This window comes from Salmo salar, chromosome 20, assembly GCF_965601325.2.
Source record: "Salmo salar chromosome 20, fSalSal1, whole genome shotgun sequence".
NCBI classification, from domain to species: Eukaryota; Metazoa; Chordata; class Actinopteri; order Salmoniformes; family Salmonidae; genus Salmo; species Salmo salar.
Window position 1 is genome coordinate 48019363 of NC_138310.1, and position 72089 is coordinate 48091451.

The following is a 72089-nucleotide window of genomic DNA, read 5'->3' on the forward strand; positions in this document are numbered from 1 at the left end:
TACTTAGGTAAATTTTCAATGGTCTCAGATTTGTAATAGATTTACACACTGACGCCACAAAGCCACAAACAGACAAGAAAACCGGACATTAAGGCGACCACAAATCTCTGTTGAGGAAGAGCCCAGACTCTCAGAGGTGGTCCAGAACAGATGATGGGCAGACGAAGGGAGAGAGGAGGGAAATGGGCGACATGGACGTCTGTGGAACTGATTTGGTTCTGTGGTCGATTGTTTTCACTCAACCTCCCTGTCTGCCGTCACATCGAGAAAAGAGAGGTACCGGTACTTTCACATCGCCAATCATTTACTTGTACGCTTCCTCCTCTTCCCTTCTCCCTTTACCTCCTCTCCTCTCATCTCCCCTCCCATAACCTCCTCTCCTCTGCCTTCCTGCCCTCCCTCACCGGGGCTCAGGTTGGTCACTCCCTGCCTGTCAATGATGATAAAAACGTCCCTCTGTCATGCCAGTGCACCTGTCGTGCGTGCGCGTGTGTGTGTGTGTGTGTGTGTGTGTGTGTGTGTGTGTGTGTGTGTGTGTGTGTGTGTGTGTGTGTGTGTGTGTGTGTGTGTGTGTGTGTGTGTGTGTGTGTGTGTGTGTGTGAGTGTGGAGAGAGCTTGGAGGTCTGGGAAGGCAGATGCACAGTCTAGAACAGAGGTTCCCAAACTTTTTATAGTCCCGTACCCCTTCAAACATTCAACCTCCAGCTGCGTACCCCCTCTAGCACCAGGGCCAGCGCAATCTCAAATGTTGTTTTTTGCCATCATAGTAAGCCTGCCACACACATACTATACAATACATGTATTAAACATATGAGTGTGAGTTTTTATCACAACCCAGCTCGTGGGAAGTGATAAAGAGCTCTTATAGGACCAGGGCACAAATAATAATATAATAATAATCAATAATGTTTCTCTTTATTTAACCATCTTACATATAAAACCTTAGTTGTTCATTGAAAATTGTGAATAACTCACCACAGGTTAATGAGAAGGGTGTGCTTGAAGGATGCACATACAGTTGAAGTTGGAAGTTTACATACACCTTAGCCAAATACATTTAAACTCAGTTTTTCACAATTCCTGACATTAAATCCTAGTAAAAATTCCCTGTCTTAGGTCAGTTAGGATCACCACTTTATTTTAAGAATGTGAAATGTCAGAATAATATTAGAGAGAATTATTTATTTCAGCTTTTATTTCTGTCATCACATTCCCAGTGGGTTAGACGTTTACATACACTCAATTAGTATTTTGTAGCATTGCCTTTAAATTGTTTAATTTGGATCAAACGTTTCAGGTAGCCTTCCACAAGCTTCCCACAATAAGTTGGGTGAATTTTGGCCCATTCCTCCTGACAGAGCTGGTGTAACAGTCAGGTTTGCAGGCCTCCTTGCTCACACACGCTTTTTCAGTTCTGCCCACAGATTTTCTATAGGATTGAGGTCAGGGCTTTGTGATGGCCACTTCAATACCTTGACTTTGTTGTCCTTAAGCCATTTTGCCACAATTTTGGAAGTATGCTTGGGGTCATTGTCCATTTGTAAGACCCATTTGCGACCAAGCTTTAACTTCCTGACTGATGTCTTGAGATGTTGCTTCAATATATCAACATAATTTTCCTCCCTCATGATGCCATCTATTTTGTAAAGTGCACCAGTCCCTCCTGCAGCAAAGCACCCCCACAACATGATGCTGCCACCCCCGTGCTTCACGGTTGGGATGGTGTTCTGCGGCTTGCAAGCCTCTCCCTTTATCCTCCACACATAACAATAGTCATTATGGCCAAACAGTTCTATTTTTGTTTCATCAGACCAGAGGACATTTCTTTCTTTGTCCCCATGTGCAGTTGCAAACCGTATTCTGGCTTTTTTATGGAGGTTTTGGAGCAGTGGCTTCTTCCTTGCTGAGCGGCCTTTCAGGTTATGTCGATATAGGGCTCGTTTTACTGTGGATATAGATACTTTGTACCTGTTTCCGACAGCATCTTCACAAGGTCCTTTGCTGTTGTTCTGGGATTGATTTACACTTTTCGCACCAAAGTACGTTCATCTCTAGAAGACAGAATGCGTCTCCTTCCTGAGTGGTATGACGGCTGGGTGGTCCCATGGGGTTTATACTTGTGTATCATTGTTTGTACAGATGAACGTGGTACCTTCAGGCGTTTAGAAATTGCTCCCAAGGATGAACCAGACTTGTGGAGGTCATCAATGTTTTTTCTGAGGTCTTGGCTGATTTCTTTTGATTTTCCCATGATGTCAAGCAAAGAGGCACTGAGTTTGAAGGTAGGCCTTGAAATACATCCACAGGTACACCTCCAATTGACTCAAATTATGTCAATTAGCCTATCAGAAGCTTCTAAAGCCATGACATAATTTTCTGGAATTTTCCAAGCTGTTTAAAGGCACAGTCAACTTAGTGTATGTCAACCTCTGACCCACTGGAATTGTGATACAGTGAATTATAAGTGAAATAATCTGTCTGTAAACAAATGTTGGAAAAATTACTTGTGTTATGCACAAAGTAGATGTCCTAACCAACTTGCCAAAACTATAGTTTGTTAACAAGAAATTTGTGGGGTGGTTGAAAAAGTAGTTTTAATGACTCCAACCGAAGTGTATGTAAACTTCCGACTTCAACTGTAACTCTGCAATGTTGGCTTGTATTGGAGAGATTCTCAGTCTTAAATCATTTTCCACACACAGTCTGTGCCTGTATTTAATTTTCATGCTAATGAGTGCCGAGAATCCACTCTCACATACTGTAGGTATGTGCTTGCAAAGGGCATCAGTGTCTTAACAATGCGATTTGTCAAGGCAGGATACTCTGAGCGCAGCCCAATCCAGAAATCTGGCAGTGGCTTCTGATTAAATTAAATTTTCACAGAACCGCTTGTTGCAATTTTGATGAGGCTCTCTTGTTCAGATATCGGTAAGTGGACTGGAAGCAGGGCATGAAAGCGCTAACGAATCCAGTTGTTTGTGGCATCCGTTTCGGGAAAGTACCTGTGTAATTGTGCACCCAACTCACTCAGTTGCTTTGCTATATCACATTTGACATTGTCCATGAGCTTGAGTTCATTTGCACACAAAAAAATCATACAATGATGCATCAGATTCACAACTGTCAGTGTCCATGCTAGCTGATCTAACAACAAATGTAGAATTACTGATGCTAGCATTGGATGTGCTTGTGGAAGCAGAAGAACTTGTCGTTGACAGGTGCAGGTGTAGTACTGCTGGTAGTAGCAGGTGTAATACTGCTGGTAGTAGCAGGTGTAGTACTGCTGGTAGTAGCAGGTGTAGTACTGCTGGTAGTAGCAGTACTACCAGTAGAGCTGGTTTGTGTCTCTATGGATGCTGGCCTTGTTTTTTTTACCATTTATCAATTTTCTAGCAAATGGCTACGTTTGGCTACATACGGACTGTTAGTGGAATTCCCGCTAGAGAGTAATGGTTAATGTGATTGGATGTTAATTATTTGACTGGGCTACCTGTATTTGACATTGTGTTGTTATTTCGCTGAACACTAGATGGGTTTAATTTAGGCAAGAAAAAAACCTCACCCAAATGTATAGCCCCTTTGGAAAATCTAAATGGACTGTTTGAAAATGAAAAGAAACACAATTTGTCACGTCCTGACCAGTAAGGGGTTATTTTTTCTTATAGTTTGGTCTGGGCGTGGCAGGGGGTATTTGTTTTATGTGGTTCAGGGTGTTCAGTTGGAGGCAGCTGTCTATCGTTGCCTCTGATTGAAGGTCCTATAAATAGGAATGTGTTTGTCATGAGATTTTGTGGGAGATTGTTTCTTGTTTTGCTGTGTGCCTGACGAGACTGTCTAGTTCGTTTGTTTTTGTATACGTTGCTTGTGTTTTTCCTTCTTCACTAATAAAAAGAAGATGAGTATACATTTTCCCGCTGCGTTTTGGTCTACACCCTACGACACCCGTGACACAAATTTTTATATATTTAAAAAAAAGTGAATCACATTTTTTGGGGGGCGTACCCCCGACAGCGTTGCGTGTGCCCCATTTTGGGAATACCTGGTCTAGGCTTGTTTTTCTCATTCTGGTGACCAACAGAATTGTGATTTATCTGACTGTGCTGTTGCTCAGGCCAAAACAGGAAGGAGGGAGGGATGGATGGATGGATGGATGAAAACGGGGGTTGATTGCTCAATCGCAGTTTTGCAGGACCTGTAACGGCTGTCGTAGAGAGTGGACCAAAGCGCAGCGTGTTGAGTGCTCATGATTAATATTTATTTTAACTCAGAACACTAAAGAAAAATAACAAAGAGAAAACGAAAGCGCACAGTTCTGTCAGGTACATAAACTAAACAGAAGACAACTTCCCACAAACACAGGATGAAAAACAAAACCTACTTAAGTATGATCTCCAATTAGAGACAACGAGGACCAGCTGCCTCGAATTAGAGATCATTCCAAAAAACAACAACATAGAAATAGAAAACTAGAACCTAAACATAGAAATACAAAACATAGAAAAACGGACCTACTCTACCATAGAAAATAACATCTTACTATGGTCAGGACGTGACAGGACCTTACATTTTTGAGTGCTGGTCTGGTGTTGGTCCAGAGTCAGGCTGACATTTTGGATTGTGTCTGGCCCTAGTAGCAGCCAGGAAATGTGTAGTATATGAACCAGTCATCGCCATGTTGACAATGTCACTTCCTCCTAGGTATGGAGAGCGGAGGGAAAAAGTTATTGAGGGTGGATGTTTTGGTGTTCTCTTGCCATAATCAACCACAATCTGGCCCGTTTTCCCTATGCAACGAAACACAATACAGTCACATATTAAACGGAAACCGTGTAGTAATGTTTTCATCGAGCTCTGTGCCGGGTGACTGTGAAATAAGGACAATCTGGTCACGGAGCGCTGTTATAGCTCTCATTGTTAATGGAGGCTTTGTCCATAGCCAATGAGCGTTTTGGATGAAGCGCAAGCTGAAGTAATGGGGCTTCCTCTCTTTCTTTTCCTTCCCAGTTGAGCTCTAAATCTGAATCACCCACGTGAGAACATGGGGGCTAGTCAGCTATACACCTGAACGTGGTTCACGCTAAGTTCCGGAAAGCAGAGACCATGTGACTGATGTATTGACAGAGGATCCTTCCCATACATGTCTCTGATAGTAAAATGTGGTTGGAAAGAGATTTGTATTTGACACATGGCGGTACCATATGACGTTTGAATTTTCTGTCACCACATTTACATTTTAGTCATTTAGCAGACAATCTTATCCAGAGCAACTTACAGTGGTGAGTGCATACATTTTCATTTGTACTGGTCCCCTGTGGGAATCAAACCCACAACCTTGGCTTTGCAAGTGCCATGCTCTACCAACTGCCCCACGGGACCATCAGATCAGTCGATCTGCATCCACAGGCATCACCAGATCTTGGGGTGAAACAATGCTTGACATGTCAGTCATCCATCTCCTTGTTGTTGAGTCTTCAGTCCGTGGAGGAAGGAGAGAGGAAGAGAGAGAGTGCTGCATTTCCAAGTACAGCAGTAGCTAGCAGACTGAGTCTACTGGCCAGCGAGGATACGGTACGCTGTATTTACAATAACTAGTTTGGCATGGAGATCGGGTCTGTGTATTGCTAGCATGCGTCAGTTAGCTCACGGCTCCATTAACAGTGTATTACATTAGCGTTAGCTGTTAGCGCCTGTTAGCTACTCTTCTCCCAGCAGTGTCTCAGCTCAGTAATTAAGCCCTGGTCAGCCCACCACCGGAGATGAGAGGGTATACATCAACCTCCCCATCGCTTTGTCTTCATGCCGTACCAACCCTTCCTACCTTTGGAGTTGCAGCTCAGTGGTGCTGGAAGCGAGGTCGTAATTAAAGGGAAGGGAATGGCGTAGGTCACTCCAAACCAGGCCCATGCCTTCCCTGGGTTGGGGGGGAATGTTATCCTTCACACCCTCTCTCACCAGGATAGATGGTGCGGGCGAGGGTGTTTAGCATAACAAACATTATCATGCCTTAGGTCTCTGGACTTTCATCACTGCCCCGGAGGCAACTGTATGATATAATGAGACACTCAACAAGTCCGGTCCCCTTCATGGGGTGGTGGTTAGTGATGGGCTTGGTATTGTGTAAAAATAAAAAATGTAACTGATTATTAGGACTACGCTTGAAGTAGTTAATTGTACATTATTGGGCTATGCCATGAGTATAGCCTGTGTAGTGTCACACAAAGTCTTATATCAGGGGTTCCCAAACTTTTCTGTCCCGTGACCTATTTATGATATTAAAAAACAATCTCGACCCCATCATATAAAAAAAAAGTTATGTAAACAATGACCGATACTAACTTTTTTAACAATATTTGTAATAACATTTCAATCTGAGGAAGTATGGTTTGAAATGCATCAGAAAGGTATTGGGAAATTCAGGAAAACTTCATGGAAGATCATCAGGCAATAATTGTGTATGATCTTCTGTGTAGAAAAGAACATCACGTTCTTCTTTCACACTTGGAGGGGCTGGTGGTGTAGTGGTTAACGGCACTGTAGTGGTTAATAGCTGGTTCTTTACACTCTGTTCTAGGGTTTCTATGGGAAACAGACGACACAATTGTGTTCCTGGGAGTCTTATTTTTCAGGAATGCGGCCATAATATTTTGTAGCATAACCCATTCAAAAGCGAGAGCCATATTCCGAGGAAAAAAACACTCTCATTACAACCCCATTTAGAGGCTCACGTAACCCTGGTTCTATGAACCAAGCACCCATTTTTTCCCCCAGTTTTTCCCGCGACCCCTAGGTTGGGAAACACTGGCTTATATGGTGACAAGAGGCACTAAAAGCATCCAACCATTGGGTTGTGTGCTCTATGCTCTGTACACATTTGTTTGATATAAGCTGTACCAATTGAACATTTGCTGCTTTGAGATGAATGAGCAAAGGAGGGCGAGAGTCGTAAAAAGAAACAAACACACTCACACTGAGAAAAACAGAACAGACAAACCACAACAGAGGGGGATGAGGGCGGTGGAGGGGGGAGGATGGAGGGAGGGTGGGCGGAGGAAGAGAATGCACGATCAGGCCCAGATCTGTCGGGAAGCGGTAGCTTGGGCCGGACGAATTCACAGATGTTTTTAAAGTACTAATCTAATCTCTATGCCAGGCCTTTTCCCCCTCCCCGCTCCCTTCCCTCCTTTTTTCTTCCTTCTCTTCCTTTTTAACTCTGGATAGGCTGAAGCCCATGTTAATGTTCCTCAAGAGCACCATGTACTGCTCAGAGATCGCCTGCAGTTATTCATGCGCCTGTTATCGGCCCTGTTCTCAGGCTTAGGCACATGTGTTAATGCAATGCAAAACACAAAGCCACCTTAAAAAAGGGAAGAAGTGTTTCTTGTTTGGTTATGTCACCCCTGGTGACCATTCATCACATTCGATGAACTCACATTTTTTACTCAAGCAGTCGTTTTATTCAGCTTATCCTTGTCTCGTTTACCTATATTCTGACTATCAAAATGTTACAATTTTGCTCCCAGTAAAGAACCAAGGGGATCGTATTGCCATCGCATAGTAAAATATTGGATATGTTTAAGGGCATACTTTGAATTTTGACTACCGACTCCCTCTCTCCCCCCGTCTTTCCCTTCCTCCCCCTTTTCTCCTTTCCTCGCCACAATTCTCCCTTTCATCCTTCCTTCAATCACTTGCCAGGGAGGAAGAGTATTCTGTGTAATACAGTAGCCACATTGAAATACAGTCACAGCTCCCCACGACTCAACGGATGTACATGTTCAAGAAATGTACTCTCCTAATGTGACTGCAAACCTCAACCCTGTGGTTTAACCTGTATCACCCCAGACATGCAAGACGAGAAACAAAGAAGTACTATCAGAAACGTCCACAAATAATATCAAGTAAGAGGCCAATGAAGTGTATAAACGTAAGTGGGAGTGGAGTCTGCTCTGACGCATTCATTGTACAGTACTGCAGACAGATTCGATATACAACACAATGACATCTATCATATGTAGGCATATAAAAACAAACACATCAGTGAATGAATCAAGAGGAGCAGCTGGACAGAGAAGCTTTGTTTGGTTGTTGTGTTGCTGGGCTCTGACTATTTGGAATATGTTTGCCACAGACCGGGGCACCGGGGCTGGGCACTCCTACTGTTGACCCTCAGTACCTGGCCACGTAGTGCATTGAATGTGAAAGTCATAAAATACATTCTATGATGATTCTATCCTGGCAACGACACACAAACCCCCCCCACCCCCCCCACCCCCCACACTCCCTTTCCTCTCTGGGCTTCAGAACATCTGGAGAAGAGTGACATCCTGCAAGTAAACAGACCAACAGCTGTCCTCCACCGGCTCCTCTCTCTCTCTCTCTCTCACTCCCTCTTTCCCTTTCCCTGCCTCGCTATTTCTATCTATCTCTGTCTGTCCGTCTCCTTTCCCTCCCTCTCCATAGCACCCTCTCTCCTTGGATATGGTCCCATTAGGCAGTTCTTGATGGATATTGTTATGCCATTGTTTGGTTGGTTTGTGGGCCAGATCAAGTTGAAAGCTGAATATGGCAGATAGTTGAATCAGTCAGTTAGAAGAGATGAGGAGGGTGTCAATGTGGCTCGTCTGAAGCCCCTCTTTCTGGGAGCTAGGGTTAGAAGAGGATCAGGTCATTATTAAGGGGGCTGTCCCATAGAGAGACGATAGTCTGGTCTAGATGGGTGGGGGGGTTGAAGGGATGAGGGGGTGAGGAGTTTAGGTGACGACAGGATTCAAAACACTGCCTTTATTGTCAACAAGTTGCTCATTAAAGCAACACTTAGGGAAGATCACCTCCCTCCTCTCATCTCCAGTGTTGACAGCAAAGCAGAAGTCGGCAGAGGGGAGAATATGGAGGGGAGAGACGGAGGGGAGGGACGAATGCGATTTCCAGTTGAGCAGGGACAGCATCTACATCGTGAGACACCTGTAAAAACATCATTTTTTAATCCGGGACTGTGGGGGACTGAGGGAAGGAGGGAAGGGGCAAAACGGAGGTGGAACGGGAGCATGGCGGGCCGGAGGGTGGGGATTGGGGGGGGGGGGGTTCATGCTTTTCTCTCACCCCTAAGTCGTTATCCAGCCTTGAATTTCCATGGCGAGGACTCTGATTTAAGACTGCGATAGGGATTCCAGGAATAAACGGGATACAGAGATGCAAGCACCAACCAAAACCACAAGCTGGTCCTAACTCGCCCCCTAAGCAAACCGCCATAATCCCCATTTACACACACCATCATCCCCCCAATTCCACAAAACAACCCCAGCCCCCCCATACCAATCACAGAACCTGTGACTCCCACCCCAGCACTCCCGGTGCGCCGGTCTGCTTCAGGATGGGGATTGGGGTCAGCCTTAACAGCTTTATTACAGGCTGGCTTCCGGTCGGCCTGAAGGTTTGACGTGCCGCAGCACCTGCCTCGTTCTGCGACCCTCTCACTCATCCAGGTTTGGTCATTCCTTCCAGAATGGGTCCATCTTCGAAACCCAAAACCCTGGCTATCTGTTTTATGTGTTCCAGACCAACCATCAACTCAGCAAACTGTATTCAGCTAGCACATGACGTTCTGAGAACCATATGTTTCTAAGAGCTTGGTGAGAGCGTGGTTATCGTATGGTTATTTTGCATACAATCTTTCCACAATTTTCTGGGAATGGTGAAGGATAGTTACTTGGCTTTGGAACCAACTCAGCACATTGAAGGAACTTGACAAAATAATGTTATTTTCTTGGTATTTCATTACTTTAACAGAACGTTTCAGGAAGTTCAAACATGGTTACATTTAATTTCAATTTTGGTAATGTTTTAGGAACATTCCACAGCTGGTTTGACCTTGGGAATGTTCTCAAATAGTTCTGAGAACGTTAGGAAACAACGTTCTTCTGTGGGAATTTCAATAATTCAGCATAACGTTTTCTACAGGTTCCCTCATGGTTCTATTTAAAGTCATGTTCTCAAAACGCTCAGAGAACATTAAGAAACAACATTCTTCTGTGAGAATTTCAGGACTTCAGCATAATGTTTTCTACAGGTTTCCTCATGATTCTATTTAAAGTCATGTTCTCAGAACATTAAGAAAACTTTCAATAATCAACACAGGAAAACAGTAACGTTCAAAGAACGTTCTAAACTTTTTATTTAAAACGGAGTGGCTACGGATACGGAGTTTCAATTTGCCCAGGCAAAAAAATATGGATATTTCTGCAAAATAATATTTTTACTGTCAGGTCAACTCTCACTCCTCCCCTCCAGCATTGGACATCGCTGGTTTACTAACCACCAATCCGGGCAACCATCATTATGCGCACCTGCACCTCATGATTAGGCTCACCTGGACTCCATTTTCTCTCTCATTACCTCCCTTATATCTGGCCCTCTCTTAGGTCTATTCCCCAGGCAGTGTTAATGTTGTTCCATGTCTGTTCGCTACACTTGTGTCTTGTATTGTTCTCTGTTACGTTTATTATTAAACTCACTACTTGCACTTGCTTCCCGTCTCCCAGCTTCGTTGTTACATTTACGTAGCTGAGTGCCCATGTCTCTGCCTACATAGCTACTGTGCTTAGTGCTCTACTGTTGCTCCTCCCCCCATTGACTTTGTCTGGTCACTAGTGTAGCCTACAAACTTCATGTTGTACACAAAACTGTTCAAACTATTGCATTACATAACTCAGTAAGCATAAGACCGATTTCATTTTCTTTTTTTCGGGAGGGATGTAGGCTACATGCAACTATTGACATGTTTTACACAAAATACATTATCGGCATGTCCGTACAAACTTTGTTGTCAGTATTGCAAACATTAGCGCGACACAAACAGGCAGTCTAGCAATTTCATGTCCTTCTTAGCTATTGAGTTACACGCTATTATATCAGTGTATATGGCATAACTATGGCACCGGATGATGCAAAACGAACCCATTATCAGACTCTTTCTTCCGGATACAGGCTCGGCTGTCACACCCTGATCTGTTTCACCTGTCTTGTGCTTGTCTTCAACCCCCACCTGGTGTCTCCTATTTTTCCACATTATCCCCTGTGTATTTATACTTGCGTGTTCTGTTTGTCTGTTGCCAGTTCGTCTTGTTTTGTTAGGTCTTAACAGCGTGTTTCTCATTTCTAAAGTTCTTGTTTGCTAGTGTTCCCGGATCCGACCTTTCTGCCTGCCCTGACCCTGAGCCTGCCTGCCGTTCTGTACCTTTTTGACTCTTGGATCACAAACCTCTGCCTGCCCCCGCCCGACCTTCCCTTTTGCCTGCCCCATTGTTATTATAAATATTCTGAGAACCGAACCATCCGCCTCCTGTGTCTGCATATGGGTCATATCCTGAGTCGTGGTATCGGCTGCCTAGAATGTTCGGCTGCCCAGAGGTGGAACGCATCAAGATAAAGACACGCGTTCTAATTAGCAATTTCTCAAGGCTGAGAAATGCCTGTTTTTCCAACAGTCCGACTCCTTCCTAGGGTACTGCATTTCCACGTCAGGGTTGGAGATGGAGAGTGACCGCATTACAGTCGTGCATAATTGGCCGACTCCCACCACGGTAAAGGAAGTGCAGCGGTTTCTAGGGTTTGCCAACTACTACCGGAGGTTTATCCGGGGCTTTAGTCGGGTAGCGGCTCCCATTACCTCACTGCTGAAGGTGGGACCGGTGCGTTTGCAGTGGTCAGCTGAGGCGGACAGGGCTTTTGGTCAGCTGAGGGCTCTGTTTACCTCGGCTCCTGTGCTGGCTCATCCGGATCCCTCTTTGGCGTTCATAGTGGAGGTGGATGCGTCCGAGGCTGGGATAGGAGCTGTGCTCTCTCAGCGCTCGGGTACGCCACCAAAGCTCCGCCCCTGTGCCTTCTTTTCGAAGAAGCTCAGCCCGGCGGAGCGAAACTATGACGTGGGGGACCGGGAGTTGTTGGCTGTCATCAATGCTTTGAAGGCGTGGAGACATTGGCTTGAGGGGGCTAAACACCCTTTTCTCATCTGGACTGACCACCGGAATCTGGAGTACATCCGGGCGGCAAGGAGACTGAACCCTCGCCAGGCAAGGTGGGCCATGTTCTTTACCCGTTTTGTTTTCACCCTGTCCTACAGACCAGGTTCCCAGAACGTTAAGGCAGATGCACTGTCCCAGATGTATGACACAGAGGAGCTGTCCATGGATCCCACTCCCATACTCCCGGCCTCTTGCCTGGTGGCACCGGTAGTGTGGGAGCTGGACGCGGACATCGAGCAGGCGTTACGTACAGAGCCCACTCCCCCCCAGTGTCCAGCTGGGCGTCTGTACGTTACGTTTGCTGTCCGCGACAGTTTGATCTATTGGGCCCACATGTCACCCTCCTCTGGTCATCCGGGCATCAGTCGGACAGTGTGCTGTCTTAGTGGGAAGTACTGGTGGTCCACCTTGGCTAAGGACGTGAGAGTTTATGTTTCCTCCTGCTCAGTGTGCGCCCAGTGCAAGGCCCCTAGGCACCTGCCCAGAGGGAAGTTACAACCCTTACCCGTTCCACAACGGCTGTGGTCGCACCTGTCGGTGGACTTCCTGACTGATCTGCCTCCCTCACAGGGTAACACCACGATCCTGGTCGTTGTGGATCAGTTTTCTAAGTCCTGCCTTCTGCTCCCTTTGCCTAGTCTCCCTACGGCCCTACAGACTGCGGAGGCCCTGTTCACACACGTCTTCCGGCACAACGGGGTGCCTGAGGAAATAGTATTTGATCGAGTTCCCCAGTTCACGTCAAGGGTCTGGAGGGCGTTCATGGAACTTCTGGGGATCTCGGTCAGCCTTACCTCAGGTTTTCACCCCGAGAGTAACGGGCAGGTGGAGAGAGTAAACCAGGTTGTGGGTAGGTTTCTGCGGTCTTATTGCCACGACCCGGCCGTGGGAGTGTGCAGCGTTCATACCCTGGGCAGAGATGGCCCAGAACTCGCTCCGCCACTCCTCTTCCAACCTCTCCCCTTTCCAGTGCGTACTGGGGTACCAGCCGGTTCTGGCGCCGTGGCATCAGAGCCAGATCGAGGCTCCTGCGGTGGACGACTGGTTTAGGTGCTCGGAGGAGACATGGGACGCCACTCATGTGCACCTTCAGCGGGCTGTGAGGCATCAGAAAGCCAGCACAGACCGCCACCGTAGTGAGGCCCCGGTGTTTGCACCGGGGGACCAGGTCTGGCTCTCGACCCGAAACCTGCCCCTCCGCCTGCCCTGCCGGAAGCGGGGTCCGTGGTTTGTGGGGCCATTCAAAGTCCTGAGGAGAGTGAACGAGGTTTGTTACAGTTTACAGCTTCCCCCAGATTACCGTATTAACTCCTCGTTCCATGTCCAGGAGTCCAAGGTGTGGGAGGTTCCTCCGCCTCCTCTGGACATCGAGGGGGCCCCGGCATATGCAGTCCGATCCATACTGGACTCGAGGTGTCGGGTGAGGGGCCTTCAGTACCTCGTGGAGTGGGAGGGGTACGGTCCGGAGGAGAGATGCTGGGTGCCGGTGGAGGACGTATTGGACCCTTCGATGCTGCGGGATTTCCACCGTCTCCATCCGGATCGCCCTGCGCCTAGCCCTCCGGGTCGTCCTCGAGCTGGAGGTGCTGCTGGAGCTGCTGGAGCACTGCTGGAGCTGCGCGTCAAGGGGGGGGGGGGGGGGTACTGTCACGACTTCCGCCGGAGTCGGTCCCTCTCCTTGTTCGAGCGGCGGTCGACGTCCGGCCTTCTAGCCATCACCGATCCACTTTTCATTTTCCATTGGTCGTTGTTTTTTTACACACCTGGTTTCAATTCCCCATTACATGTTCATTATTTAACCCTCTGGTTTCCCCCATGTTTGTCTGCGTGTTTGTTTTATTGTAAGGCTCTATCTGACGGCTGGCATATTGTTACCGGGTTTTGTTATTACGCCTGTTTATTTCGTGGTACCGGTATTTTTCCAGCACCATAGTATTGTGTTTATACTGGTGTTTTTTCTTGAATTAAATACCTTGTCCACGCATCTCAGCTCTCCTGCCCCTGACTCCTTTCACCAGTTACCCCCAGCCTTGACACAAAGCCAAGCAATTCCATGGAACAACTAAATTCTCTTGCCACAGACCTCAGGCCTTGTAGGTTTCCACCTTCAGATAACACATATGGTCACTCCCCTCTATGTAGATGATTAACACCCATTGGCCTCTCGCCACCATTGTCTTTCTGTCTCAATTCTTGCTTGTTTACAGATTCTATTGGTGGCGTATCCATAGCAATGATACAAAAAATAAGACACACACATAATGCAGGTGTCTGTCCAATGATACACATAGGACTACACAATAGCTCTCCCCAAGCCTGTAATGGCACAGACATACATATACCATACAACTACATGCCCTAAAGCCAGTCACAGGACCAGGCAATGACTTCCCTCAGGCCTACTACAGCACAGGCATACATACATAATGCAATTGCATGTCTCAGTGCTAGTCACAGGACCAGGTAATGACTTCCCTCAGGCCTATAACAGCACAGGCATACATTTTCTGCTTACGTCTGTTTTTACATGTCTAGTGATTAACTCTATGTTGATCCAGCTCTGTTCATTCACCTGGCCTCAGCCTTTATTCTGCGTACACATGTCTATTAATTAACCCTATGTTGATTCTGCTCACTACTTCTGGGACAACAGTCCAGATACTGGAAAATCACCCATAGTCATGAATTTTCTCCTACAGTGCTTAGGGTTGTTGTCCTGTTGGAAGGTGAACCTTCTCCCCAGTCTGAGGTCCTGAGCGCTCTGGAGCAGGTTTTCATCAAGGATCTCTCTGTACATTGCTCCGTTCATCTTTCCTTCAATCCTGACTAGTCTCCCAGTCCCTGGTGCTGAAAAACATCCCCACAGCATGATGCTGCCACCACCATGCTTCACCATAGGGATGGTGCATGGTTTTCTTCAGACGTGACGCTTGGCATTCAGGCCAAAGAGTTCAATCTTGGTTTCATCAGACCAGAGAATCTTGTTTGTCATGGTCTGAGAGTCCTTTAGTTGCCCTTTGGTCAACTCCAAGCGGGCTGGCATGTGCCATTTACTGAGGAGTGGCTTCCGTCTGGCCACTCCACCATAAAGGCCTGATTGGTGGAATGCTACAGAGTTTGTTGTTGTTCTGGAAGGTTCTCCCATCTCCACAGAGGAACTCAGGAGCTCTGTCAGAGCAACTATCGGGTTCTTGGTCACTTCCTTGACCAAGGCCCTTCTCCACTGATTGCTCAGTTTGGCTGGGCAGCCAGCTCTAGGAAGAGTCTTGGTGGTTCCAAACTTCATCCGTTTAAGAATGATGGAGCCCACTGTGTCCTTGGGGACCTTCAATGCTGCAGAAATGTTTTGGTACCCTTCCTTAGATCTGTGCCTCGACACAATCCTGTCTCGGCGCTTTACGCACAATTCCTTCAACCTCATGGCTTGGTTTTTGTTCTGACATGCACTGTCAAATATAGAGCCTTATATAGACCAGTATGTCCCTTTCCAAATCATGTCCAATCAATTGAATTTACCACAGGTGGACTCCAATCAAGTTGTAGAAACATCTCAAGGATGATCAATGGAAATAGGATGCGCCTGAGCAAAATTTTTCAAAAATGTCTAAAAATCTTTTTTCGCTTTGTCATATTGGGGTATTGTGTTTAGATTGATGAGGACAAACATGTATTTAATGCATTTTATAATAAGGCTGTAACGTAACAAAATGTGGAAAAAGGGAAGGAGTCTGAATACTTTCCGAATGCGCTGTATATACGCCTATGTTTTGGAATGATGTTTGAAATTGCTGCAGGGTTTTTATTTTAGCTGTTCAGAAATATGAGGTAGAGACATAGGCATCATTATCATGGTTCGGAAGAGGGTGAGTAAAGGCTCTGCTACACTTCAGCCATCGGCTTCCGGTGTAGCCATCAGACATCAGCCAATGAGGGAATGCTTTCTTTGAAATCAATGAAAGCTACTATTCTGCCCGTGTTGCAATCGCATTGCGTCACATCCAAAAGCCGCGTCCAAGCTCATAAATAGCCGCGGTTCAAATCTTGATGGATGACGCGCACGTTCATTCTATCTTTTGAATTGAAATCATGAGAAATAAAGTTGATTTTGGTTGCATATGGCCTCGAGTATACACCACTGGTTATTTTACAAAGATTTCTGAAGTCAAGAATCTACTAGCTAGCAGAAACTTTAGCTAGCTAGCTAGATTGACTATGTTCACAATGTAAACAAAAGCAACTTGTGTAATTACAGGATCATTTATTGCAACCACTAGAAAAAATTACAATGAGTACTTGCGAAAAACTGGACCAAAGCTATTGTACTTACACATAATCGAAGAATATTGTACAGAACTGTAGGGGAAAATGAAGATGCTCTTCCCCTCTGCTCTCAAAACAACACTGTATAGCAGGTAGAAGGTGACATTGACACAACGCTAATGACAAAGCATCACCATGCTTATAGTGGAGCTGAAGTGTAAAGAGCGACACCTGAAGGGAGGGGGAGTGTGAGCAGAAGCTACGTTAGAAAAACAAATGTGTACGGAAAATAACACACGCGCAGAAATAGGTTTCCCAAGCAGGCGTGGGCAAAAACTCTGTATCCGTAACCTCGGCCTATTTAAAAACGTATACGTTCTGTTCTCAGCGTGAACAAAACTCTCTCTATCCTCTATCTTGCTAAGTGAGTTCAGGTGTATTGGCCATGCCCACTAATTGGCCAAACCTGATCTTTAAGAGAGCTTGGTTCCTTTGAAATATGGTCTGTTTGAATAGACTAAAATGAACAGCTTCGTATACGTAAAAAAAACAACATGGCATTCTAGCTCCATCCTGGTGGTGCAGTGGACTAATTCCATGGATAGAGAACAGAAGGTTTGAATCTCAATGTCGCTGTGCCACAATAAAAAATAAATGTGTTTGCATGATTATTGCCTAAGCAAATGAATATTTCCATGTGTCCTATCTCTGCTTGGAGTTTAGTTAACCTAACCTAGCAGCGTTATTAAAAGTCTTATTGAAACATGTTCTCAGAACGTTATTTAATTACCTTCAAATCACCTATCATTTCCGTTCTCAGAACGTTAATACAACCTCCCAGGAAAACTTCAAGGAAACAGAGTAAAATGTTCTCAGAACCTCCCAGCAACCTGACATTTTCACGTCCGTTCTCAGAACATTTAAAAAACTTTCAGTTTTACCGGTCAGGAAACTTATGGCTTCGTTCCCTGAACCAATGGGAAACCAAAAACGTACGTTCCCACAACTTCCAAGGAACCACATGTGCTAACTGGGGAGGCGTTGACCACAGCTGCTATGGAGGTTTTATCTTATGACAATATGTATCATATATTGTACACGTGGGGGATCCATGATTGAAAACCGTGTCTGATATAGTACATGGAAACCTTTGAAGCTGAGACATATATTGCACGTTTGTGACCACACTGGAGTGCTGTTGTGAGTTTTATTGAAATCACAATGACCTCAAAGACCTGGAACACATACATCACTTTGGAGCATGTACTGCTCTTACCTACATCACTGATGCTATCCCACTACAGAGTTATAAACTAGTCTGAAGCATATTTTGGGCTATTGGAAATGTAACTCAAGCCTAGAGCTTTTGCTTGATAAGGTCCGCCTATTCTGTAGCCAGACTAGTCAGTCCACTGGTTCTGACGCTGAACCATGCTTTGGGCCTTGTGGTCCTAAATGTGGCAAGTCTAGGGCCGGGATTCAATCCAATCGTGGATTTGGATAATGAGACATTTAAAGGTAACTTCAGATTGAGCCGACATATGCAACGTTTACCGTGCATGTGCTTTCCGAGAACGTGGGAGCATTGCCTTTAAAACGTGCATTGCCGAAAAAATGCGCTCGGATTGAATCCCGGCCTAGGTTGGCACAGAGCAATTTCCAACATGGTAATGTGTATGTGTGTGTGTGTGTGTGTGTGTGTGTGTGTGTGTGTGTGTGTGTGTGTGTGTGTGTGTGTGTGTGTGTGTGTGTGTGTGTGTGTGTGTGTGTGTGTGTGTGTGTGTGTGTGTGTGTGTGTGTGTGTGTGTGCGTGCGTGGGTGGGTGCGTGAGCAAGTGTGTGTGGTGGGGCGAATATGGACAGTGGGTGGGCTGTACAGTTGACACACGGTGAGTTGACAGGCAGGAGTATAGGTGAACCGGCAGTGGTGGAAGTTACTCCCGTATTACAGGATGAATGCGGAGAAGCCTGTCAGTTAGTAGGGTATGCCAGGGATGGGGCCTGCTCTGTTCTGGGCTTACCTTGGCCCTGCCTGTGTGACTGGTTGGATTGGCATGTTGATGGAGAGCATGTCAAACATGAGTTGAACTTCATTTCCATGAACTCCACACTCCAAAATGGAGGCACCTCTGGGCCTGTCCCTAGTCCCTGTTCACATGAACATTCTACTAATGCTCTAGCGCTACTGAATGTTCCAATTAAACTTCCATCTGCAAGTAGCACAGAGTTGAGTTCCATAACTGAGGTTATAATCCCAACCGTACTATTTGAATGTTCCAGGCATTTGTGGCTGGAACTGCACTGGGCCTCTTGAACTCGGCTTGGTTCCTGTAAAGCGGTTCTCACAAACTTTTCACTGAATGCAGCTATCTTCTGTATGTTTGAAAGAGGGCTATGTAATGTGAGAAATGTGTACTCCCCTGCCTATCTGGGGTCCATCACAGATAAATCCAGGCACCTGGCTGGAGGTGCGGCCCCTCGGCCCTGTCTCTGTGGGTCGGGTGGGTTTGGAAGCCCCCAGTAGCGTGTGATTTAGGGCTGAGGGAAGGTGTTCCACGGGGTTGACTGGGTCAAGGCCACTGCTATCCAGGCTCACAGAGCCTACACACCTGACAAGATAAACTGGCCATATCCTGTCTCCACTCCCCAGTCCTGCTCCACCCACCTGATACCCTGAACCACAGTCATAATCCAGCACCTGGGTGAGAGGAGGGTTTGGGGTGAGGGAGGGGTTACGGGGGGTGAGAGAAAATGGAAGGGTTGAGGGATGGGTTAGGGGGGAGGCAGGGGGCAAGGGAGGGGTAAGGGGGTGAGTAGTCTTGGCTAGGGGGGAGGCGGGTGATAAGGGAATGGGCTGAGAGGGGGGAGAGGGGAGGGTGGGATGAGGAATGGGTCAGGGGGTGAGGGATGGGTTGGGTGGTGAGAGAAGATGTGTGAGGGATGGGTTGGGGGGAAGGATGGTTTAGAGGGGGAGTTAGGGTAGTTAGGGCGAAAGGAGGAGTTAGGGAGGATACAGACCCTCTGTGGAGCAAAGGTTATCCTCTTGCCAGTGCATGGCTGACTCATGCTGTGTGTATTTCATGAGATGGTTTTCACTACTTACCTAAACACACAAACACATTAATGCTCTCTCGCACGCATGCAGACAGACAGATGCATGCATACACACACGCACACGCACACACACACACAGGAGCCCCGTTGGCAGTGTGCTGCTGTTGACAGCTGGTGAGAGGCGATATGTAAGAAGAATCTGGACAGCTCCAGCTGTAGCCGGTGAGCTCTGGACCACGTCCAGCCTCTGACAGGAGGGGAGGAGGGTCGCCCCTCCCTAGGATGGAGCAAAGCGGCTGTGGGTTTCACACTGTTCACCTCCCAATACTTCACAAGCAGTGAGCCGATCCATCTGGAGGAGAGGAGGGGGGGGGGGGGGGGTAGTTCCTTTCAACACACAGGAATGCGGGATCAAGAAAGCTGTTGAGTTGGTTTGACCCCCACATTCACGACGTGAGGAATGACCCGTTGCCGAGCACACTGACTGCTGCAAGCTCAGAGGCGCAGTAGCTCTCTGCGTAACATCTGGCGATCAGAAACACATGTGGGCTACATCATAGGCCGGGTGTGAACTGACAAGGTGGTGCAGTGGTTTTGCCAGTAAGGGATGTGGATCTGCCCCATGAATAGCCTTCTCCTCATGCCCTTCTATCACAGGCCTGTGTGTCTCATTGGGACTCTATAGGTACTCTAGGCCTACAGACAAATCTGGTTTGTTCTGGGTTCACCAAGGGACCACTGGCTTCCTTCCTTGGCTCAAATGTCTATCTAGAGGAAATTTGTGATCGAAAGAGATTCTGACCAATGAAAGGATTTCACAGTCCCCCTCTGCTCTGCCCTTGTCTTTGTGCATAGACTCAGAGCAATATGTCCTCAGAACACTAGCAGAGGAGGAACAAGGAAATGTGGTTGATTTTCAAAACCCAATCATGTGACAGAGTTGCTGCTTGGTCTGTTTATTACAGGTATCACCACGTCTTCAGACAATGTCAAACATTTTACAGACTGTTGTTTAAATGCTTCTATTTAAATAGAGGGAAAAGCAAAACGCTGGAAAGATACTCAAAATACTCAACTCATAACAGGAGAACACCTGCAAAGCCCTCGTCCAAAAGGCACTGGAAATCAACTGCTTTAACATTAGCCATTCTTTTTTTATAAAACATGCACACCGCTAGCAAAGACATCTGTGTTCGATGATGACATTGTGTTCTTGTTACACGATTCAGTAGAATACAATACACCGAGCCTTGATATGTGGTATTTCTTGAGCTTATGACTGCGTCATTACAACACTGTGTTTGCATGTGTAGTACACCAAAAGCCACCATAACTTGCTGTACCAAAGCTACTATAAGGACCGCAGGCTCCAGTTTTAGGTGTATTACGGTACTGTACATGTGGCTTTGTAGAGAGCAGATATCTTAAATATTTTCAAGGTTAAATACACAGTATGTGGTTGCCATTTAAATACCTAATGTGACTCTTAAGTTAGATTTACCATTTAATGGAATTACTTTGATGACAACAGTTTTCTGAATTTTCTTCATCTCTGCAAAGGAAATGTTCAAAAAAAGTTATCTTTAAATAATAATGATAGTAGTACATTCAAACAATAGCATAATAATTCCTCTGTATTATTGTTGTGGTTTTAAAAATATCTCATGACGGGAAGATTCGTGTCTGTCTGGCTGTCTGTCTGCGAAAATCCATATCTATTCAGTCTGCGAGGAGTGCCCGTCAAAGTCTCTATTGATGAGAGATCAGTAGCTGTCCGTTGGCCCAGATAAGTTAGCTGAGTTAGCTTGAGGATGGTGTCACTGATGCAAAGGCTATATGTGTCATCCTCCTCATATGGGCCACATGACAGCTTTCTCTGTACTATAAACCACTCTTGATATCCAACCATACAGATAGTATACTCTGGCACTGATATCGTCATCTCTTGCCAGTCCCCTTCCACTCCACCGATTGAGTGCATCTCCTTTACAGATTGATGTTGGAATGAGGTGAGCGACACACTAAGCACGGATAGACACAGACATAGACACGTTACAGACACGTAGAGGGCTGGTGAGGGAGCATTGAACAAGCACAGGGCTGTCAGCGAGTGGAGTGCTATTGAAGGAGAAGAGGTGGGGCTAATGGGAGGATTCTCTTCTCCTCTACTCCTGGCTGTCGTTCCTCTCTTCTTCTGTCAACAGCATCCTCTTCCCCTACCGGGATGTGGAAGACTGCTTCGTGTTTCTCTCCCTCTCCGTCTTTCCCTCTGTCTTCTCTTCATACTCTCACTGTGTGGTACTTCCGAAGCACTGCACTGTGTGTTCTAAGGGGGCTCCTCTGTCTCTGTTTTTCCTCTCTCTCTCTCTCTCTCTCCCGCTCTCTTTCTTCTCCGCTCTTTCTTCTCCTCTCTTTATTTCCACTACTGACAGCTGTGGCCCTCCGACACCATGCACTTCTTAGGAAGCACTTGTTCCTGCTGGATTGGGTTCTACATTCCTGTCTCTTCTCTTCCTGCCTCATCCATCTCTCCGGTCCCCTGCTAGTACTTGTATTTTCATCCCTCCGCCACAAGATCCAGGTACTCTTGTCTCACATGGTCCTGCTGGGCTGGGTTCTGTCCTTGCCCTCTGTCTTTACGCCATCAATCTCTCCTTCCATCTCTTTCCTCCCTCCCTCTCTTTTGTTTCCCGTTACCGGCATCCACAGCCCTCCACCACCATGTCCTGGTAGTTTTTGAGCACCACGCGGTCCTGCGGGTCCAGGTAGAGCATGGCGATTGGGCTGAGGGCGGTGGGCACGCAGCAGGCCCTCGGCACGGCTCCGTTCACCGAGTTCACCAGCGTCTGCACCATGGCGTGGCTGGATGAGTTCATGTGGTCGGCGAGCGGGAAGCGACACTCCCCCAGGCAGAAGAAGGCGTCGTAGCCGCTAGGCGCCACGATCCACTTGTTCCAGCCCACGTCTTTGAAGTCCACGTAGAGCGGGTAGCGGCGGCAGCGGGCGCGGGACAGACGCTTCAGTTTTGCTGCGCGGCCACCATTACGCTTCACTCTTCCACCCTCGTCCCAGCTACCGCCCCAGCCAGGGCTGGCGCTCCGGTCCCTGTCCCTGTCCCTCTCCTTGTCTCTGTCCCTTCCCCGGTTGCTGCTGCTACTCCTGCCCCTTTCTCTGGCCCCCTTCCTCCCCCTCATCCTCTGGGCAGTGCCAGAGGTTCTCCGGCCATGGGCGGCTAGTGCCTCCCCACGCCCGTCATGGCTGTAAGTGACCAGCAGGGGTCTCTCTCGTGCCCAGCTGTGTTCGTCCTGTCCCAGAGATCTGCGCACCCTCAGGTGTCCCTCTCTTCGTCCTTCCTCCCCAGTGGAGAGTGGTAGAGCATCATGGTCAGGGGGGGTGAGGAGGGTGGTGTTACCCAGAGGGGTCACCTCCAGGAGGAAGGCCAGGCTCCCAGTCTGAGCGTGGGCCCCCAGGAAGAGTTCGGTGCTGAGGCTGAATGCCTCCCAGGAGACAGCAGGCTTGGTGTTGGGGGCCCATGTGAGGACCCGTGACTCCAGCAGAGTGGGCTCAGACTCAGAGTCCCCAGGGCTTCCAGAGAGGAACAGGCTGACCCTGTGGGCCCCGGGGCCTGGGCTGGCCCCACCACCCCGGAAGAAACGTAGCTCTGCAGACACCACACGCTCATCCTGGGGGATGGAGGACACGTTGAAGGAGATGGGGACCCTGTTGTTGCTCGCGGTGGTCTGCCTCTTTTCAAGGGGGAGTGAGGGACTGGTAGACTCTGAGAGAGGAAGGAAGGAGAGAGAGAGAGAGAGAGAGAGAGAGAGAGAGAGAGAGAGAGAGAGAGGTTAAGATAGTTCAAAGAAGAAGGTTCAATTTGTAAAACAAAACTGATGTTCTCTGCAGTTCCATGGAGGTCTCTCTTGTAGGATTTCCTATATCAAACATTGTAATCTCACAATGTCAAATACAAGGTAAATTGACCTGTCAATCCTTAACTTTAAATGTCAGACACATTCAGTGCCATAAACAGTTAGATAAGCTTTTCATTGCACACACTACCATCAGAATAGGACCTCCACTCGTTGCTGGTTAGCTTGTGACTGTTATGGAAACATCCATGTTATCAAATGGAAAATAGATGGTCTGACTTTGGAGCCTACTAACTGCCAAGGTGGAGTCATAACAGAAAGAGACTGGGTATCACAGCCCTGTCGTCATCAATGCCATCTAACCCGGACTGAAACTACAAATGGAAAGTGTAGAACAGTGTCCATTAAAAACGTATTGTGGAACTGATACCAAACGGTGGCAGGACAAGGTAGAGCAGCTTTGCAAACTATCCACAAACTGGCTCAGATTAGGAGTGCTGATCCAGGATCTGTCCATATGACCTTATTCATTATGAACTTAAAGGCTAAACTAATCTCAGATGCTTTGGGGATATGGGCCCAGACCACATGTGTAATGTTACCTGTCTGGTGGAAGCTGCGTACGGTGTTGGCCTCCTGGACATGCTGGCTGGGGTAGCTGAAGTCTGGATCCTGGACTAGGTGGTACTGCTGGGAGTGGAAGCGATAGAGGTCCACTATGTACTGTGGGACGGGGGCACCTGGCCGGGGGTTGGGGTGGGACTGCAGGCCCAGGCGGCTCAGCAGCAGGTTCTGGATGGTCTGGGCCAGGCTAGGGTCCAGGGGGGTTGGTGATGACGATAACAACGACGACACACTACCATCGGGCTCGGTGGCTCCGCCCTGGCGACCAGACGAGGCTTGAGGTAGCAGCAGGACTATCAGGACCAAGAGGTTAGCAGGGAACATGGTGGATCTATATGAGAGAGAGGGGGAGGAGTGGGGGAGAAGAGGGTGAGGAGAGGAGTGAAGTTAGGGTTTATTTCAGGGAGAACGCTTAAGTCTTTCACTTTTTGACACTTCCAGTGGTGCTCTTTAAAATCCCACGTGTTCATTGAAATTCATATACCATATGTTTAATATTTTTCAGTAAATTGGAGTGTGGGGGGTTGAAATACCACTAGTCATAGCTTAAATCCTTCGAGAGAAACTTCTACCAATGTATCATTCGTTTGTTTTCTCCTCTCCCAGTCCCCACCATACTAAATCCTCAGTCAGCTGAGCGTGAATTATACCGTGACATTCAGAGGTCTCAATTTTTTTTATTCCTACTTCCTAAAAATGTTCTGGGCCTAATATGTATTTTAACAGTAAACATGTATTAACTTTCAACGTGGCTTGAAAACAACTAGTCATTATGTTTCCATCTGATTGTCAAACAATCATCACTTAGAAAAGTAGGGTACATGTTCGTCCACGCCAAAATAATTCCAGCATCCAGACAGTGCACTGTGCCTCCGCCATTTGATGAATGAAAAGAGACATCTGTTACAAAACATCAAAGCGTTTTATGACATTCGGGAATTGTCATTAGTACCACACTCTTGTGAATGAATTGATGCATCTTGGTGACAAATTGACCTTTTTTTGTCAAAAGAAAAGTCGGGACACCTGAGAAGGGGCTGAAATACGGGACGCAAATACAGCTCTGTCTGTGCCGAGCTCATCAACTGTGAAACTATTATGTAAGATCACTAGTGTGCTGGGACCAAAGTTGATAATGTTGCAGGTTCGCTAGTGGGTTGGACCCAGTCGATACAATGTTGCAAGTTCGCTAGCGAAAGCTCAAGACAGAGCGAGGCAGAGAGACAGGGACAGAGAGAGCGAGAGAGAGAGAGAGAGGCAGACAGGCGGAGGAGAGAGATGAATGCGATTGAAAGAACATTAATCGATTTTCACTGGCCTTAAAACCGTGACAGAGAGGTGGGGGTGTTCATTTCATTTGGCATAAACGTTTATTTTCATATTTACCACTGTAGCAGTACAAACGTGCAGTTTAAACAAATGGGAGAATGGTTAAATTAGACACCCCCCCCCAAAAAAATGCCCCCTCACGTAATTCACACACTGCCTGTCAGGCTATTATGCAGTAAGTCTGGCGTGATATCAAGAAATGTACTGCTGAAGTCCATGTGAAGTTGTTTGCTGCATACACATGGCTGTAAAAACAGCACCACTTTGTTTTCCTTATTGTGAATTTATTGCTATGTGTTGCCAAGGCCCCATCTCCTAGGAAACTCAAGCACAGGGGGATAAGAGTGATTAAGCAGAGAATATATTCAGTGTGTGTGTGTGTGTGTGTGTGTGTGTGTGTGTGTGTGTGTGTGTGTGTGTGTGTGTGTGTGTGTGTGTGTGTGTGTGTGTACATGCATGATTTAGGAGAACCTTAATATAGTCCTGCTCAATTAACTAAAGCTAGTTGACTTTAATTGAGAATAATAACTAGTGTAGCTACTGTACTTTATATCTCTATGGCTCTAATTTACTCTCCACAGCTTACATATACAGTAGCTTCAACCAAATAATGAGACCATAGTTGCTAACTGGCCTGTCTGCTGCGCGGGAAAAGGACCCAGTGCTGGAGGTCATAGCATTAAAGCCCCATCCAGCCGGGTTACCACCCCATGTCTCTGTAGTACAGCTGTTAATGATTGAGTGACTAATTATAAACTACAGGCCTTAATGGCCTTGTGCCCTCTGGAGTCAGGACTTAGAGGTCAGAGTACGGTGTCTGACCTGTCTATTGTTCAAAGTAGGATGAAGTTGGCCCGGGACACTTAACTAGCAAGTCAGTTTGCCGTTAGGATTGGGGGAGGGTAAGCTGACCCTAGATTTGGTTCAAAGCATTCAAAGTTAGAAGGTTGATGTAGAGACTGAGACCTGGGCTGGGCCATGAGGTCTCTTCTCTCAACCGGTCTGCTTTACCATCATCCTACAACTAAAGAAATGAGAGATGTCGTCATTATTCTAAGAAGAAAAGATACATCTCAATAAATGTAAACGAAGTAGAGCTCAACGTCCTATTTTTCCCTGCAGACTAGAGCGAAGCATTTTCTTATTCTGCACTTATCTCTCCCTGCCTATCCCTATCTCATCTCGGTGCTGAGCTGAGGATCGATTAAGTCCGACACAGCTAGATAACTGAGGCGTTTATGGCACAACGAACACATAACGATGCCCTAATGACAGCTAATCATGCTATAGTGTCAGAGTAGGGTTTACAAGAAGTTCACAGGGTGGGTGTGTGTGGGTTGTGTGTGTGTGTGTGTGTGTGTGTGTGTGTGTGAGTGTGTGTGTGTGTGTGTGTGTGTGTGTGTGTGTGTGTGTGTGTGTGTGTGTGTGTGTGTGTGTGTGTGTGTGTGTGTGTGTGTGTGTGTGTGTGTGTGTGTGTGTGTGTGTGTGTGTGTGTGTGTGTGTGTGTGCAAGAACAGACACAGTAATACCCTGGGAAAATAAGCTGTGAGCGTGGGACTCTGCTCACTAGCCATTAACTCAGGCAGCCCCACCCAAAGTAATGTCCTTCCGCCCGATGCCTCTCCACTTGAGGCAACGCTACAGGACAATTAGAGAACGATTGGAGATTAGAGAGCCACAACTGTACAGCCTTTCCCGTGGCGTCCCAAGGCTTGTAAACTAGATTGAGGACCCCCCCCCCCCTCCCCCCCAATGAAAGTTCAAAGGTTACTTGCAGAAGGGGGAGTGGGTGAGGGTGGTGGTTGGGGGGGAGTCAGAGTACACCCTGCCATACATCCATCTAGAGTACGTCCACCCATCTCCCTGTGTTTCTTCAGCTAATCTAAACCGAGAGAAAAGCCACTAAACTCCATTTGGCCTCATTATCTGCCATCCTCTCCGTCAAGCCGGCCCCCTCTCCATTCATCCTGGATGGTGACATCCCTGCGTTAGCTTTCCCTCCAACCCCCCCCTCTCTCCCTCCGCTGAAATAGGACTAATCAAGTGTTCCAGGGGAGGTGAGGGGTGAGGTGGGGAGAGGGGGTGCTCTCAGACATATTAGATGGTGTCTGACCCGGAGCAGACGGTAGAGTGACCCCATGCGCACGAAGATGAGAGATTTGTGTGTGTAATCAGGCAGGGCGGTCTGCTCGCTGGCCCTCTGAACCCACAGATCAGAACAGACCAACATAAGTGTATCTCTTTCCCTCTCTCTACGTCTCTTTACGCTCTCTCTTTTAGTCTCGTTTTCTTTGTCCCTCTTTATCTCCTTCATTTGTCGCTGCATCAATCCCTCCCTTTCTGTTTATCTGTCCCCCTCATTCTCTCTTAGTTCCTCTCCATTTCTTTCCCCTCTATTCTCTGTATATCTCCTCTGGGGGTGAGAGGAAAGACATATGGACAAGGACAAAGGGTGATAGAGAGACAGAGTTAAAGAGAGAGAAGGGAAGATAGACAGAGATATATACTGAGATATACAGATATATACAGAGATATACAGATATATACAGCTATATACAGATATATATATACTCTGTATATACACTCCCCTTCTCTCTCTTTGACTCAGTCTCTCTATCATCACTTGTCCTTTTCCATCTCTTTCCACTGCCGCCGCCCCCCCCTCTGTGTTCCCTGTCTCTCCATTCTTCTTTATCTGCATGTCTCTCTCTTTCCCAACCTCTATTTTTCTTTTTCTCCCTATCTTAATTTCTCTCTCCCCTCTCTCCCTTATGTTGGTCTTTTTCCTAAGCCCTCTAAATGAATGGTGTTTTTGCGGAAGAGTGCTGCCGAGTGTTGCCGGGCGAGAGGGCCCAGTGTCACCGCAGCCGGCTGATTTATCCGCAGCCGCTGTCTTCGTGTTACGCCTGGTCCCTCCACTTTCCTTTCCTGTTGTTCTTCCCGTGTTTCTTTTTCCCAGATTCCTTCTCTCCCTCTCCCTCCCTCCCTCTCTCTTGCTCCCTAACACACACATACACAGATAGACTCTCTGCCCCATGTCATAATTAATGTATGTCGTGGAAATCTTCAACTCACTCACACCCACACCAACTTGTGCAAGCTCACGTAACACACATCCCAAGAACGGCAGGTTTTTTTTCTAACTTGCTCAACCAGCACCTCTGTGGACCATTCTCATAATCACCTGAAACCTACACACCCACACCTAATGCATCTGGAATGTTCCTCACACCTCTCTATACATCGCTAACACACGACAGAGCTCTCTGATGACCACGGCGTTCACTGCTTTATGATTTAGGCTGAAGCTGAAGCTAGGAGGACATTTTTTTCTCTCGAAGCGTGACAGATGAAATCATTAGGATAATATTCCTGGTTGCCTGCTGGGTGGTTTTATTAGAGAGTATTTTAATTTATCCCAGCTGGGGCGATTAAGAGGCTAATGACGCGGGCAGCCCAGACTTTCAGTCCGCCGCTCGCCTTCCTCAACAAACCTTTACGGTATTTACTGCCCACAATGCACGGCTCAACACGTACGCACCACGCAGGCAGAGTGCGAACACATACATGCCAGGAGGAACAGATATGTGTGTTGTGTGTGGACTGTATGTGAATGCGTATGATGGACAAAAGCCAATCGATTTGAATGTTTTTTTAATGCATAGCGCTGCGCTTGCATCATGCACACACACACACACACACACACACACACACACACACACACACACACACACACACACACACACACACACACACACACACACACACACACACACACACACACACACACACACACACACACACACACACACACACACACACACACACACACACACACACACACGGAGGAGGAGAATGCGGTGCCTGTCTCCTGCCAGGGTTAAGATGACAGCAGACGATGAGGCTCCCTAAGGAGAGGTGGAGTAGACCAGACACTTTCCGGCTACTGGGGAATCAACCAAAACTCTCACAACATCGCCTGCAACTGCAAGGCACCCGACCGCAAGGCCCTACAAAGGGTGGTGAGTACGGCCCAGTACATCACTGGGGCTGAGTTCTCTGCCATCTGGCACCTCTTTACCAGGCGGTATCAGAGGAAGGCCCAAAAAAATTGTCAACGACTCCAGCCACCCAAGCCATAGGCTGTTCTCTCTGCTACCACACGGCATGTGGTACCAGTCTGGAACCAACAGGACCCTGAACAACTTCTCCCCCCGAGCCATGAGACTGCTAAACAAGACTGCTAAATAGCTAATCAAATGGCTACCCGGACTACCTGTATTGACCTTTTTTTGCACTAACTCTCATGCACTGACTGTTGACACACTGGACCCACACACTCACACATACTTACACTGACACCCCAACACACACATACACACACATACACACTACATACGCCCACACACACATGAGACGCGCACACATGCATGCTGACACTCTCACGGACACACATTTTCACACTCACCACATACACTGCTGTTACTGTCTATTATCTATCCTGTTGCCTAGTCACTTTACTCCTACTGTACCATACTCTATGTACATATTAACCTCAATTACCTTGTAGCCCTGCACATCGACTCAGTTCTGGTACTACATGTATATAGCGTGTTATTTTGACTCGTTATTGTTCTTCGTTATTCACTGTGTTTTATTCCTCTTGTCACTATTTCTATTAGAATGTTTTTATATAAATGTATCTTTAACTCTGCCTTGTTAGAAAAGGTTCCCGTAAGTAAGCATTTCGCCTTTAGCCTACACCTGTTGTTTGTGAAGCATGTGACAAATAACATTTGATTTGATTTGGGACATTAGCTACCTGGACCTTTGGAGAGACATTAGCCAGACACACAATGTACAGTATAGTAATCACCACTGCCAGGGCTTTCATTCCCAGCTACATTCTCACAAGAGTCTAACTAGGACATACAGTGCAGAGCATCAACAAGTCAACTTTATCTCCATCTATTTCAACCTGAACTGTAAGTCACCGGAAGGCTTTCAGCTCTTGTACACCTTCATCTATTTCAACTAGGACATTCACAACTGTACGCCTCTGTTTTCACGCTTTTTTTTCCTCGCCGGGATCCACACGTTTCATTCAGAGCTACGTTCAGATGATCTGAGAGTCAGGGAGTTAAGTGACCGGCAGCAGGAGGCTATGTTTTGGTGAACAGGGGGCTCGCTGAGGGCAGAACATTGCAGAAGCGTTTGGTGGAAACAGTGACATGTCCGACACGTGACATCAGAGAGTTCAAAGACTTCACACGTCCGGTCGACACAGACCGAGGTGGAAAAGACAGAAACAGCACTGAAAAGCTAGGTTCACCGTTAACACCGAGGAATAATTCATGCCTTTACGCTCCTACAGAGAAGTCACGTTATGTCTTCTGAAAACATAATAGTCACATTGTTCTTGGACCTTCGATTACAGGCGTTTGATTCAGAGCAACACAGTGTGCCAGCCTCTGCGGGCGTGTGAGCATGTGTTTGTTCTCCCTAGAGTGGCTAATGGTTTGAGCAGTGAAGTTCCCGTGGCCAGGCAGAGTTGGCTTGGTGTACATGGACAGTATATGTGTGTGTTTGCGTGTGTCTGAGAGAGTGTGTGTCTATGGGTGTGTGTGTGTGTGTGTGTGTGAGCGTGCAGTACTCACGTCCAGGCGTGGTAGGAGGTGTGCAGAGTCCATGGTTTATCCTTGAGCTCCAGTGTTACGAACCCTCGTCTCTCGCTCCCGCTCGGTTGGACAGAATGGACGAAGTAGACTCTTTACCTCTCTTCCGGTCTCTTTCATTCCCCCTCTTTCTTTCCCTCTATCTCTGCTTCTCTCTCTCAGGTTAGCCTGTGTCTGTGTCTCCTCTGTGAGTGGGCTGTGAATGAGGACGCTGTACTCTCCATGGTTCTCCCCCTGTACTGCTGGGCTCTCCCCCCTCACTCACCCTCTCATCCTGTTGTCAGTTTCAGATAAGCGGCCTCTTAAAACATATCCACCGGCTTTCCCCTGCCTGCCTGACCTCTTCAAACAGGCAACTCCCTCTCTCTGTCGCCTACACTTCCACCTCTGCTCAGACAGAGAGAGACAAATATACACGCAATATATCTACTGTATGGACCTGCACAAGACGAATTAGTCTGGAGAGTTTTCTGTAACCGGCAAAAAATTCCCTCTTGTCCCCAGCTTCCGAAATGTGTCTTTTTCCTTTCCTCTCTTTCTCTGTCTCTCATTCTCTTTTTGTCTCTCCTCCCCTTTTTCCCCTTTCCTCTCTCTCTCCCTCTCTCTCTCTGTCTCTTATGCTATACAGAGAGTCCAGCTGGTAAACTCAGTTTAACTCTAATTGACTTTCCTGGTCATTTGGATCCTCCCTGATCGTGATGTCACTAAGTCAGACCACCCCCACTACCATCAAACACAAACACACACACACACACACACACACACACACACACACACACACACACACACACACACACACACACACACACACACACACACACACACACACACACACACACAGTTAGAGATAAGGTCAGGGTGGACTGGCTAATTATTTTCCATCATTACTTTTACAAACTCACCCACTGATTTTCATTGACACCATTTTCATTATCAGCTAACATGCTGACATGATCACAGACAATACAATCTCCATTATCAATTCATGAGTATGTTACTGAATAAGACCAAACATATTCTCTTACCAGACCATGGCATGAATGGATGACTCATAGGGGAGGATAAAGTCACTACAATTTGGGGGATGTGATTGGATGGATCGAGCCAAAAAAAAGGTACATTGTAATTCTCCACTGCAATGTTCAAGCAAGGTGCAATCGTCCTTCCAGCGTCGGCCACCGAATTGGTATTCATCGGGCAGGGCTATGAGGAAACGTCTCTTTAAGATGCATCGTCTCACATATTAGATTTCATCTGGAGATTCACTTGCCCCCCCCCCCCCCCCAAACACACACTCAACCCAACTCCCATCAATTCACCCAGTCTGATGAATTACCCTGGGCCAGAGGGACAACACACACGCCTTCCCATCTGTGGGCTCAGACAATTTACAGGACAGTTATCTAATGTTATCTGTTTCATCTGAATAATTACACTGTAATTATTTGTACTTCACAGCAGTATTTGCTTTGATCATGACGTACAGTCTGGGACATACAGGTGGATTGGTCTGGACATTATCTGGATTGGTGAGGACATTATTATCCAATAAGAGGCCACTAGGAAGCAACATGTGCTGTGACCATAACATGAACCCGTCCAGTCTCTCAGTGAGTAGCCTACTGCATGTACCTTTCTGTGAGTAGCCTACTGCATGTACGTTTCAGTGAGTAGCCTACTGTATGTACCTTTCAGTGAGTAGCCTTCTGCGACCCGTGGTAGCCCTGCTGTCCTCGTGAGTAGCCTACTGTATGTACCTTTCAGTGGAGCCCTGCAGCCTTCTGCGAGTGCCCTGCAGCGTTTCAGTGAGTAGCCTACTGTATGTACCTTTCAGTGAGTAGCCTTCTGCATGTAGCTTTCAGTGAGTAGCCTACTGTATGTACCTTTCTGTGAGTAGCCTACTGTATGTACCTTTCAGTGAGTAGCCTACTATATGTCCCTTCCAGTGAGTAGCCTACTGTATGTACCGTACCTTTCAGTGAGTAGCCTACTGTATGTACCTTTCAGTGAGTAGCCTACTGTATGTACCTTTCAGTGAGTAGCCTACTGTATGTACCTTTCAGTGAGTAGCCTACTGTATGTGTAAAGCGAGTACGAGTACTGCTCCCTCCTGATTCAGCTCTTATCGAGGCTCGAACCCAGGACCTCCGCCTTGCAAACACACGTGACCACCCTCCTGAAGTGTCTTACCCAATTGCGCCACTGAAAATACTTCAGGCTGAGGAGTGAGTTTTATAGACTCCCATCTGCTACATATGGACTCTTCAGTTAGAGTAGGCTACTGTAAGGACCCTTCATCACAAGAGCAGTGTTAACTCCACTTCTGCCTCCAGGTTTCCCGTCCTCTGGAAAAGACGTCCGCTGTCCCACGTCCCCCTCCACATTCCGACGGGGGTGGAGGAGCTTTTAAAGTAATACCTCACCGCTCTCTTAACAAGCCGACCGGAGTCTTCCCCCACCATCCCTCGATCCTTTTCCTGTCCACTACACTGACTGGAGTCACATTTGGAGAAGAGGGGACAGAGACTAGGGCCCTTGATCCCTATGTACCCTTCACTTCAAATTGTTACCTATATCATCATCATGGCGTACTTTAGCGTTCAGCACACACACTTTATGTACAAATATTGTACGGTATGAACTTGTTGCCCCTTTGTGTGTGTCTGAAATAGGAAAAGTAATCAAAGAAATGGACCTTACACACAAGGGCTTAATTCTGTTGTGGTTTGATGAATTGAACTTCAACATGGCTGACAACCATCCAGAGACATTGCATCCATGTTACTGCTCAATTAATTGCTGAATTAAAGATGTAATGGATTGTAGAGTCAGGTGGGACTGAAAATAGCATAGCCTAGGCATAAAAACAGGAAGTGAGGTGGGGAGAAGAGAAGAGCAGTAAAGCTGTATTGACGATGGCGTATCTTGGGTCTTAAGTGATCCTTGGCCTCAGCAATAACACAAACAGCTGAAGTAAAGCTGTTCAGCTTGAGTATAAATGCTTCTCAGGTGATAATGGGAGAATTTACGAGCCACTTTATATCTGTGACAAAGTTCCAAACTCCTTATCTGTTCCCAACTAAACATCTGTTTGTTCAGGTAACCTCCTCATTAAACTCAGAACTGCACACACATGATGCATGACACGTTCTTTTGACGTCACTCTGTAAGTATATAAGGTGGCTGATGGTGTGCTCTAAAGCCTATGGTGCACTGGTATTTCTGTAGCGATATTGCCTGAAACAATTCCATTGAAAATAGGCAACTTTTATGTACAGGTGTAGGATCTTAATTTGATCACTCTTTTGTTGCTGAGAATTTTCCTGCATGGCAGGAAATGCAAACGTGTAGCGTATTCGAGGTTTAAAAGGCTTCTAAAGTTTGTAATTTTCACTTTAAAATGTCAGACTTGATTTGCCCAAACAAAAAATGTCAACACTCTACATAAAATGTCCATTAATTATAATACACATAATAATTCACATTTCCTGTTGCTGCAAGATCATTTTCCTGCTGTAGCAAACTGTCCCAAATTAAGATGCTACATCTGTATCTGGGGATATTTACCTTAATATGGTATTCAAAAATACATTGAAGATCAAATTAAAGTATTAATTTTTAATCATTTGAAGGAAAGATAATTGGAAGTGCATGCAGTTGCTATTAAAATGTTGAGAACAAATGATACTGGGTTTGGCCTCTAAAGGAATGACACTGCGAAAAAAAAGTGGAGTGGATGATTTGTGAGTGTTGCGTGCTGGGAAGGACAATTTGATCTTGATGTCAGAGAGTGGACTGCAGTGTGAGGGATGAGGAGGAACACAAAGGAAGACTTTGACCAACAGTTCACATGAAAGAATTGGGGTAACTCATGGACCACAAAACACACACCAAGCACAGATTCTCGTGCACACAAACCACATGCACACATTCTCACACGCACATGGTTAGACAAACACATGCTCGCATGGTCAGACAAATGCACTCACACACGCACACAAGGAGCTGATGTTTTGCATTCACTGGTGATGAATTCCAAAGTGCATTTTTTGCAGAGATAAGATTCCATTCTCCTGAGCTCACTGTTTTCAAGACAGAGTAAGGGAGAGGGAGATGGTGGCAGGAGGGGGTCACTCATGGCAACACCCCTCTGGCCTCCCTCCCCCTCGTTCATTCAGACTCCCCCTCCACCACCACCTCATTGGGAGACTATGAGAGCCAACAGGTTTCCTCTCTGTGTCCTATTGACTGAAACCTTCCTGCAAATGCATGACAAAACCTGCTGTACCAACACTTTCCTTTCAGGTTATATGATGAAACTCACTTTTACTTTCTCCCTAACACACACACACACACGCACACGCACACACACACGCACACCAATGCACAGAAACACGTGCACACACACATGCATGCACACACAGTCTCCAACACACACACACACAGTCTCACACACACACACACAGTCTCACACACACACACAGTCTCCCCCCCACACACACCACACACACACACACACACACACACACACACACACACACACACACACACACACACACACACACACACACACACACACACACACACTGACTGTCCGACATCCTGCCCCTCCCTCCCCCAGAAACACATTCCAATTATCATGCAAATGCTGAAGACAAGGTCGTTGAGCAGGCAAACGTGGACCAGGGTGTGTGTTGAAGATTGTGTGGGTGTGTGTGTGTGTGTGTACGCGTGTGTGTACGCGTGTGGGGGAGTGTTCGTCCTTGTTATCAAGACAATGATTTTATAAATGTGTACGGAGGTTAGAGGAGTGGATGTGAGAGATAAACAGGGCACGTATAAAACCCCCTCTCCTCTCTCTCTCTCTCTCTCTCTCCTCTCTCTCTCTCTCTCTCTAGACGTGACAGTTCACACAGCTTTAGTATTCTGATCAAAGAGTTCTGATTACGGAATTCCGAATGCGTCGTACATCTACATTTAAATGTGTCTACCGTGTCCACAGTGTGGCCGGATTCCCCTTTCCCGCGCTATATTCAAATTGCAGTATATATTCTACAAACGGTGGAATAGGCAGAATATGATAACACAACAACAATTGAAGGCAGTAGCTAACTACTGTAGCTAACTAGCCAGTTAACTTCTGTAGCTTGCCAGCTAGCTAGCAAGCAACGCTAAAGATATTGCAAACGGTTTAGCATATCTCTAGCCAAACAAACAAACAAAAAAATTCTTCAAAATATTAGCTAGCTGGCTGGCATTTACGAGGCCAGCAAACACGTCCCTTACACGTATTTCTTCCAACATTATAATGAAAAGGTGCCTCTGTCCCAAAACACACATTTCCTGGAGACTTGTAGGGGAGCGCTGATGTCGTCGCCCACTGTATGTGCTTTCGGTAGCCTGATTACGTCCAGACAGAGGACAAATCCGCATGCAATGCTTCCTTGAATACCTCCAGAAGTGGTAAGCCAGATCTGAACACAATCAGACCACAAAGCGACTTTTGTGCATCTAGACCCGACTTCTCAATGCGATCTTCGTATTCTGATAACAGAAGTCACATGTAAGTGTCAAGTGTAGACACGACCTCTGTGATCCCCATGACCTCTCAGAAGCGTGGCAGAGTCAGACGGCACTAATTCCACCACAGGAGACTTCCCAACTAGCAGCATCCAAGCTGTCTAGAGCAGGCCAAGACTTTTTACCATCCATCTGGTCAAACTGTCTATGCAACACACACACACACAAAATGAGTGTCTGCAAAGGACAGTGATCTGAGAGGAGTAAAGCTTTGGCTTGATCGACTTCTCCAAAACCTGTCCACTCTCATCAACAATCGTCAGCAAAATACCTGTTTTCATTGGCGATCTCACAGAACATTGAAATAACAGATAGCTTCTTCATTCAAGGTTATACACAGTTCTGTGTTGCCTTGACGACGACCCCAAACCATGCCTGTGTCTGGGGTGACAGGGCTGTGGTACTTCCCCTTCCTGTGTCTACTGTAATACATACAGCTCTGAACTAAGGTCAGCTATTTATGTTTGAGGTATTTTCATACTCCAAGATCATCAAACTGCATGTGTGAAGCAGTGCCAGAGGAGAGTGGGTGATGAACCATTAATACATTGGCTGTATACCTTTTAACGCAGGTGCCAATACCACCATTGAGGCCAGACTAAGTCTACCTTCCTTGGCAAGCTGAGCACACAGTGAGTAGCATTATCAGCAGTGGTGTGTCTAAGAGTATTTTCAGAGTCAGTTTGACTCACCTCATCCGTAGACGTTTTTTCCCTCGGTCCTCTGTTCCATTCTCATCTTTAAGGGTAAATGGGATATATTATATATCTATGATAATAATAACGACACAACAATTGTGAGACAAAAAGATAATATACATTTCAATTAAACAAGATTAGATTGTGCTACTTTTACATTTTGTACATTTGGGTGTGCTTTCTTTTATTTTTCTGACGCATCTCCAGATACACAGTGTGGTCTTTGGCAGACCAGGCTCCGTATTCACAAAACGTCTTAGAATAGGAGTGCTGATCTAGGATCTGTCCATAAAATCCTATTAATTATGATCTAAAAGTCAAAACTGATGCTAGATCTGCAATCGTACTCTGAGACGCTTGATGGAGACGGGCTCAGGACTATGTAAGCTTCGTCACCCTCCATTTCCATGGTGCCCATGATGTTTGTTTCCCACAGACAACATTCAGCAGTCAGTCAGTCGGTCCAGCCATCAATGCAATCTCCCTATCTGTTTATCTGTAGTGGGAACGACAAGTACATAAACCGTAAACATAACTATCCTTAACAGACAACCAGGGATGAGAAGAGGGATGTTTGCATCTCTGTATGTTTGTGTTAACTGGTATGTCTATGTCTGTCTGTGTAGCTGTGTGTAACATACTGCATGTTTCTCTCTGTGTGTGTGTGTATGTGTAAGCACCTGTAGAATGCGTGTTTGTGTGTGCGTGTGTCCCAGAGTGCTTGCGTTTGCACAGCCTATGTGTACAATGTGATGCCCATGCCACAATTTATGGAGTTGTGTGTGCATGTCCTTATAGTATATATTTGAGTAGTGTGTGTGTGTGTGTGTGGAGGGGCTTGAGGAAGGGGGGGGGGGGGGTCTGTAATAACAGGAAGCTGGTCCTCTGTGCTGATCTAAACCTGTCTGGGTGACGGGCCATCTGAAATAAATAAATAAGAACCCAGAACCAAAACTAGCGGAATGTTCTTTAAAAAAAGAAACTTGAGGGCTCCCTCAAACCCAAACAGGAACACCTGCAACTCGCCCCGAGCTGGTCCGTTGTCACGACAACCACTCACATTGTGTGTAAACAGTTTACAGTAGAACAGGGTTGGGAGCAGGGAGAAGAATGTAGCACAGAAGTGGGGGGGATTGGGATGAGAGAAAACAGTGTGTGTGTGTGTGTGTGTGTGTGTGTGTGTGTGTGTGTGTGTGAGAGAGAGAGAGAGAGAGAGAGCGAGAGAGAGAAGCACAGGTTGAAGAGTTCTTTGAGTCGGAGTGGTGGTTGGGACTGAATCAGGTGGCCTTGTAGCGGGACAAGGGACACGCTATACAGTACCAGTCAAAAGTTTGGACACACCCACTCATTCAAGGGTTTTTCTTTATTTTTACCACTTTCTACATATTGAAATAATAGTGAAGACATCAAAATTATGAATTAATACATATGGAATCATGTAGTAACCTAAAAAGTGTTCAACAAACTAAAATGTAATTTTAGATTTTAGATTCTTCAAAGTAGCCACCTTTTTCCTTGATGACAGCTTTGCACACTCTTGGCATTCTCTCAATCAGCTTCATGAGGAATGCTTTTCCAACAGTCTTGAAGGAGTTCCCACATATGCTGAGCACTTGTTGGCTGCTTTTCCTTCACTCTGCAGTCCAACTCATCCCAAACATCTCAATTTGGTTGAGGCCGGGTGATTTTGTTTTTTTAAATTGAGATGATGAAGATGGAGATTGAATGTCTCTAGTTGGGTTCGGATGATGGAAAGTCTGGGAGTTGAGGTAGTTTGGATTGGAAATGCAGTGTAGCGTGAGCGGAAGGGGCATCAATGGTACAATCAGGAAGAAACAAAGACAGTCTGACAAACATTCCTGGAGTTCTTCATCAGTGCACCAGACCTGCTTTTCTGACGGTCAGTTCCTCCAAACGTCTCTCCTCCTTAGATACTCTTCCTCCATTGTCGAACTTGTAGTGATGCCTGGGTGATGCCACGGATGCTGAAAAGCGCACAAAAAGCCACCACATCTTGGCAGTGGTTAAGAACAGTCCCTGAGCCTCCTCTGCCATCACTGGACACAGCACGCAGTCCTTGTTGTAGTTCATCCTGACAGATGAAACAAAAAAAGCAACGGGGATGAAAATATACTTTTCACCCCAATTCTGCAAATTTGAGAGTCAAAAATGTCAGGATGTCTCTACTGACAGTGACATGCCTCTGCTGCCTGTAGAGAAGCTGCTGGGTCAGAGAGGACCAGGGGATGTATGCTCCTGCAGTATCAGTGGGGTCCAGTGGGTAGTAAAAGTGCCACTCAGAAAGACAGAGTAGGTGATCGTATTTCTCCCCCAGACTGTGGGATAAAACACAAGCCTCATCTGATCCATAAAATACAACAGCCAAGCTCACAACTCATGAGGCGGAAGGACACACTGGATACAGAGTGTCAGTGTGTGTGAGTATGAGTGTACATGCCTGTCTGTGTGTGTGTGTGTTTCAGAATGTGTGTGTGTATGTGTTATTTCACTCCGTCAGAGCCCTAGCTCCAGATGTGCGGGGGTCACAGGAGGAGTTTAGCTCTCCCAGATGTGGCCAGGTGTTGCCTGTGGCATCACGCCACCAGACCCATGGCTTCCCTCCACATAGGGCTTCATCTAGCGGTCACAGGGTCATATATGTCTGCCTGTCTGTCCAATCAGCACTCCAGAATAGGAGGAGAGGAGGACCAGGGTAGGACAGGGCCAGGCTGAGGTCCGGCTTCACTGTGGCAGGAAAGGGACACTGAAGTTCTACACCCAACACTAGTGCTGAGGAGGGAGGGAGGGAGGGAGAGCTTACGAGGAAGGGGAGTAGTAGTAGAGGTTTGGGACCAGTCAAATCAAATCAAACTTTATTTGTCACATGCGCCGAATACAACAGGGACCTTACCGTAAAATGCTTACTTACAAGCCCTTAACCAACAATGCAGTTCAAGAAAGAGTTAAGAAAATATTTACCAAATAAACTAAAGTAAAAAATTATAAAAAGTAACACAATAAAATAAGGAGGCTATATACAGGGGGTACCGGTACCGAGTCAATGTGCGGGGGTATAGGTTAGTCGAGGTAATTTGTACATGTAGGTAGTGGTAAAGTGACTATGCATAAATAATAAACAATGAGTAGCTGTAGTGTAGAAACAAATTGGGGGGGAGGTGTCAATGTAAATAGTTTGTGTCAACCTCCCGAGCGGTGCAGTGGTCTAAGGCACTGCATCGCAGTGCTAGTTGTGCCACTGGAGATCCTGGTTCGAGTCCAGGCTCTGTCACAGCCGGCCACGACGGGAAGACCCATGGGGCGGCGCACATTTGGCCCAGCGTCGTCCGGGTTAGGGGAGGGTTTGGCCGGCAGGGATGTTCTTGTCCCATCGCGCAATAGCGACTCCTGTGGCGGGCGGGCGCAATGCATGCTAACATGGTCGCCAGGTGTACGGTGTTTCCTCCGACACATTGGTGCGGCTGGTTTCCGGGTTAAGCGGCCATTGTGTCAAGAAGCAGTGCGGCTTGGCGGGGTTGTGTATCGGAGGACGTACAACTCTCAACCTTTGCCTCTCCCGAGTCCGTACGGGAGTTGCAGCGATGGGACAAGACTGTAACTACCAACTGGATACCACAAAATTGGGGAGGAAAGAAGAAAGACTATTTGTCCTAGAATTGGTGCTCCGGTACCGCTTGCCGTGCAGTAGCAGAGAGAACAGTCTATGACTTGGGTGACTGGAGTCTTTGACAATTTTTTGGCCTTTCCTCTGAGACTGCCTAGTATATACAGTAGGTCCTGGAAGCTTGGTCCCAGTGATGTACTGGGCCGTACGCACTACCCTCTGTACCGCCTTACGGTCAGATGCTGAGCAGTTGCCATACCAGGTGGTGATGCAACCAGTCAGGACGCTCTCGATGATGCAGCTGTAGAACTTTTTGAGGATCTGGGGTCCAATGCCAAATCTTTATTAGTCTCCTGAGGGGGAAAAGGTGTTGTCGTGCCCTCTTCACAACTGTTCGGCCCGCCAGTTCGGCCCACCTTTTCCTGTAGTCCACGATCAGCTCCTTTGTCTTGTTCATATTGAGAGAGAGGTTGTTGTCCTGGCACCACACTGCCAGGTCTCTGACCTCCTCCCTATATGCTGTCTCATCGTTGTCGGTAATCAGGCCTACCACTGTTGTGTCATCAGCAAACTTAATGATGGTTTTGGAGTCGTGTTTGAACACACAGTCGTGGGTGAACAGTGAGTATAGGAGGGGACTAAGCACACATCCCTGAGGGGCCACAACATTGAGGATCAGTGTGGCAGACATGTTGTTGCCTACCTTACCACCTGGGGAGGCCTGTCAAGAAGTCCAGGATCCAGTTGTAGAGGGAGGTGTTTAGTCCCAGGGTCCTTAGCTTAGTGATGAGCTTTGTGGGCACTATGGTGTTGAACATGGAGCTGTAGTCAATGAACAGCATTCTCACATAGGTGTTCTTTTTGTCCAGGTGGGAAAGGTCAGTGTGGAGTGTGATTGAGATTGCGTCATCTGTGGATCTGTTGGGGCGGTATGCGAATTGGAGTGGGTCTAGGGTACCCGGGATGATGCTGTTGATGTCAGCCATGACCAGCCTTTCAAAGCACTTAATGGCTACCGTGGTGAGTGCTACGGGGCAGTAATCATTTAGGCAGGTTACCGTCACTTCTTTGGGCACAGGGACTATGGTGGTCTGCTTGAAACATGTAGGTATTACAGACTCGGTCAAGGAGAGGTTGAAAATGTCAGTGGACACACTTGCCAGTTGGTCAGCACATGCTTTGAGTACACGTCCTGGTAATCCGTCTGGCCCCACGGCTTTGTGAATGTTGACCTGTTTAAAGGTCTTGCTCACATCGGCTACAGAGAGCGTTATCACACAGTCGTCCGGAACAGCTGGTGCTCTCATGCATGCTTCAGTGTTGCTTGCCTGGAAGCGAGCATAAAATGCATTTAGCTCATCTGGTAGGCTCGCGTCACTGGGCAGCTTAAGGCTGGGTTTCCCTTTGTAGTCCGTAATAGTTTTCAAGCCCTGCCACATCCGACGAGCGTCAGTGCCAGTGTAGTAGGATTCCATCTTAATCCTGTATTGATGCTTTGCCTGTTTAATTTTTCGTCTGAGAGCGTAGCGGGATTTCTTATAAGCGTCCGGATTAGTGTCCCGTTCCTTGAAAGAGGCAGCTCTAGTCTTTAGCTCGATGCAGATGTTGTCTGTAATCCATGGCTTCTGGTTGGGATATGTACGTACAGTCACTGTGGGGACGTCGTCGTCGATGCACTTAATGATGAAGCCGATGACTGAGGTGGTATACTCCTCAATGCCATTGGATGAATCCCTGAACATATTCCAGTCTGTGCTAGTAAAACAGTCCTGTAGCGTATTATCCGCGTCATCTTACCACTTCCGTATTGAGCAAGTCACTGCTACTTCCTGCTTTAGTTTTTGCTTGAAAGCAGGAATCAGGAGGATAGAATTATGGTCAGATTTGCCAAATGGAGGGCGAGGGAGAGCTTTGTATGTGACTCTGTATGTGGAGTAAAGGTGGTCTAGAGTTTTTTTCCCTCTGGTTGCACATGTGACATGCTGGTAGAAATGAGGTAAAATGGATTTAAGTTTGCCTGCATTAAAGACCCTGGCCATTAAGTGCACCACTTCTGGATGAATATTTTCTTGTTTGCTTGTGGCCTCATACAGTTCGTTGAGTGCGGTCTTAATGCCAGCATCGGTTTGTGATGGTAAATAGACGGCTACAAATAATATAGATGAGAACTCTCTTGGTAGGTAGCGTGGTCTACAGCTTATCATAAGGTACTCTACCTCAGGCGAGCAATACCTCGAGACTTCTTTATTAATATTAGACATTGTGCACCAGCTGTTATTGACAAATGGACACACACCCCTGCCCCTCGTCTTACCAGACGTAGCTTCACTGCCCTGATGCATGGAAAATCCTGCCAGCTCTATATTATCCGTGTCGTCGTTCAGCCACGACTCAGTGAAACATAAGATATTACAGTTTTTAATGTCACGTTGGTTGGATAGACTTGATCGTATATCATCCATTTTGTTTTCCAATGATTGCACGTTGGCCAATAGAACGGATGGTAGTGGAGGTTTACTCACTCTCCTACGAATTCTCAGAAGGCAGCTCGACCTCCGCCCCCTTTTTCTCCATCTTTTCTTCACGCAAATGACGAGGATTTGGGCCCGTTCCTGAGAAAGCAGTATATCCTTCGCGTCGGACTCGTTAAAGAAAAATCTTTGTCCAGTTCGAGGTGAGTAATCGCTGTTCTGATGTCCAGAAGTTATTTTCGGTCATAAGAGATGGTAGCAGCAACGTTATGTACAAAATAAGTAAAAAAAGAAGATACAAACAACATGAAAATAACTAACAAAATAGCACAGTTGGTTAGGAGCCCGTAAAACGGCAGCCATCCCCTCTGGCAACATTCTCAGTTAGGAGGGTATGGGGGGGGGGGGGGGGGGGGGGTGATTATGAGGGGGTGTGGAGGTGCAGAGGAGGTTGGGTGGAGGGTAGAAGGCAGTGGGGGCTAGGATGGAGGAAGATGTCATCTCCTTGTTATCTAGGTTCAGTGTTTACCCAGATTCCAGCTCTAAGATACCATCAGTAAATAAGCGGCCAGGGAGACGTGCTCTGGGACCCCGCCAAAAATGACCCGCCCCCCCGCCCTCCCCTGTAAACACACACACACACACACTGACCCCACCCCCACTATCCGATGCCCAACTATGAGCTCTGAGGGACAGGGGTAGAAGACCATGGGGTGGGGGTTATGGGGAGCATTTCTTCTAGCACTAAACAGACCAGGCCAAGCAGTACAGAAAGCCTGGATAGGCCTGGATAGAGAAACAGCTGCTCTGAGTGGGATGAACAGAGTAATAGAATCAGCACTCACTTAGACATATAAAGGCGTACCACATTAAAACAGTATAACAATGATAGATCATGATCATATCAATTATAAAGACTCAATTATAAAGCGTCTTCCTCATTCTCCTTCCCACTCATCCCTCCCTCTTTCTCCATCTAGTGACAGACCACATTATCAACATCATAATGGCTCTTTCAAAATGACAGTGTAACGCGGTTTGATTCACTTCATATTGACCAAGTGGTTTTGCGTCTGCCCTCTCCTCCCCTCTCCCCCCTCTCTCTTCCCATCTCTCCATCTCAGCCTCCCTCTCTTCATCTCCCCCTCTCAGCCTCCCTCTCTCCATCTCCATCTCTCCCTGCGACAGAGTGATGAGACAGTAGAGAGCAGACAAGGTTGGGTTCCCCTGGTAATTTCGGAGGGGACGGAAGTAACCGCGGCGTCCCACCCCGGGCCCAGAATGAGCCCACTGATGATTCACCGGCCTGCGTGACGAAGGTTGGCAACCCCAATTTGAGAGAGGGAGGAGGAGGAGAAGGATGATAAGAAGAGTGGGAAGAGGTGGAGGAGGGGACGGCGATACCTAAATCAGTCACTCGCTAATGGGTAGATGTCCTTGTCTTTGACACAAGTAAGTTAAGCCTCATGAGAAGATGGAAAGAGAAAGAGAGAGAGAGAGAGAGGCCAGAGGAAGTGAACGTGAAAGACACACACTACATGACCAAAAGTTTGAGGACACCGGCTCGTCGAACATCTCATTCCAAAATCATGGGCATTAATATGGAGTTGGTCCCCCCTTTTCTGCTATAGCAGCCTCCACTCTTCTGGGAAGGCTTTCCACCAGATGTTGGAACATTGCTGCGGGGACTTGCCTCCATTCAGCCACAAGAGCATTAGTGAGGTCTGGCACTGATGTTGGGCGATTACACCTGGCTCGCAGTCGGCATTCCAATTCATCCCAAAGGTGTTCAATGGGGTTGAGGTCAAGGCTCTTCCACACTGATCTCAACAAACCATTTATGTTTGGACCTCACTTGTGCACAGGGGCATTGTCATGCTGAAACAGGAAAGGGCCTTCCCCAAATTGTTGCCACAAAGTTGGAAGCACAGAATAGTCTAGAATGTCATTGTATGCTGTAGCGTTAAGATTTTCCTTCACTGGAACTAAGGGGCCTAGCCCTAACCATGAAAAACAACCTCAGACTATTATTCCTCCTCCTCCAAACTTTACAGTTGGCACTGTGCATTAGGGCAGGTAGCATTCTCCTTGCATCCCTCAAACCAAGATTTGTACGTCGGACTGCCAGATGGTGAAGCATGATTCATCACTCCATAGAACGTGTTTCCACTGCTCCAGAGTCCAATGGTGGCGAGCTTTACACCGTTCCAGCCCTTCGCTTGGCGATTTTAGGATTGTACGCGGCTACTCGGCCATGGAAACACATTTCATGAATCTCCCAACGAACAGTTCTTGTGCTGACGTTGCTTCCAGAGGCAGTTTGGAACTCAGTAGTAAGTGGTGCAACCGAGGACAGACAATTTTTACATGCTACGCGCTTCAGTGGTCCCATTCTGTGATCTACCAATTTGCGGTCGAGCCATTGTTGCTCCTAGATGTTTCACCTTCACAATAACAGTGCTTACAGTTGACTGTGGCAGTTCTAGCAGGGCAGAAATTTGATGAACTGACTTGTTGGATAGGTGTCATTCTATGACAATGTCACATTGAAAATCACTGAGCTCTTCAGTAAGGCCATTCTACTACCAGCATTTGCCTATTTTTTATTTATTTAACTAGGCAAGTCAGTTAAGAACAAATTCTTATTTTCAAGGTCAGGCCTAGGAACAGTGGGGCAGAACGACAGAGTTTTACCTTGTCAGCTCAGGGATTCGATCTTGCAACCTTTCGGTTACTAGTCCAACGCTCTAACCACTAGGCTACCTGCCACCCCCATGCTGTCTATGGAGATTGCATGGCTGTGTGCTCGAGTTTATACAGCTGTCAGCAACAGGTGTGGCTGAAATAGCCGAATCCACAAATCTTTAGGGGTGTCCACATACTTTTGTGTGTATATATTGTAGATTGAGATTGCAGTCTGGTCCGGGGAGGGGGCTGGTGGGCGTGAGTATGTGTGTGAGATAAATTATAAGCAATTAGGTCTACCTCCTGAAAATGGGCTTTTGATGATGATGTGTAAAAAAAGATGAGTACAGGAAGGAGAGTAGAATAACTCTCCTGTAGTGTAGCAAGTACAGGAGGATGAGGGGGCATTGGAGGGAGGAGGAGGGACTGAGTGTTGGGAACCGTCCTCCCTTCCGTTCTTGTGGGATCGTCTGAAGATCAGTGCAGCGCTCCAGTCAAAGACACAGCGTTAATGACCACAGGAAGAAAAACCTTTAAATGTATGTGATTCTGCCCCTGATAGCTTTATGAGACTGTCACTTCTCAGTGCCAGGGCGCTTTCGCTTGTAGATCAATTAGCACACATCTCCTTTGCACCTCTGTTAAAATAACCAGATTTAGTCATTTAAGGGAATGCAAGAATGTCTAATGCGTTCTTGCGCATCGAACAGGAATGTTATTCAACATAACAAGATGTTGAAATAAGAGGCCTTGGCATAGCAGGGTCAGGCCTGGGTCCTTGCCCACACCGCGCTCCAACAGGAAACCGCTTCTCAGATATTGCCTGTCTACTTCCTGTTATTGTCTAATTAAAGGATTATTTCAGTGAGATCCTAGCAGCCTGGAATGGTCCGTTAATACTGTTGGACCTGTAGTTCTTTGGCCTGGACGTCTGCAATGAGGTTCAGGAGTGGTTGGGAGACCAAGGAAGGTCCCAACTTGACTGGAAATATGAAACATTTTTACCTTCCCTTGGCCTTTGAACATCCTAAAAGCCTGTGTAGCTGATATAAATATGGATGACTCCATTTAACCTGTTTGGAGGGTTGGATGGACCCATTGACATCATGCTTATCCACAAACATACCAAAATTGCAGCTTTGCTTTCCTGCCCTCCTGTGATTGGCTGAGGAATGAACTTCATAGCTTGAGAAGCAATCCAATCATCAGTTGGGAGCTCTGTTGGTGGGTCATCAGCATCATAGACAGTCATTAGCAGCATCTTCCTGTGTTTAGCCTTCTGGGAATGGGAGTGGGACAGTTAGGGTTGTCTAGGCTTTGATGTAGATAAAGTAAGATAACTTTAATCTCTGACTAATTAGTGAACCCCCTTCTTCATGTTTTTCTGTCTAGACAGAGTACATGCGACCCCCCCCCCCGTCCTTCCCTATTAGGTCACTCAGGAAGCAAAACTATGTTCCCCCACTTTACTATGATGTGTTGGAAAGCAGTCAACCAGCAGCTGATATGCTCAAACCATAGACTGTCTATCAACACGCTCAAACCTAGGGAAGAAAGAAAAGTTGGAATTTTAATTTATGAACATGTTTCATATACATAGCAAACATACTCAGACAACACTAATAGATTAAATATTTCCCGGGAGATGTTCGGTTCAGGAACACATACTTTACACAGATATAGTATTATATAGTATTATATAAATGAGCAGGCTTGAGGCCTCCTGGTATGAGCTAAGTGGGGTTGTTTGGGTTTGGGGCCCAGACGTCTACTTGCCTGGGTCTCTCTGCTGGCATGGTCCCCTGCCTTGGTCTTTATCTCCCTGGCCACTTGAGCCGGGGAAGTGAGCCTGCCACATGGAGCGCCTGGCCCTCACAATCACTGGAGCTCCTCCAACATTCCCTCACAGGCTAGTCAAACAAACCTGGGGCATGCCGCCTGCCTGTGACTCAGTCAGTCCCCCCTCTGTCTGCTCTACTCTGACTGCCGCACAGCGCCACAATGGGCACATTCCAGTCAACATCCACAGCGGCCCAAGGAGCCACCGTCTTAATCTCCTGTATGGAGAAACCAAACAACAACATGTCTGATGGAGGGCGCTGTGACCCAATCACTACTGTGTTGTTCATATTATTCTAATCAAGTGCAGGGCTTTTTCTACGGAGCAACTGCTGTGCTTTCCATCCACATAAAGCACATGCACTCTTCTCCAGTTGTTTGAGCACAAACCGCTTGCCTCTCTAAAGACAAAACAAGAGGCCGGAGACTGGAGAGAGCATGATCCAGGCCCCATAATAGGACAGGCTTTGGTCCTTTCAGAGCCAAGATTAACAGTGCATTCGGAAAGTATTCAGATCCCTTTACTTTTTCAACATTGTATTATGTTACAGCCTTATTCTAAAATGGCCTCTATGATTCTTAAATGGAAGAAGTTTGGAACCACCAAGACTCTTCCTAGAGCTGGCCGCCCAGCCAAATTCAGCATTCGGGGGAGAATGCCCTTGGTCAGGGAGCTGACCAAGAAACCGATGGTCACTCTAACAGAGCTCAAGACTTCCTCTTTGGAGATGGGAGAACCTCCCAGAAGGACAACCATCTCTGCAGCACTCCACCAATCAGGCCTTTATGGTAGAGTGGCCAAACGGAAGCCACTCCTCGGTAAAAGGCACATGACAGCCCGTTTGGAGTTGGCCAAAAAACAAGATTCTCTGGTCTGATAAAACCAAAATTGAAGTCTTTGGCCTGAATGCCAAGCGTTACGTCTGGAGGAAAATTGGCACCATCCCTATGGGGAAGCATGGTGGTGGCAGCATCATGCTATGCAGATGTTTTTCAGCGGCAGGGACTGGGAGACTAGTCAGGATCGAGGGAAAGATGAACAGAGAAAAGTACAGAGAGATCCTTGATGAAAACCTGCTCCAGAGCGTTCAGGACCAGACTGGGGCCGAAGTTTCACCCTCCAACAGGACAATGACCCTAAGCACACAGCCAAAGCAATGCAGGAGTGGCTTCGGGACAAGTCCAGCCAGAGCCTGGACCACAATCAAACATCTCTGGAGAGACCTGAAAATAGCTGTGCAGAGACGTTCTTCATCCAACCTGACAGAGCTTGAGAGGATCTGCAGAGAAGAACGGGAGAAACTCCCCAAAAACAGGTGTGCCAAGCTTGGAGCGTCATACCCAAGAAGACTTGAGGCTGTAATCGCTGCCAAATGTGCTTCAACAAAGTGCTGAGTAAAGGGTCTGAATACTTATGTAAATGTGATATTTCAGGTTTTTTTTTAATACATTTGCAAACATTTCTAAAAACCCTTTTTGCTTTGTTATTATGGGGTATTGTGTGTGTGTAGATTGATGAGGAAAAAATATAATTTAATACATTTTAGAATAAGGCTGTGGATAAAGTCAAGGGGTCTGAATACTTTCCGAATGTACTGTATACCCATGTATCTGCCTCTGTATTTTGAAGTGGGGAAAAAGGAAACTGATCCCTTTTCCCTCTCATGGTTGTATCATGTAGGACTTAGACTGTTATACCAACGTCTTTCTTTCCACTACTACACTGATGTTATGTAGGGGTAGGTGCTCCTTTTTGATGAACTCGTTGACAGCGTGGATGTCCTAAAAGCTTTAAAACAGTTACACAGCCCATTGCCAGTGGTGGCTATAGGAATCCGTGGACAAAGAGCTGTGATGGGATGGTGAGGCTGCGGCACTGATGTGTTCCTGAAGCTGCTGAAAGGGTTTCACAAGAACCCAGCAAGGTGAAACCGATCTGTTTCAGGTTCCATTGACTCTTCAATTAGGTGTGTGAATTCCTCATCTGACTGCTGGCTCATTGGTAAAAGACCAAGTCCATATTATGGCAAGAACAGCTCAAATAAGCAAAGAGAAACAACAGTCCATCATTACAATAAGACATGAAGGTCAGTCAATCTGGAACATTTTAAGAACTTTTAACGTTTCTTCAAGTGCAGTCGCAAAAACCATCAAGCGCTATGACGAAACTGGCTCCCATGAGGACCGCCACGGGAAAGGAAGACCCAGAGATACATCTGCTGCAGAGGATAAGTTCATTACAGTTACCAGCCTCAGAAATTGCAGCCCAAATAAATGCTTCAGAGTTCAAGTAACAGACACATGTCAACATCAACTGTTCAGAGGAGAGTGCGTGAATCAGGCCTTCATGGTCGAATTGTTGCAAACTAAAAGACACTACTAAAAGACACCAATAAGAAGAGACTTGCTTGGGCCAAGAAACACGAGCAATGGACATCTGTCGTTTGGTTTGATGAGTCCAAATTTGAGATTTTTGGTTCCAACTGCAGTGTCTTTGTGAGATGCAGAGTAGATGAACGGATGATCTCCGCATGTGTAGTTCTCACTGTGAAGCATGGAGGAGGAGGTGTGATGGTGCTTTGCTGGTGACACTGTCGATGATTTATTTAGAATTCAAGGCACACTTAACCAGCATTGCTACCACAGCATTCTGCAGCAATACGCCATCCAATCTGATTTGCGCTTAGTGGGACTATCATTTGTTTTTCAACAGGACATTGACCCAACACACCTCCAGGCTGTGTAAGGGCTATTTGACCAAGAAGGAGAGTGATGGATTGCTGCAGAATGCTGTGGTAGCAATGCTGGTTAAGAGTGCCTTAAATTTGAAATAAATCACAGACAGTGTCACCAGCAAAGCACCCCCACACCATAACACCTCCTCCACCATGCTTTACGGTGGGAAATACACATGCAGAGATAATCCGTTCATCCACACCGTGTCTCACAAAGACACGGCGGTTGGAACAAAAATCTCAAATTTTGACCCATCAGACCAAAGGACAGATTTCCATCAGTCTAATGTCCATTGCTCTTGTTTCTTGGCCCAAGCAAGTCTCTTCTTATTAGTGTCCTTTAGTAGTGATTTCTTTGCAGCAATTCGACCATGAAGGCCTGATTCATGCAGTCTCCGATGAACAGTTGATGTTGAGATATGGTCTGTTACTTGAACTCTGTGACGCATTTATTTGGGCTGCAATTTCTGAGGCTGATAACTCTAATGAATTTATCCTCTGCAGCAGAGGAAACTCCATTCCTGTGGCGGTCCTCACGAGAGCCAGTTTTATCATAGCGCTTGATGGTTTTTGCGACTGCACTTCAAGAAACTTTCAAAGTTCTTGAAATGTTCCGTATTAACTGACCTTCATGTCATAAAGTAATGATGGACTGTCATTTCTCTTTGCTTATTTGAGCTGTTCTTGCCATAATATGGACTTGGTCTTTTACCAAATAGGGCTATCTTCTGAATATCACCCTTACCTTGTCACAACACAACTGATTGGCTCAAACTCATTAAGAAGGAAAGAAATTCCACAAATTAACTTTTAAGAAGGCACACCTGTTAATTGAAATGCCTTCCAGGTGACTACCTCACGAAGCTTGTTGAGAGAATGCCAAGCGTGTGCAAAGCTGTCATCAAGGCAAAGGGTGGCTATTTGAAGAATATAAAATATATTTTCATTTCTTGAACACTTTTTTGGTTAATACATGATTCCATATGTGTTATTTCCTAGTTTTGAGGTCTTCAAAATAGTACAAATCAAATCAAATCTTTGAATGAGTAGGTGTGTCCAAACTTTTGACTGGTATTGTATCTCTATACGCTTTGAGTCCTCGACCTCATGCCTTATGTTAACCAGTAATGAGTAATAATTGTAATTTCTCAACCCCAGCTCTCCTAAACCAAAAACTGAATCCGTGAACCCCTTATGAGGCAGTCATAGAAGGAGAACACATACATTCCCTAGAAGTAACTGCCCAACAGTTTTAATGGAGGAATTTATAGGCAGGGGCAGGGTGTGATTAAGTGGATGTGGCCATGTATTTTTGTAAGTTATCACAGACACTTGACAGGAAGTAAGAGAGGGCCACAAACAGGAAGGAGCGGAATGTGCTTCCTGTTGGATGATGGTGGTAGACAGGACAGATTCCTTGCACCATCGTGACAGCCCCTCTCCTCTTGTAACACTGGCGCACAGGGATGTTTTTCCACTGGAATCAAGGAGAAGCAGAATCCAGGAAAGAGAAACTCAAGAGTAGATAACATTGAGAAACAGTGTGCCCACTATGCAACAAATGAGGCAGGCCACCAGACTCAGTCGACAGCACAAAAATAGGATTATCATAAAGTGACCAATCACACTCCTCTCACTCAAAGGAGACAGTAAACGAACTGTACACATAGCAACTGGCTGTAACATCACTTTGTTGCCGATACACTACTGCAACGAGATTAACGTTCAGACCACTTGTGTTTTTCACTGAGCTTGGACGGGACGCACATCAACGAGAGTGCGGGCAGGGAGGGAGTTGAGCACTGCTGCCACTGCCTGGGAATATGAAATTAACATTGGTCGTCCTTGAGGGCTTCCTGATTTAATCACAAGGGGCCTATGACGTGACAGGGTTTTACTCATACTTCCGAGGGGGGCTGGATGGCTATGACTCACCCTCTCATTGATGATTGTCTCCACAAAGCGGTCAGTATCATTCAGGCACAACAGCAGAGGGAGACTGCACTGCACACCGACAGCCTAATGCCATTCCAATAAAAGTATTTATTGGAGACGCACACAAACACACCTTTTAGGAAGATTAAAATAACTGATGCCTCTTCATAAGGGCGATTTGTGAGGATGACGAACTCTACACTGTTGATCACTCATAAGGAGTTTCAACTGACAAATGTGTAAACTAAGATGTTACATTAATCCACACACAACATATGCAAAGACCTTAAACACACAGTAATTTATAGTGCGTTTAAAAAGTGTCTTAAAGACTGGGCAGTCGAGATAAATTGGGGTGGCAGGTAGGCAAGTGGTTAGAGCGTTGGGCTAGTAACCGAAAGGTTGCAAGATTGAATCCCTGAGCTGACAAGGTTAAAATCTGTCATTCTGCCCCTGAACAAGGCAGTTAACCCACTGTTCCTAGGCTGTCATTGAAAATAAGAATTTGTTCTTAACTGACTTGCCTAGTTAAATAAAGGTAAAAAAATAAAAATTATTAGGCTAGGTCTACTTTCTCCTCATCCATATTAACTTAGAAAACCAGAGGTTGCAATAGCATCTGGGCTGACAGGCACAATACTGGAACATAGGCCAACGTGTCAGGGTCCTATCAAAATATTAAATTGACCAAAGTGAATATTTCATTCAGTGAAAGGAATACGATAACATCGATATGGCCTACTTAATCAACACATTGTCAAATTCAATGCAAGTGACAAAATGTTTATTCAAAGTAGAACAAAGATTAAGTGCATGCCTGTTGACAATGTAATACGCTTCAGTGGTAAACATATCTCAGCAACAGATCTTATCAAAAGGAACAAGACAAGAACCACATTGTCCTATACGCAAGGAATAATGCCAAGATTTTCAGGTTTCCAGACAAATAAATCCAAATTCCACCTGCAGACATGTTTCCTAGTCTCTTCCTAATGAAATGGACTGGACAGCCAAGAACTGCTGAGTCTCAGATAACCTGGTGGTATAAAAGCCCACTGACATGCCTGTTACAAAGACAGTGCTGACATCTCCCTCCAGTGGAGGTACATTGAATTGGAAACTATGAAACATCAAATCGTAGACTGTATATCAGTGTTCTCAATACCTGGCTGGCCACATAAAAAAATAACATATGACAAGTCTCCCTCATACTCAAAGTAACAGAATAATACATGGAAACAGCTTGCTACATATTCAGCCAGACAGAACACCCTGTGGAGCAATGGAACAGTTATCAGACTCCCCCCCAAACACCCTGTATGTGAAACAAAATCATATTAGAAATAACAGTTCAAATCAAATTTCTTGGACATCTGTTCAAAAACATCACCATTAAGTGAACAGCACTGAACATCACAAATTGGTGAACAGCACTGTTCTGAGATCAAAGGAGTATGAAATTACACCCTGGCACCTGAGCAGAGCTTCCTTCTGCACCCCAATGGGGGTATGTAGTTCCGAAACTTGGAAGTTGAGGACGTCAATGTCCGAAGCTCCAAACTTTGCCTCAACCTTGACTCTCTCGTACACGTGGAATTGCACCCGCTTGTTGGTCATGGCTATGAGCGTTCTCTTTCTCTCAAAGCCGACCGTGCACGCTGCTCTTCTCTAAATTGGACTGAGTCAGTCCCTGTTTCAGTCGAAGCTGAAATAGTAGTTGGACACAGCGCGATGAAACGGGGCGAGTTCGGGTCGAATCCGCGGCCATTCGGATCAGGTCCTCTCGGGAGGCGAAGCACAGACACGTGCGGTCTCATTTCGACTTTTTGTCACTCTCTGCAATCACAAAGTAGGACAGAGATGTTGGCATGATGTGCACAAAAAGTTAGATGAAATTGCAACTAGAATTTGAACGACACAAGTTAGCTGCTGTGGTTGCTCTGCCATAGTTGGCTGTGTTGTCACATTCGCTAACTAGCCAGCATGCTGTCTTATAACAGTATGAGTACAATGCTGTAGAGCAAAACAAGCTAACGTTAGCTAGTTTATGTTCATAGCTAGCAAAGGGAAGTCACTCGTACTTAAATATTTACCGACTCAGAGTAATAAAATTATATTTGAAGTTGGCCAAGGAGTACGTTTTATGAGTGCCGTTTGAGTTGGTACGCGTACATTTTGTTGTCCCTCTGACAAATGTGACCGGAAAATGTAATGTATTTATTTTGGTTCCGCAGGAGGCCACTCGACACAATCTTTGACACTGATGCCGCCTAGCGAATAAATAAGGGGCCACTCAAAGGTTGATTGATGTGTATTGTACACCAAGGTGTTAGGCAGGATGTGACTGTGGTTAGGCTGCTGGGGCAATGTGAAGCGTTTAGCTAACCTGTTTACTGTAGTGTTTGTATAAAACATTTATTCCTCCTCCTACTTGATTGATTGATCAATGAGCTTGCTCCACTGAGAAATCATGAATCAAATTGAATTAATGTGAATTTCAGGTGACAATAAAAATGATGATACATATGAATGTAAAGAATTGCACCTTCAAATACCTTTTTTTGTGTTTTTTTGGCCTCACCCGTCTGAACGGTCGGCTGTGAATTCCCTCACCCATACACTTAAGCTGATTCTTAGGTTCTGACCCTCTACTACAGGATGTCTGGTAAGAAGAGGCGGATGTGCTTACTGTCTCCGTTCACACACACACAGTGCCAAATATTCTTACATTCCTATGTCAAAGCATAGGGTCAGATATACTCTATTGGACTGCTCAATAACTACATTCAAGATTTTTCAATGTGCATGTTGTTTCTTCTTTAACATTGGTTTCCAGTTTTAAAAAAAAAAAAACAGTTTTTTTTTTCTTCATAATTTTTTTCAATACAACCAATTTTGACTTTCAAGCTTGGCCATGTAGTGGGAACCATTTTTCAACACTCAAGAAGTTAGATACATTATTTCAAATATATTCACTTCGTCAGCAATTCACTTACATTGCATTATCCAGTAACCACGTACACATTTAATACACATCTTACTTTTCCACTAGTATTCCACTAAATGAAAGAAGATAAAAATGAACTTTCGACCAATGACAGCTGACAGTATTTGCTCTGACATCTTCTTCAGTTTGATGTCTGGGATGTACGCCATGTGATTTTCTTTGCCATGTGCCTTGTTCAACAGCTTTTCTCTTTCCTTCTCCCTCTGTTTCTTTTCGTTATAGTTCCTTGACACCTCGTCCAGGTGGGCTTTCACCCTCTCCTTATTCTTCCTCACTTCTTCCTTACTCTCTGCTTTTCTAGCTCTGACCAATTCTTTTACTTTGTTCTTCTCCAACTTTTCTCTTTCTTGACTCTCCTTTTTCTCCTTCTTTGGCCTGACTCTCTGGGAACTGTTTGTTTCATATGTTAGACAGTGATCTGAGATATTATTATTAGTCATTCTCCAGCATGCAGTCAACTGAATCTGATGAATCGGCTAGTATAACCCTTAGGTGATTTATCAAATCCCTGAACTGTGACTGGTAAAATGGAGTACTGTACCTGTATGCTTTGTTCATCCTCTCCAACATATCTCTCTTCTCAGTTTCTCTACTCTTTCTCTCCCGCTACTCTTCCATCTCTTCTTCTCTTGTCCATGCAGGCAAAGAATCCTCATCTTTTCTCTTTTCAGAGCCTGTATCACTTTCCATCTCTTTCAGCTCAATCATCCACTCCTCTGCTGCCTGCGGGATCCTTCTATTAATCTCCTCCTTCATCCATCTTTCCCCCAGCCCTGGCCCATCTCCCCCTGTCCTCCTTCCAGGCTACTAAGGTCTGATTCACATCCTGGTGAAATCTGTCTTCAAACCATTTCTTATGAGGTTCCATCCATTCCTCTCTCACCCTCTCCTTACATTTACATTTTAGTCATTTAGCAGATGCTCTTATCCAGAGCGACTTACAGTAGTGAATGCATACATTTCATAAAAAAATTTCCCGTACTGGTCCCCCGTGGGAATCAAACCCACAACCCTGGCGTTGCAAACACCATGCTCTACCAACTGAGCCACACGGGACACCCTTTCATTCCCAGCTAACAATCTATTGTTCTCCACTGTCACCGTTGCTATCTTGTCCACCAAAGTTTGTCTGTCGGTTGCTGTGCTTTCTCTCTGTTTGTCTGACACCTTTCGCTGCCCTTCATTCTCAGCTAACAGCTTAGTACTCTCCACTGTCACCTCTCCTATCTTGGCCAAGTTCAGTATGTTCTGCACCTTCAGCTTTGCCATCTTGAGCTCCATCTTCTTTCTGTCTAACACTACGCTTTCTCTCTGTTTCTTCAACATCTCTCTCTCCCTTTCATTCTCAGCTAACAGCTTAGTACTCTCCACTGTCACCTCTCCTCTCTTGGCCAAGTTCAGTATGTTCTGCACCTTCAGCTTTGCCATCTTGAGCTTCATCTTCTTTCTGTCTAACACTACGCTTTAGCTTTTGTCATTCTTTTGTTCCTCCTTCACCTTGTTGCCTTTCTCAATCTCTTCATATTCAGTAGTCTCTTTCTCCATCTCACTGACTCCTCTCTGCATCGATATATATGGAGAAACATGTATTCCTAATAATATCTCAGCATATGAGGCTGCATGGACGTTTAGACTTTCCTACATGTATCTTATGCCTACAACGTCTTGTAGCATTTTTAGAATCATTATTTAGCCTCCCTTGTCACAGGTGTAACAACATGTAAATTGGTGGCCTGGTTAGGTTCACCAAGTCTCCAGTAGAGGGCACAGCAACTCCAGGAATCCACTGAAGTCTATACAGTAGAAGACACTAAATATGACCTTGCTTTCCTGTCAGTTCTGTAATGCATGCTATTGACTGACTGGCCCAGCCTATATAGACATTAAGATCAACAATTGAGCCATCTTTATTGTCAAGGTGGTGTTATTAGCTGGGCTAGCGTATATCAACACCATTTTTGGACATGCTAGCCGAACATTAGTTTAAATTGCTATTTAAACCAATGTTAGGCTATCATATCCCAAAATGGTGTTGATATAGGCAAGCCTAGCCTACTATAGGTTGAACTGAAAATTGCAGACATTCACATCAGATAGTATACAATGAAAGTTCTTGGTATAACCGATGGGCATAGGCATGGGTGGGTGTGGGTGGACCCAGGCCCACCCACTGGGGAGTCAGGCCCTGCCAGGCCCAGCCTATCAGATTGAGCAAAATCCAAAAAAGTATACATTATTACTCAAAAAACACTCCTCAATTCTTCAGGACAGGTTCTTTGTCACTCAGACCAAAACACAGACTATGGGATAGGCCTAATACAGAAATATTAGTCACTACAATGAATATAGGGGAATTATATAGACATGCAGTGGCGACACGTCATTCAGGGCAGAGCCCTACCTGTTTTGAGCCCCACATGTTTAAGTAGAAATACATTTTTTGCCTGTTCTGCGTGTTATTTTGGCATTAATACGTGTCACATATCAGTTTGTAAACAATGTAAAACCAACATGGTCTCTTTTTTGCTTTCTTGAGTAAGGCAGCTCCAAAATGAAAGTGTTTCAGACTAGATCAGCTCTTTCTGTGGTGGTGGGGCAGCCTGCAGAAAATACAGAGTGTAGGGGTTGGTAATGTTCTTTAGTTGCGCCGTGACTGACTCAGTGTTCTGTCACTCAATCGGGCCAATACGTCACCGCAACATCTACGCGCAGAGCTGGAAAGTTCAAGCCCCTTGGGTGCTGCCATAGAGTTACATTGAAGTGCTCATCCAAGAAGGCTCAAGGTCATTGGCCACAGATAAAACAACGTCAAATCACATATCTACTGCAGCTTTGATTGGACTGATCATGTCAACATCATCCTTTCAAAATCATAGCTAGTAAGCTAGACAAGCTGTCATCATCCTGCATCAAGTTGGCAATCTAATGGAAAATCCTTTTCAATAATTATCGTTACTAAATAAAATGTATCAGTGCTCATCAGCCATTGGACATAAACATTAAACAACAACATAGCTGTACAAGTTGTAAATCACAAATTGAACAAGCAGCGTGTCAAGAAGCAGTGCGGCTTGGCTCTCGACCTTCGCCGAGTCCGTAGCGGGGTGGCAGTGATGAGACAAGATCGTAACTACTAATTGGATATTACGAAAAAGGGTGTAACACCATGGGTCAGAAAAGTTTGAATACATTGTCCATGCTGTCAATCCAGCATGACTTCTACCGCGTTCAAAACAACTGGAAACTTGGATCTGGAAAATCTCAGACTTCAGTGAGTTCAAGACAACTGGGAACTTTGATAAAACTAGCTCCGACTGGAAAAATAATGAAAATTATTTTGAACAGTCATCCAACTCGGAATTCCAAGTTGGGATTCGGGCCTTGTTCTAGAACCCACAAGAATGACCGCTATGCCACCTTCCTGTTCAAGTGAGCACAGCACAACAAGGTGAGTCCAAAAATGTATTGTATGCTGCTGCATAAATGATGTAATATGCCAGGGAGATATGCATACCGTAGCCTAGAAAGTAATACTAAGTGTACTGTATGTTGTGTAGTAAGCTGTCACCCTAATAATTTGGCCCCTTTCCCTGTTCTGACTTGATGGTGCACATGTAGCTTATAGCCTGTTTTAGAGAAATGTAATCATTGAATATTGTAAGAACTTTCATTGTCTGCTTATGTGCGCCCTTTATTTATCCTACAGTTCTGAATTGATGTACACGGAGAATACTGTAAGAACGGCAGATGTTCTGAATTCTGTCGCTGTACATTTCAAAAGTGCTGAACAAATAGATATATTTACTTCGTCCGTGCTAGCTCGCTCATTAATTATGGGCTATATTTTATCCGCTCATCGTTCCTTTATGTCATAGTTTGTACATCTCAATTGTCAGTAGAAACCACATTTGTTTAAGCAAATCAGCCATATCAGCCATATTTTTTTTAAAGTAGTGAATAAGGCTGAATGAACTGATTCGCTGCCAGACAAGGCTTCGCTGATAGCCAGGTGTAGCGGTGGTAAGGATTCACTCCATGGAGCTGAAAAGAAAGCTCTGTGTAATATTCATATGTGAATACATACTGAATTATAATTGGATGCATTTTACCGCCGTATCATACTGTGCGGTGATTGGTTAAGACCACCCAGACGGTTAGGTCATGGGCAGTTGATCGTGGTTGGAGATAGGCTAACATGTAGTTGTAGCTAGTTAATAAAGAGTTATGTTAAGAAACATCCTGTAGTTCTGCGTTTTATTATTTTGTACAAAGTGTACAAAACAAGACACTCTGTTGTTGGGACAGCTTTATGTAGGAGGTAACAGTTTGTGGGCACCGTTTGTCACCGTTATAGTGCAATGAATGTATTGTTTAGTGTTGTGTAGTGGCTTTGCTGGGATGCATCCCCACCACCCAAAATAATAGTTTGCCACACCAAAATGTACATGCTAAAATTGCCACTGCTTATGTCTTATTCAGGGGAGCTGAGCCCACACTGGCTCCCCTGTAATTCACACACGGTGGTGTAATGAGATGAGCTTCAACGTGGTCAATGAAACGTAGATCCTTATAGGCCCAGAGAAACAGTAAGAGAAATACCCGGTTTTGTAATTGGCTGGTTGTAAAACTGATTTGCGCCAAATTGTGTTTATCCATTGCAGAACTAATCGAATATGAATGAGTATATCAAATCAAATCAAATTTATTTTTATATAGCCCTTCGTACATCAGCTGATATTCTCAAAGTGCTGTACAGAAACCCAGCCTAAAACCCCAAACAGCAAGCAAAGCATGTGAAAGAAGCACGGTGGCTAGGAAAAACTCCCTAGGAAAAACTCCCTAGAAAGGCCAAAAACCTAGGAAGAAACCTAGAGAGGAACCAGGCTATGAGGGGTGGCCAGTCCTCTTCTGGCTGTGCAGGGTGGATATTATAACAGAACATGGTCAAAATGTTAAAATGTTAAAATGTTCATAAATGACCAGCATGGTCAAATAATAATAATCATAGTAGTTGTCGAGGGTGCAACAAGCACGTCCGATGAACAGGTCAGGGTTCCATAGCCGCAGGCAGAACAGTTGAAACTGGAGCAGCAGCACGGCCAGGTGGACTGGGGACAGCAAGGAGTCATCATACCAGGTAGTCCTGAGGCATGGTCCTAGGGCTCAGGTCCTCCGAGTGAAAGACAGAAAGAGAGAATTAGAGAGAGCATATTTAAATACACACAGGACACCGGATAAGACAAGAGAAATACTCCAGATGTAACAGACTGACCCTAGCCCCCCGACACATAAACTACTGCAGCATAAATACTGGAGGCTGAGACAGGAGGGATCAGAAGACACTGTGGCCCCATCCGATGATACCCCCGGACAGGGCCAAACAGGCAGGATATAACCCCACCCACTTTGCCAAAGCACAGCCCCCACACCACTAGAGGGATGTCTCCAACCACCAACTTACCGTCCTAAGACAAGGCCGAGTATAGCCCACAACGATCTCCGCCATGGCACAACCCAAGGGGGGGCGCCAACCCAGACAGGAAGACCACGTCAGTGACTCAACCCACTCAAGTGACGCACCTCTCCCATGAACGGCATGGAAGAACACCAGTAGGCCAGAGACTCAGCCCCTGTAAAAGGGTTAGAGGCAGAGAATCCCAGTGGAAAGAGGGGAACCGGCAAGGCAGAGACAGCAAGGGCGGTTCGTTGCTCCAGCCTTTCCGTTCACCTTCACACTCCTGGGCCAGACTATACTTAATCATAGGACCTACTGAAGAGATAAGGCTTCAGTAAAGACTTAAAGGCTGAGACTGAGTCTGCGTCTCTCACATTGGTAGGCAGACCATTCCATAAAAATGGAGCTCTATAGGAGAAAGCCCTACCTCCAGCCGTTTGCTTAGAAATTCTAGGGACAATTAGGAGGCCTGCGTCTTGTGACCATAGCGTACGTGTAGGTATGTACGGCAGGACCAAATCGGAAAGATAGGAAGGAGCAAGCCCATGTAATGCTTTGTAGTTTAGCAGTAAAACCTTGAAATCAGCCCTTGCCTTAACAGGAAGCCAGTGTAGGGAGGCTAGCACTGGAGTAATATGATCAAATTTTTTGGTTCTAATCAGGATTCTAGCAGCCGTATTTAGCACTAACTGAAGTTTATTTAGTGCTTTATCCGGGTAGCCGGAAAGTAGAGCATTGCAGTAGTCCAGCCTAGAAGTAACAAAAGCATGGATTAATTTTTCTGCATCATTTTTGGACAGAACATTTCTGATTTTTGCAATGTTACGTAGATGGAAAAAAGCTGTCCTTGAAACAGTCTTGATATGTTCTTCAAAAGAGAGATCAGGGTCCAGAGTAACGCCGAGGTCCTTCACAGTTTTATTTGAGACGACTGTACAACCATCCAGATTAATTGTCAGATTCAACAGAAGATCTCTTTGTTTCTTGGGACCTAGAACAACCATCTCTGTTTTGTCCGAGTTTAAAAGTAGAAAGTTTGCAGCCATCCACTTCTTTATGTCTGAAACACAGGCTTCTAGCGAGGGCAATTTTGGGGCTTCACCATGTTTCATTGAAATGTACAGCTGTGTGTCGTCCGCATAGCAGTGAAATTTAACATTATGTTTTCGAATGACATCCCCAAGAGGTAAAATATATAGTGAAAACAATAGTGGTCCTAAAACGGAACCTTGAGGGACACCGAAATTTACAATTGATTTGTCAGAGGACACACCATTCACAGAGACAAACTGATATCTTTCCGACAGATAAGATCTAAACCAGGCCAGAACTTGTCCATGTAGACCAATTTGGGTTTCCAATCTCTCCAAAAGAATGTGGTGATCGATGGTATCAAAAGCGGCACTAAGATCTAGGAGCACGAGGACAGATGCAGAGCCTCGGTCTGACGTCATTAAAAGGTCATTTACCACCTTCACAAGTGCAGTCTCAGTGCTATGATGGGGTCTAAAACCAGACTGAAGCGTTTCGTATACATTGTTTGTCTTCAAGAAGGCAGTGAGTTGCTGTGCAACAGCTTTTTCAAAATTTTTTGAGAGGAATGGAAGATTCGATATAGGCCGATATTTTTTTATAATTTCTGGATCAAGATTCGGCTTTTTCAAGACAGGCTTTATTACTGCCACTTTTAGTGAGCTTGGTACACATCCGGTGGATAGAGAGCCGTTTATTATGTTCAACATAGGAGGGCCAAGCACAGGAAGCAGCTCTTTCAGTAGTTTAGTTGGAATAGGGTCCAGTATGCAGCTTGAGGGTTTGGAGGCCATGATTATTTTCATCATTGCGTCAAGAGATATAGTACTAAAACACTTTAGTATCTCCCTTGATCCTAGGTCCTGGCAGAGTTGTGTAGACTCAGGACAATGGAGCTTTTGAGGAATACCCAGATTTAAAGAGGAGTCTGTAATTTGTTTTCTAATGATCATGATCTTTTCCTCAAAGAAGTTCATAAATTTATTACTGCTGAAGTGAAAGCCATCCTCCATTTGCGAAGGCTGCTTTTTAGTTAGCTTTGCGACAGTATCAAAAAGAAATTTCGGATTGTTCTTATTTTCCTCAATTAAGTTGGAAAAATAGGATGATCGAGCAGCAGTGAGGGCTCTTCGATACTGCACGGTACTGTCTTTCCAAGCTAGTCGTAAGACTTCCAGTTTGGTGTGGCGCCATTTCCGTTCCAATTTTCTGGAAGCTTGCTTCAGAGCTCGTGTATTTTCTGTATACCAGGGAGCTAGTTTCTTATGACAGATGTTTTTAGTTTTTAGGGGTGCAACTGCATCTAGGGTATTGCGCAAGGTTAAATTGAGTTCCTCGGTTAGGTGGTTAACTGATTTTTGTCCTCTGACGTCCTTGGGTAGGCAGAGGCAGTCTGGAAGGGCATCAAGGAATCTTTGGGTTGTCTGAGAATTTATAGCACGACTTTTAATGCTCCTTGGTTGGGGTCTGAGCAGATTATTTGTTGCAATTGCAAACATAATAAAATGGTGGTCCGATAGTCCAGGATTATGAGGAAAAACATTTAGATCCACAACATTTATTCCATGGGACAAAACTAGGTCCAGAGTATGACTGTGGCAGTGAGTAGGTCCAGAGACGTGTTGGACAAAACCCACTGAGTCGATGATGGCTCCGAAAGCCTTTTGGAGTGGGTCTGTGGACTTTTCCATGTGAATGTTAAAGTCACCAAAAATTAGAATATTATCTGCTATGACTACAAGATCCGATAGGAATTCAGGGAACTCAGTGAGGAACACTGCATATGGCCCAGGAGGCCTGTAAACAGTAGCTATAAAAAGTGAGTGAGTAGGCTGCATAGATTTCATGACTAGAAGCTCAAAAGACGAAAACGTCATTGTTTTTTTTTTTGTAAATTGAAATTTGCTATCGTAAATGTTAGCAACACCTCCGCCTTTGCCGGATGCACGGGGGGTATGGTCACTAGTGTAACCAGGGGGTGAGGCCTCATTTAACACAGTAAATTCATCAGGCTTAAGCCATGTTTCAGTCAGGCCAATCACATCAAGATTATTATCAGTGATTAGTTCATTGACTATAACTGCCTTGGAAGTGAGGGATCTAACATTAAGTAACCCAATTTTGAGATGTGAGGTATCACAATCTCTTTCAATAATGGCAGGAATGGAGGAGGTCTTTATACTAGTGAGATTGCTAAAGCGAACACCGCCATTTTTTATTTTGCCCAACCTAGATCGAGGCACAGACACGGTCTCAATGGGGAAAGCTGAGCTGACTACGCTGACTGTGCTAGTGGCAGACTCCACTAAGCTGGCAGGCTGGCTAACAGCCTGCTGCCTGGCCTACACCCGATTTCATTGTGGAGCTAGAGGAGTTAGAGCCCTGTCTATGTTCGTAGATAAGATGAGAGCACCCCTCCAGCTAGGATGGAGTCCGTCACTCCTCAACAGGCCAGGCTTGGTCCTGTTTGTGGGTGAGTCCCAGAAAGAGGGCCAGTTATCTACAAATTCTATCTTTTGGGAGGGGCAGAAAACAGTTTTCAACCAGCGATTGAGTTGTGAGACTCTGCTGTAGAGCTCATCACTCCCCCTAACTGGGAGGGGGCCAGAGACAATTAATCGATGCCGACACATCTTTCTAGCTGATTTACACGCTGAAGCTATGTTGCGCTTGGTGACCTCTGACTGTTTCATCCTAACATCGTTGGTGCCGACGTGGATAACAATATCTCTATACTCTCTACACTCGCCAGTTTTAGCTTTAGCCAGCACCGTCTTTAGATTAGCCTTAACGTCGGTAGCCCTGCCCCCTGGTAAACAGTGTATGATCGCTGGATGATTAGTTTTAAGTCTAATACTGCGGGTAATGGAGTCGCCAATGACTAGGGTTTTCAATTTGTCAGAGCTAATGGTGGGAGCCGTCGGCGTCTCAGACCCCACAACGGGAGGAGTAGAGACCAGAGAAGTCTCGGCCTCCGACTCGCTTAATGGGGAGAACCGGTTGAAAGTTTCTGTCGGCTGAATAAGCGACACCGGTTGAGCATTCCTACAGCATTTCCCTCCAGAAGCCATGAGAAAGATGTCCGGCTGCGGGGACCGTGCGAGGGGGTTTATACTAACGTTACTATCTGTACTTACTGGTGGCACAGACGCTGTTTCATCCTTTCCTACACTGAAATTACCCTTGCCTAACGATCGCGTCTGAAGCTGGGCTTGCAGCACAGCTATCCTTGCCGTAAGTCGATCGTTCTCCTGTATATTATAAGTACAACGACCGCAATTAGAAGGCATCATGTTAATGTTACTTAGCTTCGGCGGTTTGAAGTCCTGACGAACCATGTCCAGATAAAACCTCCGGGGTGAAAAAGTTGAATGAAAAAAGTTGAGTGAGGGAAAAAGTAAAAATATACGGTAATGAAAAAGTAAAAAACCGTCAGGTAGCAAAGTAAGATCGGCAACAAAACGCACAGCAGCGTAAACAAGTCTGCAAGTTGTGACCGGAAACATAACTTTCCTTTGTATAAATGGTTTGCTATATGCTATTATTGGTCTTCCCTGGGGCCTCCTCGGTAGGATTCTTCCTGGCTGCTCACCAGGTCCCTGAAGGCCACGAAGCAGAAGTACAGGGACTCGATGTAGCTCCAGCTCTCCATGGCTGAGTAGGGAGTGGAAGCACCACACGCCAACACCAGGGTAGCAGCAAAAAGTATGAGAGTGGCGGAATACACAGAGGGCCTCCACCCCTCTTTCCCACCATCCATGTCTCTTTCCTCTCCTCCACCCTCGTGTTGGTTGCTGTTGCCCCTTACCCTGATGTTGTGTGTTCTACTCCGGTGGCACCATGGCATGAGGAAGCCTGAGGCTTACTTTGAGACACTTTCGGTCAGAGCTTCGTACGTCATACAGGAAGAGGCTGTGTGGTCCACTTTAGAACGGTGTGATTAACTGGGAATGTGTCCAAGGACTTGGACCGTCTCCCACGACAAGAGCCTGGAAGGAAGCATATGAAAGATGTAATTTCTCGCTCACTTTCCTCTCATTTCTTGCCAAGTTCTCCTCTAAATTGTCTCTGCCACAAGTTGTTTTCATTCCCATTCTATTTCTTTAATAGTTATAGTAACACTCATGTACTATTTTTGGACCACTTCAGAATTCGGACAGTTTCCTGTGTCAACCCATTATTTTGATATACAGTAATTTCATTGTGGTTTCTGAGGCTCCACTAAAATATCCTATCGCTTTCTTCAATCACCCACAGATAAGTAACTACCTTATGGAAGAGAAGAGACACAATCACATCAGTTCCTTCCATTATTTTCAGCACATTTTCAGGAACACTATAATGTGTTTGTAGTGTATACAATTGTTTGCCCCGTAACTGGACAGCTTTGTTTGATGGGTGTTTATGTAGCATGGAACTGAACCAAATCTTCTTTGTCTTTCATACAGTAGTTCTGTTAACTTACAGGTGCCAACAAAGCTGTGGCCTCCCACCCAGCCTTGTACAATAGTCACAACTAAGAGAGGATAAGCAAGGATCTTATTTGTCCATGGCGGTACAATGTTTTATGTGCTATATGTCAGTCAATATCTGAGTTTGGAGTATCTTCATTTAGTGTCTAACTGTTGCATTTATTAGAATAGTCCTTTATTAAACTTTTGAACAATTCTTATGACGGTTGCTATGTTGACAGATGCTCCTCTGTCTTCTCTGACAAGTGTGCCTTGTAAAAAGCATACCGATTTCAGATAAAAAGCGAATGAATGTTGACTGATAATAGCTGTCCATCCAACCTGACAGAGCTTGAGAGGATCTGCAGAGAAGAATGGGAGAAACTCCCCAAATACAAGTGTTCCAAGCTTGTAGCGTCATACCCAACAAGTCTCGAGGCTGTAATCTCTGCCAAAGGTGCTTCAACAAAGTACTGAGTAAAGGGTCTGAGTACTTATGTAAATGTCATATTTAAAAAAATATATATATATATATATGTTTTTGCTTTCTTATTATGGAGTATTGTGTGTAGATTGATTAGGGGGGAAAAAACTATTTCATGCATTTTAGAGTAAGGCTGTAACGTAACACAATGTGGAAAAAGTCACGAGGTCATGGTGAAGTCACACACCTACACACAATTGCTTGGTTAGAAAATAGGCTTTATTTCCTGCCGTTTTACAATGTGGTACAATCACTAAACAGAGAGATTCATGCCAATGATGTTAGTGTCACATTGAACAAAGAGTTTCAGTGAGTAAATAGCTTCAGTATGGAATAGCCATTATTAAGACAATATAATTGCATTAACGCTAAAGGAACATTTGCGATAATATAACAGAAAACCACTACCCAGACAAACATAATAAAATATGACTCATGAGAGATCATAAACATGCTAGTTTTTCTTGTTAGCAAATAAAAATTGCTAACGATATACTGATATCTTAAAATGTGTCATCTGTGATAGCCACATACATTTTTTTGAGTTTTAAATGAATGATATACAAATTGACACTTGAAGAATATAATGTATGCCTCATGAGCTTAGTTAAACTGTCCTACCCCATCAGAACCCAAAATAGACGTTTTCTTTTTAAAGCCATTGTAAGCAATGTAATTGTGAACAAACACTCTATTGCCTCAAAACATGGTTAAAAGTATCATTTTGAGCACCTGGAGAGGATGGAATGGAGAGGGTAGGAATGATCAGAGATGAATCTTATGGTGTCTGAGAAAAGGTATTTTCATCCAGATGTAAGTGTTGCCCGGCACCAGTTCAGGGGAGCTGCAGTGGTCGGGTAATGTGATGTAGTGAGGGGAAGGCAGGGGGTTGACATGGCCACGTGAGGCCAGCATGTACATGGCGTTCACCATCACGATGGACCGCTCATTCATCTTCACAGACACACTCTGCACTGTCCCTAGCAGAACTGAGACACACACACACACACACACACACACACACACACACACACACACACACACACACACACACACACACACACACACACACACACACACACACTTTAGATCAGTTTTGTGAAGCTACTGTAAATCAATTAGTCTAAGTGCTTCCCAAAGGGATTCAAGTGCTTTCCAAAATCTACAGTTACAGTTTTTTACATTTTAGTCATTTAGCAGACACTTATCCAGAGTCTGTTTTTTTTTTTGTACTGGCCCCCCGTGGGAATCAAACCCACAACCCTGGCGTTGCACACACCATGCTGGCATTGCAAACACCATGCTCTACCAACTGAGCCACAGGGAAGGCAGGGAAAATCATTCAAGTGCTACCCACAAAAGTAGATTCAAGGGCTTCCCAATGCTCTTGCTAAAGGTCAAAGTATTGAGTAATTTTTCCTTTGATCCTGTGCTTCAAACTGGAGGCCTTACCTCTGGTGTGACACAGGACTTCAGTCTTCAGATCCCCCAGTGGTAGAAGCCTGGGTCCTGAGGATAATGAACAAATGGGCTAAGACAGAAACAGAATCCAGGCAGGGACCCATGAAAAGACACCCCCTTTATCTTATTCTTGTATGCCATTTAGCAGACGCTTTTATCCAAAGCGACTTACAGTCATGCGTGAATTTTTACTAATGGGTGGTCCCAGGAATCAAACCCACTACCCCAGCGTTACAAGGCCATGCTCTACCAACTGAGCTACAAAGGACCACATGAATAACAAATAGACTCTTCATATCACTTGTCTGCCCTGTATGTAGGTCTTTCGGAGACCTTTCAGAGATAAACTGTGACATAAATCATGTATGGATGAAAAATGGGAATCAAGTTCAGATTGTATCCAGTTCCCACTGACCTGGAATCATGTTCTTGCTGGTGGTTTGTGGTTCAGGCCTTGAGTACAGGACCCCCGCGCAGCATGACCACAGGGAGGAGTTGGGGTAGTGCTGCCCACAGCAGGTGAACCCTGGCTGGGTAGGGTAGACCAGGTTCAGCCCTGGGGCAGAGCAGCAGGTCTGCGTGGAGCCAGCCTCCATCAGGACACTCCCACAGCACTGGGCCTCCTCTGAGAGTCTGTCCTGAACCTGCAGGTTGTACAGAGTCCCTGCACAACACTTCATCTGGTCACTGCTGGGGTCGTAGGCCTTCCCTCCGCAGCAGGACTTGTTCCCCCACCTACTGTGTCTGGGCAGAGAAAAATATTTGATCTCCCTATATCAAAAGAGTCCATATCATCTCTCTGAATTTGGTTCCTGTTGTGCTGTCATGTTGGGTGAGATCAGAGCCATATGTACTGATGATTATTTATCATTGATTGGATTTTACCCATTCTATTTCGATGAATAGCTCTCAAGGAAATGGTATCTGGAGAGTTCTAGCTATAAAAATAAGTTTTAGCCAATTGATTACTTGAATCCACAGATTGAGCAATGAAGAGAGATGACCAGTATCATGTATTCATGGATGCCATGGGAAGCCAGGCTTCCCCAAAAAAATGTACCAAGGAAAAAATATAAAATAATGTCTCTTTTTGTTTTTATAATTTTCCTTCAATTCGCAAGAGCCTGAATGTATCTCACCGGAGAAAGCATCCGAACGAGCGAAACAGAGCCCCTCTGTATGTGTCGGCCATCTATCTGATGCTGTCAGGTCATAAAGAGTATGACATTGTTGCCACGTATAGCATTAGATGAAAGGGAAACCGTTGAGCATTTGGCCTCCCTTGATTAAAAAAAGTATAAAATAATAGCCAATCAACATTGAGCTATACTGAGTGAGCTTAACTGTGAATGTTCCTGGTGCACCAAAAAAAAGTGTCAAGGGAAGCCAGTTTGGATTTGGCTTCACTCTTATCACATCAAATAAAGATAAATACGTTGTTGACAGATAGGGATTTGTAATTGTGGTTTTATTTAATTCTACGTACTGGCCAATGATTATAACGCCGATTCTGATTCAACCAAAAATTCATACATTGTGCCCCTGGACTGAGAGGACGGAAGTTCAGTATGTAGCTAGATGTAGAAGGCTAATGTTAACTAGCTAACGTTGACCATGAAAGGAAGTTAGGCTAGCAAGCAAGCATTTTAGCCAGGTAGCCTAGGACAATAAAAATATGACAGAGTCATAGACCGTTTTGTTAACAGGAAAGAAAGGAGGATGGCATTGGCTTTTCTCTACAAGTAGGGTGAGTAAATTTGTTTTATACTTGAACAAACGTAAGCATGCACACGCACACACAAATCAGAACCATGGACAGCCACATCATATTTAGTTCATGTTGATTGGACTAAATAGTTATTGGTATCTTTTAGTTGTCACTGTATTAAACTAAGCAGAGGTAGTCCCTGTATTCGACTAAGCAGAGGTGATTTGATAATGTTGAAGTTGAAATGGTGCTGAAATAGTGAAGGCAGCTCCTGTTTTCTTTGCAACTTGCGGTAACTCTCTGCTTCTAAATCATTAGTTTAGTAGTCGGCAACATTCTTGCTTGACCATGTAATATGCTTTGTGGACATCACCAGACAGAGCCTGCTCTTCAGTTTTGTGATGAAACAAAGGTGTGGTTGAATTTATTTTGATTCAAATGAAAGTAGATTCAAGTGCGTCACTCACAACTGCACTGCACAGACCTCCCGCTTATTTCATGACCAAAGTATTCAGCAATGGTATCAGTGTAAATTCAGACTGCCATGCAAGTTCCTGGGAAAGCACTACGGGTTGCGACCCACAGTTTGAATGACAGTGTTATAGCCTTTTCACATTAGAGCATTGATTGTTAATTATGTGTTCGCCCACGTTTCCACTTGTTCTCTATAGAATTTAGATCAGCGTGTGAAACCCAATGAGACAAGATCGAAATTGTGGGGGGAAGTGGAAAGAGGGGTAAAATACCCCAAAATATATACAAAATAAATATATATATATTTCCAGTCTGTCAGGTCATGATACATTTTTCCATATTTCCAATTAACAGACTTCAGTCAATAATAAACACAGTTTACATGAAAAATACATTAGTAATGTCCGTAGAATCCCAAACAACCATCAACCAGCTTCCTCCCATAGCCGCGGGAAGTAGGGAAGCTGAGGGTGCTGTAGCACCGCTTGAAAAATCACAAAATATATATATATTTTTTTTAATTATATTTAAATAAATGGTGCACTAGGCCTTTATTACTCTTGTTTGAGCAAAGAAGAATCCTGGCTAGGTTCAACTACCTATAGTTTCCACTCTATAGAGCAACTCACTTGTGTCCGTTGCAGCAGATTTCATACTGAGGGTCGTATGTGTCCTCTCCACAGCAGTGTTTGCCTGGATCGTTGAGATGAACGCGTGAGCCACACACCATGTCACGGGATGGTAGATACAAGTAGCCACCTGGGGAGCACTGGTACCCATCCTCCACCACACGGTGCAAGGTCTGGTTACAGCACAGCACCCCTCGGTCCTCTACACCATACGGAGTTGTACCGCAGCACTGGGAGAGAGACACACACCAGTCAGCAGGGTAACAACACACACACACAACATGAATAACAGACATGCAGACACACCGTAGCATGCACATACCCAAAATTCAAACACAATCACAAAAGAAAGTCAACTTGCTATAAAAGAGAGTCTGTCTTACCAGCAGACCTGTGCACACGTCTTCTACCAACAGAGCGCCAAGCAAAAGAGGAGCTACTCTACTCTACTCTTAACTGGTTGCAGGGTGGGGCTTACAGAACTAAATGTGCTGCCAAAACTGACATAGTACCGCATATAGCCTATGTAAAGCAACCACCATAAATAGTCATTGTTACTGGTAAATCACGGGGCAGATTGTCTCCCTGACAGACTTTTAGATGAAGCAGCACTCTAGAAAATTGGCCTTGAGTATAGGACACCCTTTTTCCCACTGGGCCCCTGTCTAAACATTCTGCGTGGACTGAAATGAGTCTGTGGATAATGTATAGTGTCAACCTTGCCTTAAAATGCCACTTTTTAGTTATTTTGACCATTTAAAAAATGCAAATACACAGATACATCCCTTTGCTGTACAGCATTGTCTTTATGCCTTGACAAACAACAACTCAACAAGCGTATGGAGGATTTATCTGTTTTACTTTAAATTGACTGAGATGAGGAGAACTGATTTTTACGTAGAGGAGGAGGTTCAGTGAACTAAGCTTTAGTTGTAGGCCTAAGCTCTGGACTTACCAGGTTTTTTCCAAGCACCCTATTGGACAGCTTCCCGG

The 72089-nt window shown here is 45.5% G+C and overlaps 2 protein-coding genes and 1 pseudogene across 2 annotated transcripts; all 3 read right to left on the reverse strand.

Moving 5' to 3' along the window:
* Window positions 1-20273: 20273 nt before the first annotated feature.
* LOC106612383 (bone morphogenetic protein 4-like) lies at window positions 20274-31463 on the reverse strand. Its single transcript, XM_014213463.3, has 3 exons — window positions 30813-31463; window positions 23805-24157; window positions 20274-23111 (listed from the first exon to the last, which is right to left on the reverse strand). Exons 2-3 carry the CDS (start codon window positions 24148-24150, stop codon window positions 22027-22029), a joined length of 1431 nt encoding a protein of 476 aa, XP_014068938.2. The 5' UTR covers window positions 24151-24157; window positions 30813-31463; the 3' UTR covers window positions 20274-22026.
* Window positions 31464-53164: 21701 nt separating this feature from the next.
* On the reverse strand, window positions 53165-54470 carry LOC123729245 (gem-associated protein 7-like; annotated as a pseudogene).
* A 12560-nt stretch (window positions 54471-67030) lies between these two features.
* LOC123729178 (uncharacterized) lies at window positions 67031-71530 on the reverse strand. Its single transcript, XM_082966072.1, has 5 exons — window positions 71480-71530; window positions 71097-71326; window positions 68701-69029; window positions 68277-68333; window positions 67031-67813 (listed from the first exon to the last, which is right to left on the reverse strand). Exons 2-5 carry the CDS (start codon window positions 71195-71197, stop codon window positions 67590-67592), a joined length of 711 nt encoding a protein of 236 aa, XP_082822198.1. The 5' UTR covers window positions 71198-71326; window positions 71480-71530; the 3' UTR covers window positions 67031-67589.
* Window positions 71531-72089: the final 559 nt, after the last annotated feature.

Coding starts and splice junctions, on each gene's coding strand:
- LOC106612383 (XM_014213463.3), bottom strand. CDS start 24,150: ATGTTCCCTGCTAACCTCTTGGTCCTGATAGTCCTGCTGCTACCTCAA. Junction 23,112..23,804: donor ACGCAGCTTCCACCAGACAG/GTAACATTACAC, acceptor TTCCTCTCTCAG/AGTCTACCAGTCCCTCACTC.
- LOC123729178 (XM_082966072.1), bottom strand. CDS start 71,197: ATGGTGTGTGGCTCACGCGTTCATCTCAACGATCCAGGCAAACACTGC. Junction 69,030..71,096: donor ATCTGCTGCAACGGACACAA/GTGAGTTGCTCT, acceptor TTCTCTGCCCAG/ACACAGTAGGTGGGGGAACA. Junction 67,814..68,276: donor AGTCCTGTGTCACACCAGAG/GTAAGGCCTCCA, acceptor TGTGTGTCTCAG/TTCTGCTAGGGACAGTGCAG.